The following is a 72,089-nucleotide window of genomic DNA, read 5'->3' as shown; positions in this document are numbered from 1 at the left end:
AATAATTTTTGCGCTGCACATTTTACTTAGTATATATAAGGCCCTTAATGTTTAAATATTTCCACTTAGATTGGGCTTAGGCAGGCCCGGCGCTCCCATTAGGCAAGGTTAGGCACTTGCCTAGGGCGCCGGGCTCTGGAGGGCGCCTGGAGGGCGCCACAGAATTCTAAAAGAATTTAAAACTGTGCAGCGACCGCTGACCATACCTGTCACGGCTGCCGCACAGCATTCAGATGCACGGGGAGGGGGGAAGAGGCTATTTTGTCACCACCGCCGCCTCTCTGCTCCGTCTCCTCCCCTCCACTTACTAGTGTCAGTGAGTGGAGGGGAGGAGACGGAGCAGAGAGGCGGTGGTGGTGAGACAAGGTAAGGAGAGGAGGGAGGAGGGCGGCGATTTTTGCGGGGGGGGTGGCGGCGATTCTTGCGGGGGGGGGGGGGCGGCGATTTTTGCATGGGGGGGCGGCGATTTTTGCGGGGGGGCGCCACTTTTTTAAAAATGCCTAGGGCGCAGTAGACCCTAGCACCGGCCCTGGGTTTAGGTCACCTATAACTTGAAACACCTCTTGGGCTTGTAGTATAATTGTAACTGGAGAGTCATATGTTGCCCAACTCTGTTTTAGATATATAGAACCAGATTCCTGTTGCACTGAAATGAAATAAAATTGGGAGTTCAGAAATAGAAAAACGATTATTGTCTATTAGGCTGTTACTGTTAATACTTTAAAGTATTATTTCAAACTATTAAATGTAACTATTGTATAACAAATACAAAGTATATAAATAGTAGTGTGATAAAATAGTTAATATGCAGAACATGAAAAGTAAGTGTAGCCATATAGACTAAAAGGGAGAGATTTAATTGTGTACAACATGCTCCGTAGTGTCTCTGGAACCGTCTGCGAGTGAAAATTTCAGTATCATATTATGAGGAATTGTCTGCAGCCGGACATCGCAGTGATATCCGGTGGTACGTGGTGCACAATTTGTTCTCCCTCAAAGAGTTAGGAGTACAGAAAAAATACATATTTCCCTCTGGAGATCTATTAGCGGGTATTTTAATAGACAGACCAGAAACATTGATTGTCAATATTTATCAATATTTTTAATAACACTTGCAGGATGACCCGAACAAGCCAATAAAGTAAGCTGAAGGTGGAAAATTCCTTTGAGCGATTTTCCTCAGATATTTAAGAGAAGCTCATTAGAGGTAACATGTTGAAGTAACATTTTGTACTAAAAAATACTATTTTCCCCTCTGGTTTGTGAACAGGTGAATAATTCTGGGATTTAGGTGAAGGAATCTGAAAATATACAAGTTCTTAATAGAAACTGTTAAAACTTAAATATTCCAGTGTTCCTATACTTACCATGGAGGCAAAGCTTAATTTCCAGATCTCTGTACTAATAAAGGCATGGTTTTTGCTAGCACTCCTAACATCATCTTGCCATGCAATAAAACACAGAGCACCGGCTGGAATGCACTCTCCTTTTGTGTCCGTATGGAATGCACCGACAGATCTCTGCATGAAAAGATTCAAAGTCCCTATAGATGTCCGTTTTTTTTGATATTGTGGGAAGCACAATGGCGACCACTACAGGTCAAAACATTACTATATTCTACAACAGACTGGGCTATTATCCATACATAGACCCCAGAACTGGTGTTAGTTACAATGGAGGCATTCCCCAAATGACCAATATGGAGCAACACCTTAAAAAGGCCAAAGAAGATATTCTGCATTACTTACCGTCAGCAACACAAAGAGGACTTGCCGTGATTGACTTGGAGGAATGGAGACCAATATGGATAAGAAACTGGGCTTCTAAAGAAATATACAAGAAACAGTCCATTGACTTTGCTCTGCAAAAAGACCTAACACTTGATCCGCATAAGGCATATTCTGTAGCTAGAATAGAGTTTGAGACGTCAGCAAGACGCCTCATGCTAAACACTCTCAGGCTAGGGAAACAACTGAGGCCAAACTACCTTTGGGGGTTCTATCTCTTTCCCAACTGTCATAACTATGATTATAAGAAGAGCCCTCATATTTACACTGGTCGCTGCGCTGAAAGTTCAATGTAGGATAGTTGAAGGATGATTGTACATTAACCAGCGTTTCCCAAACTGTGCGCTGCGGCTCACAGGGGTGCCGTGGCGCTGTCACAGGGATGCCTCAGCCAGGGAGAGAAAAAAAAAGAAACTTGCCAATCCGGTGCTGGGTCCCGGGCACCGCTGGATTGTTAAGTTGTTTTTTTTTCTCTTCCTGGCCCTCGGAATGCTGAGGGGACAGAGTGAGTGTGCAGAGGGGGCAGAGTGAGGATGCACAGAGGGGGCAGAGTGAGGATGCACAGAGGGGGCAGAGTGTGTGGATGCAGAGGGAGTAGAGTGTGTGGGTGCAAAGGGAGAAGAGTGAGGATGCACAGAGGGGGCAGAGTGAGGATACACAGAGGGGGCAGAGTGTGTGGATGCAAAGGGGGCAGAGCGTGTGGATGCAGAGGGGGCAGAGTGTGTGGATGCAGGGGCGGCAGAGTGTGTGGATGCAGAAGGGGCAGAGTGTGTGGAGGCAGGGATGGCAGAGTGTGCGGATGTAGGGGCACAGAGTGTGTGGATGCAGGGGCACAGAGTGTGTGGATGCAGGGGCACAGAGTGTGAGGAGATGATGCATGGGCACAGTGTGTGTGGAGATGAAGGAGGGCACAGAGTGTGTGGAGATGATGCAGGGGCACAGAGTTGTAAAGTATTCTTTGACAGAAATATAATTGGGAAAAAAATATAAAAATATTCTTTTCCCTTGGATTTATGTGTATTATTTTTGCATACAACTAAATAAGTATTTCTATGTGACCTGAATACTTATTATGTTTTTTTGACCCAATTACTTATAAAACGGGACTGCTTGGTAATTATTTTGGAGGGGTGCCTTAAAAATATTATGGAGACTCTAAGGGTGCCGTGAACTGCAAACGTTTGGGAACCACTGACTTTAACCATCTGATTACATTATGCACTTTTCAACTGGTCTCAGTCCTCTTGTGTTTGAATAGTAATTTTCCACTAACAAATTACCATATTGTCTATTGATATGTCCATCCACCTTTAATCTGGTTTTATCACCCGTTTTTAACATTTCTATGTAAAATGTGTGGGCAGATTAAGATTGAATTAAATTTTGCTCTACAGTTTGAGTTGTTTCTATGCCCTGTACCAAAATAATAACAACCTGTGGCAGTTTCAATATTGAAATGCTGCAGTTTCACTTTTCAATTGAAAGAGTAACCCAATGTTTCATATTTGATAGATTATTTGAGAAATTTCTTTTTTGGAAAAAACACTCACAATTTTACTGGGCAATATGTCTAGAGCATTAAATATTCCTGCAGTCTGGAGAATTTTCTCCTGGGCAAACCATGTTACATTGCAGGTTGTGTAAATATTTTTTTTGCAAGCAGCTCACGAACCTCTTCTTCCTGCCAATGCTTTCTCCTCTCCTCTGCAACATTTAAAAGACGTCAGGTTCTAGCATCGCTAATCCCCCCAATCAGCTTCTTTCTGTGAGACCCGGGTTGAGAAACCCCAGTCGTACCATTCATACTGGCGGCTCTCCGGGACTGACCCGGGATTAACCCTGCAAAAGCCCCATGTGTAATTTGATGCAGGGACCCCCGTTCACACTGAGCCACGACCCAGGTCATTTTTAGGTCAGTGTGAACGTGGTAATATTTTTGCACGACTTTTTAAAATATTAAAAAAAATATGACATAATAGGAGGAATCTTTATTATAGACTGGATAATATATGGCTTGAAGTATATAGGTACGTTTTTGTTTATGACATTTAGAAATGTATATATAAGTTGGGAAATCTTTAATCACAGTTTAAAAATGAAAGCAATTACTAATGAAAAGAAGTGATGGTATTTGATATGTTAGTTTATATAAACACGTATTTCACAAATTAATATTTTCATACATATTTAAATTGATTAAGATATAAAATATTTGTAATTATATGTATTTAAATATTTTGGTGATGGGTAATTGTACAAATTTTGAATTAATTTTTAAATTTATTAGGTTGATTTGTGATTTGTGAGTTTACTGAATTATGAATTGTTGTTTTTTTTAGTTTTTCTTCTGCCTTTTTTCGTTTTTATTTGTGTTTTATTATTTATATTTATTTATGTGATTGTCTTATTAAAAAAAAAGTAAAGATATTAAAATGAATATTGAAATTAAAAGCAAATGATCAGCAAACTATTGTAGCTGACTATTCTCTACTGAACTGCTTTACAATAATGATAGGATTCTACTGCTTTCCTATGTTCGTGGTTCACCCTTAACGCTATTTTCTGAGCAGAGCACCGCAGCTACCCTCCTCCTTACACGCTGTCTCTTCTTAAATGGCACTTGACAAAATGACACAAAAGATGGCGATTCAAAACTCACGAGGTTTTCCCCCCCAAAAATTCCTTGAAATTAAGTTTTGTGTCGTTTTGAGATTCGAGTCTGGCGAGAGACACTGAGCCACAACTCTGTTTCACTCGGATCCCCAGCGTCATATCTTGTCGAATTTCACATAATCCCATCTGCTCATCTATAATTTTAACTCTGAAATGTACAGGACATTTTTCAAGGTCCTGAAAGGACATCCGGACATTGCAGAGAGGACCTTAATCGGGTTTCCAGCATCAGGATCAGACAGAGGGAAGACTTTACCAGACAGAGGAGTCATCTGACAGGGTAAGTGCTACTACCTCTGTATAAGATGCACCCAGTTATTAGACCCAAAATTTGGGGGGAAAAAGGTGCGTCTTATACATGGGGAAATACGGTAGCAAATAATGAAAAATTTCCAACTGCAGCTTTGTAACTGCATGTCAGATTTATTACACATAGGGAAGTCTTCAAGTCCAATTCATACTAGGAAGATATTTGTTTTCAATTTTTATTCACGTGTGATCACAAAGTAGCTAAATTACATCTAATTTTACAGTATAAAACATATTCACATGTTCGTTATGTGACGTTTTAGTATATGCTCATTTCTGCACCACAGAAGACGAGATCTCCACCTATTTTTTCACATTAAAATGTAATTCTTTGATACATAAAATGCTGACATATATCTTTCAACTAGTTATTACCTCAATAATCCGTGGACATGGGTGTTGGGAAGAGATCTAGTGCTTTAGCACAGCACTGTTTTATCCAGTGGGGGCGGAAACCGTTTTATTGGTGGGCCCATTTCCACTAGGAATACAGCGCTGTGCTGAACAGGTTATGACTGTGAGACATTATGATGGGGGAACCCCCGTGCGGGGGTTTTCCATGTCATAGTGCCACCAGTCCAACCTGGTGCAGGGTAGCGACTTTTTGAGTAGTGACCCCATGCTGTTCATCCTCTGTAATTGTCGCTACCGGCCCAGGTTGTGAGCGCTGGTGCAGGGAGCACTTTTGAGGATGGGGCCACATTTATTTAAAACATTTTAGTTTTTTTACTGCAAAGGTCCATGCTGATGATGATGATGATCAGAGTGGACCTTAGCTCCTGGGGTAGAGCACTTGCAAATACACCTGCTTCCTGACAGTTGTGTCTGCGAATGTCTCTACAACTGAGTACAGTGCAAGTATGTGAACATACCTTTATTGAACTTGGCCTACATCAACTACATTAACATTAAAAAAGGAAGGAGGGGGAAGGGCGGTGTACTCTGTGCCAAGAAACATGGACCATAGAGAGCGAGTACCAAGGAAACAAAGAGATTGAACAACATTCAGGATGAATGAGTCATAGAGGTGCAATCCTGAGGGAACTGTAAGAACGGGAGTTATTGGTTGTGAATTAGTCGCACTGGGTGGAACTTGTCAGGGAGAATACAACCATATATTCATTTGATTCTTTGAAATCTAGCCAACTAAACTATGTGGACATGAAAAAAGACTATTTCTGAGGCTGGCAAAATAATGTTGCCCATTGACTTGTAAAAGTCCATCCAGTGGAACCTTTCGCTTATCAAAGGAGGAGAAGTCACGCGTCAGTGCACGGGTATGACAGCCCTTGCTGCATTGTTCAGGTGTTTGAGTAATGACTTTTTGTATTTGGAAATCGGGATATTGGTGTAGGCGAGTACCCAGAAACCTGACTCTACAAGGACCTTGTGGCAAACTATCTTTCCTGACAATCTAAATACTTCCGTCTAGAAAGGAGTACTATGTGTACATTCACACCATATGTGAAACAGCTAACCAGAAACACTGTTACATCTCCAGCAGGTCGCCGAAACCTGTGTAAAAGTTTAATCTTGATTTATTCACATGGCAAAGGCTGAATGCAATGTGTCATCCTTAAGCGGGTGGTGGAGGATAAGCGAGTAGGAGAGACAAGGATGGCAACAGGTGCAGGTGTGACATCCCCCCTCTCCCTTCACCCTCAGAAGCTCTCATTCATCCCTCCATTCTGCTTTACAGTTCTGATTTTACTGAAAACAAAGTTACTGACAAAGATTTTTGTGACCCTCTTAAAATGCCAAGTGGAGCTGAGTTTTGAAAAACATGAGAACACAAACCTTAATAAGGGCTGTGGTGGGGCCGGATTTAAAATTAATTTATTTTTTATATACCAAGCATTAGCCTGGCATTGAAGGCAAGGAGGCACTACAAGCATATTAGGCTAGGGAGGCTTAAAACCCTTAATTAGGCCCTGTTTGCAGATCAGACCCTATGATAGTCAGTGAAGCTTAGGCTGCAGTTTTAAATGGCGCATAAAAATTGCACAGGATCAGAGACCCTATTTAACCCAATGTTCAAACACTATTTTTGCATTGGGGTTGTCAACGTAATTGTGATGTCACTGGGACTTCCTCTTGTCAGGGAGCTGTTCTATCAGAGCAGGAGAGGGTCAATACAACTCTCCCCTGGAGCTCTGCCTTATTAGATGCTCGTGATCTATTGTTATATGGCATATCAGCTAGCATTAGATAACTATTACAAGTGATCAATTGCTACAAAGGCACAGGGTGGGCATGAATCATCCCTCTGCTTGTGATATGGCCCTCCAAATTATAAAGTTTTTTTTATTTTTAAAAAGTTCCCCCATCTTTTCTCGAGATACCTTCCCAAAAAGTTATTATATAGGAGAAGAGGGACCTTTTCGATGAGGTCACCGTTTAACTGGGATACTGAAACATGTTGCATGAGTGTTACATAAAAGACATGGGGACTAGGAATCCACCAGAACTTGCACAGTGTACATCTATTTGGTATCACTAGAGTCATGGAAACTAGCAGGTTAAATGTTGGGAGACATTTCAGTAGTTATTGATAAGTAATTTTAGGAGGATTCGTGGAAAGTGTATTGTTTCTTATTTTTGGCCATTTGTCTCTTAATAAATCCCATGTAATAAAAAGATATGTATTGTAATATGTTCCTAACTGAAAAAAATGTAAATGGAAAGCAGTAAGAATATTCCCAATGGCCAGCTATGTATTCAGTTTGGTAACATTCTACATAGCATGGGTTAAGTGGTAAGTTAATATCCTAAGTAGCTAGACAGAAAAACAGCATTCATTACTTTCTAATTTCATCATACATAGAATAGGGAAATTAAAACCAAAATTAAATTCATCATTATGTTGACATTACTGAAGGTTCAGCAAACAATACTGGGACAACTAGGAAAATTAATGTAGCATCCTGGCAAAAAACAATGTTGACTTAGCTTTTCTGATTAAGTGATGTGATATTCTTATTCAAATGAATAGAAATTGCATGGCATATAAAAGCTACTCATGGAGAAAATCTGGAAGTCTTCATGATGCTCATGTTAGTCTACTAGAATTAGAGATGCATTTCACAACATTTGTGTCTCTGGCACTACTTGTGCTTCTTCTTCAACTTTGTTCATGCTCAGGTGAGTTCTATAACTATCAACTATTTTCTTTTCTTCCATCAGTTAACCTTATTATGCACTGGAAAATATTTTGTGGAAAGTGGAACATGCTTTGAAACTAAAAATATTTGATATGAGAAAAATTGTTATCCACTTTCACTGTAGTTACTAACAAGTGGCGAGATTAGCATTTCTTTTATCGTAACACATCTTCATTGTTATATTTCCTTTTAATGTCATCTATTTTCTTCATGGTGGAAATATACAACACAATTTTAATTTTTTTTGTAATTTCCCAAAATAGTAACAGATAGTTGAAAATAAAAACAAAAAACAAATACCCACCTTACCTCTCCCATAACTACATGTTTCCCTTTGTTTATTTTGTTTGTTCTTACAAGATAGAATTGTTTTCTTAGAAACATAGAATTTAACGGCATATAACAACCACTTGGCCCATCTAGTCTGTCCATTTCTTAACCTATGGCAACCTACAACCTCATTTAATACTTATTTATTTTTATGGATATCCTTATGTCTATCCCAAGCATGCTTAAATTGCTGTACTGTATTAGTCTCTACCACCTCTGATAGGAGGCTATTCCACTTATCTTTCTGTGAAGTAATTCTCTTGTCTTTCTTGTTTTCTTGTTTCTTGTCTGCAAACAAGAGAAGAGATTATGCAAAAAAATTAATAATAGATAATTACGTGTTTTAGACAAAAAAAAATATACATACTTTTTTATGTATGGTTAATGAATCTGTGTTTTACATGAAAAGCATTTATATGTTTTTCTTTAGTATTTTTTTCAACAGTTCTTTCATTTTACAGTTCCAACTAAGCAAGAATAAATTAGAAAATAAAATTGTAATAAAAATATTACATTATTACACACGTGGTTTAAAATTATTCAGGGTTAGTCTAATCTAGTGGTGTAAATGAAGTTTAATTTCTTAAAATACTTTGATTGTATATTACTATACAATATAGTGCTAATACCCAAAGGATGATGGCAATAATAACAGCAAAAATAATAACAACTTAATAGTTTCTTACTTCCAAATTGACCAATTTCGAAACTAGTCTAACTTTCAAAAAATTAATAAAATCTTTGTGACTCCAAGATTTGCTTCCTACATTAAATATTATAACTTTACTTTTGGATGCTTTTGTAAATGTTGGTCATTTCTGGTAATTGTTTTATGTACTTCTTTGGCTATCTGAAATTTTGGGAGTTATGCAATAACATGACAAAACCTTTTATATTAATATATATCTTTTAATATTACTATATCACTGAGTAATCTGAGTATCATATATATATATATATATATATATATATATATATATATATATATATATTCATAATTATGCATTATATCAACAGAGATAACTATGTCCTGGAGCTTGTAATTAGCACCCTTAATCATCCATCTAGTAGATGTCAGTATGCCGTTATGTTATCATGGATTTGTAGTCTATAAATTGCAATGTGAGCTTGCTCTGCACTGCTTCTATAAATCTATTCTAAAAGCAAAGTCTGAGGGTTGTAATTATTAATTATAAGGTGCCACAGATTCCATAGTATTGCAGAGAGATATTTGATTTGGCACCTAGGCGCGCTGTCAGTAAAACACAGTGCCTACTTCGATTGTGATCACAATGAACATTACTACAACCAATAAAAATAGTGTTATTCCCACAAACGTTATGTACCTACTACCGACCCTATCTCTCCTTACTTCCACAATAAATAATTTGCACACAGGTGCTTTGCATATATCATATCTTCCATTAAAAACATACATTTAAAATGAAACTATACACCTTTTTTTCTGGCCCTATACCTTTGTCCACACTCATGTAAAGCACATAATAATGCGTAAACTTCTAGGGCTGCCTTAGAAGTGTGAAGGTATCAATAGGAAGATACTTGGAAAAGTATTGTTTTTTTACCCAATCCTGCCTTGTGTTTCATTTAGAATGCCCATAACACAAAAGTACACCACACTATGCTACCAAAAGAAAGCTCAATTTGTTAAAAAAAAACAATAACAATATACAAGTAGAAAAAATATTCCTGATGAACTGACATTAACTAACTGGAAAATGTAGACTGCATATTAAGGGATAAAGCTGCCCTGGTCATTATGGAGTCAGGAGTTCAGGAAATCAATATATAGGCTCTTTTTTTTTAAAGTCAGTAAGACAATGGAGATAATTTTATGGTGACAATTTGCAGCAATGCTAGTAGACTGTGTGACCTGATCATCTTTTAGTTTAATGTTTTAGAAAATATGACTGGTTAAATAATAGGCAGATGGGTTTGATGCAAATTCAAAACTGCTTGTCTTTCAATAGAGAGCACCATGAAGTAGGGCGCTGTTAAAATAAAATTATGAGTTAAATCAGTGGTGGTAGGTACATTTTAAGCAGCAATAATTCATATTTGCATTTACATCAGCGTTATTCAGAGCTTTTAAACTATATTAAAGTTATAAAATTAGCTTATATATTGATGTAAAATGCACGGGACAACCTAAGTAAAATTGTATTTTTAAGTTACAGAACAGAAGTATAATCTTATTTTAATATGACTTTGTTAACATATGTTCTCTAAAACTTGGCCCTATTGTCTCTTTTGTAGGAGATCACCATGATTCAGGTAATACAGTACTTGCTAATAGATGTATCAGCTAAGACTTTATTCTCATAGACATCCTATGTGACTGTAAGAACATTTTAATCTGCTGTATTAAAATGAAATGCATTTACCTTCCATAACATAGCTACTAGAAATCTTTACAAATATTTTTACAACATTTGTAGGAACATGAAGAAGCACTTATGTATAACGCCCTTAAAAACACTGACTTAAAGCCTTACAAATGCTTGTCTGTTTAATATACCTTCTCTGCCATATAACAAATAGGGGGGGTCTCGGGGGGTGACTATCATCCGAACCCAGGTAATCAGGCACCCTATAGCTAACACTGATGTAGGATGCGTTCCATCCAGTACTCTTCAGAAGAGCTTTGACCTAGAGTTTTCCAAAAGTGGTTTCTACCACCATACCAGCTTCACTGAATGCATTTATTTGTTGGTTGTACTTTCTTCTGTGTATTTATCAAGGCACAATTATAATCTAGGCAGAATTATTTAATACTATAGTCATACTGCACTTTGGATACAGTTGTGCTTAGTATGCAGAAGAGTCCCTTCCTAAATGATATAAAGAGCCTGGTGAAAATTGCACACGGCACACGGCAGTCAGAAGCATATAGAAATGTATTTAGTTAAAAGTTGCAGTGGGACAAAGCCAATAAAGTAAAGTTGTCTGAAGTTTGTAAAACACATTTCAATGGATGACGGCAGAATGTCTAAAGAAACATTTTGATATTGGCTCAGCTTCTAATTTTACATTCTAATGTCCATTTAAAATGAGAATATTTTTTATTCAACAAAAAGATTCTCACGGCGTGAAATTAAGTAAATCAGTTTTACACATTTAATATACATAGCCATGAAGGTAAATACTACATAATATTGAAAAAACATAGCACAAAACTGCACAGATGTGATAGAAAGCAGAGAATTGCTGACACAGGACATATACTCCATTTTCTATTTTAATCAATATTATTTCTATCACATTTCTATTTACATATGAATTAGTTATGGGGGGCTATGACTCATTTCAATAAAATAATATAACAGCATAATATTAATAATGGCCCTGTTTTAATACATAGTTCATTTATTATATGGTAAACCTTTGAGTTAACTAGAGAAAAAAAAAATATGCAAATTACACCAGTTTAAACCAGTTGTACACAGTACTTAACTATAAGGGTCAACTAGTCCTTAAAAATGCACAAATATTAACTAACTTTACCATAGCACTTTTAAGTAAGAGTGATATATATATTAATCTGGTACATTGTAGAATAATAACCTACAATTGTTATCATTGTCCCTAGTTCCCCATAAAAAAGTCGAGAATTGAAAAAATACTAAATGATATACAGCTACTGACTGATAAGGAAACAAATATACATAAAAGACATAATTTTCAAGTTATGCTAAAAAAATAAGAAACAGATGAATAATCTGCTTTTTTAAAATAAATCTCTTTTGCCTCTCAGGAATTGAACTGAGTTGGCAATTGTGGACAATCCATTCTATCTGTTTATATACCTGTGTTAGCAACATTACACTTTATATATGAAGTACTATAGTCAACACTTTCCACAGTTACCAAAGATGTATTACAGGGAATGCGTTATTTAGTTGTAAGGAAAAATGAAAGTGTTTAGAGAAGCAAACAAAAGAATCGGAAGGAAGATTTTTAGGGGCTAGCAATCACATTATAAAGGAAGATTAATAATTGCACTAGGTGACAAAGCAACATGTGAACTGAAGACAAAACTTGTGACAGACTTTTATCTGTGATTATTTTAATAATTCTCTGAGTAAGGAGATTGAAGGTACCTGAGAATAAAACAAAAAACATGCAGGGAAAATAATGAAAACAATGGACAAACCAGATAAAGAAAATAAAATAAAGGAATCTGTTATGTCACAAGGACATTGAAAGAACCATATTTTCCATACAGGTGCAATAATGCCTGTACTTAGGCTAGCAGTTGAATGAACAAAACAAAGTGTTTTTATTGTTATTTTGTTTTCATTTTTCTCATTTTATTCTTATCCATTTTTTATGTTCTCTGCTGCTAACAATAATTTAGGAATTTGGGATATGGGATGGAGTTATGTATTACATTCAATCAAAACATAGATAATGGGACACTGGACTTCAAGGACATAGGCTGCCATCTGCAGTCTATAGATGAGTGTTGTCCAGTCACATCGTCTCCTGCTATATTAGTCCAAGTACCAGAACAACACCTAACAGTTCCAACTCCAATAGTTAGTGCACTGGATAGAGTAATATATATATATATATATATATATATATATATATATATATATATATATATTTAAGTCAGCATACTAAAGAAAGCAAATAAAGAATGCAAAAGAGGGCATGTATCAGGGGATTGACCCCACTATTTGGTATGAGGTTGTTCTTTAATGCTACAGTGTTGATAATATATCCAATATTCATATTTAAAAATCAGAGACCAAATAAATGCAAAGTTGTGCTACATTTTAATTTACTTTGTAATAATTTTTCATTTACTTTGATTGCTATGTTTATTTATATATTTCATATTTACTACACTGAGTATCTTTACATTTGGAGCAGCATTATCTCATTTGTACTTTTCTCTTTATTCTTTGTATTTAACTTATTATCTGTTATTGTTTTGCACCCTCTGTTCTACAGAAAAACGTCAGGATTCAGGTAATCTATACATTTTCCAACTGAACATCAAACGTTACACAATGCCTGCCTTATGGCTACATTATTCCAAACCATGTGTATTGTAAAAGGAGCTGAATCATATTTTAACAATTTTAAAGAAAAAAACCCCACATCAAATACTTGCCAGCTTTCTCAAATAAATAAAATATCAATTCATTTGAGCCCACCCCTAATCTGTTGTGACAATTTTCCATTGCACCACACCCTCACTGTGACCTACATAGTCTTTTTTCCCTGTGTATAACAAGGAGACTGTTCATTAGATCCTTTAGTTACACCAGTTTATCATTTTATCCATGCTGTCTTTAATTCTGTATAATATTTAATTATTTTTTTCTGTGGTAAGAGTGAAATCATTTTTCTTTCTTCCTCTTTAAGAATAAAACATATGAAAGAAAAGAAATTCCAAGCTTAGATTGTGATATTATGCACTGTTCTCTCTTCACAATGAACATCATTAATTTCTATATTAATCACAGTTGCAAATTCAGTTTTTCTAAACAAAAATATGACAGACTATGAGGACAGGAAGTATCATGGTTCATGGCTTATAAACCTTTGCAAATAAATGAATACAATGGGACTGATTCAAATTGAAACGCAACTTGCACATAAATTGTGAGTTTAAAAAATGCACATAACTTGTGTGTATGTGCACCAGTATTCACATCCACACGTTTCCTAAAATACCTTTTGATATAAATACAGTAGTAAATCACCTCACGCACCCCACGCATATTTGCGTATATATCTTTTTTTGGAGCAATTGCACTATATTTCCTACATGTGTACTATTTACTACTAATTCACATCAGAACACACCTATGTGCAATTCCTTAATTCCTCTTATTAGTCATAAAACACTGCTGCTTCCTGATAATTAACTAGTATTAACCATTTCACTGCACTACCTCATTAACCTGCACTATTCCATGCTAAAAAATATCCCTTTATCATAGTGTTTACTATCAAATGTTTTTCATTATTACCCATTTGCATTTAATTACTAAAACAAGCAACCATTTTTGATAATGAAATATATTTTTTATGTAGCAACAACATTAGCAAAACACAAAATAAGAACAATACATAAAGTCAAACATTTATCTTTTAATGTGATCTATATATTTCAATCATCAATTTGTAGCATTTTTATCTATTTTTCATTACAATTAAAGGCAAGGGATTATTTCTACAGGTCTTCATCGTGTATTTCAACTGTGAAAAAAATTATAATACTAAATTACTATATTTAAACAACACTACATTATGACATGTTAGAAATATACTTTTTGTCCAAGAGATTTATTAGCAGGTATATAGTGTGGACACCACTTTTACATTACAGTGTTTTTGTGTTATTGCAGTTTGGTCCCATTGTTTTCAATACATTATCCTAAAGATTCATCTTATTGTTAACACAGTACTAGCCAGAGGACTGCATTTTGGAGGCACATGCAGCAGTAGTTTGTTAGTTGTTTTACTTAAGGGCAAACAGTTGTTATGCCATTAATTCATACAACTATATAATAGCCGCATTTGCATAGGCTCTTATGGAATCAGCAAAAATAAAATTTATGAGGTCTATACTTTTCTACACAAGCAACACACTAAAATATAGTAGTATATTATGAAATCAAGATACTGCCTCCTGCCTCCTTGTGGCCCTCTAGCTGCATCATCTTGCAGATACCAGTACGTTTAAACTGAGTGCTGCAGGTGAGTTTTACACCACTCAGTTCAAACCCAATGACGTTGCGTTTGTGACACACTGGTTTGGGTAACTTGTGGGGGTCAGGTTTACCTGAAGATGGATAAGCTACAGAAAGTAGATACAGTACACTCTGCTGGATAGTATATATTAGAATATGGATTATATTGTCTATACTGTAATTTAGACCTTTAAAAAGTTTTCTTTTAATGCTATGTTAATGCTGTGAACAAAGCTCAGTGCTACAAATGAACACACACTAAACGCAGAGACATGGTTTATACTAATGTAAAAAAACAGATGCATACATTTTATCTCCGTTCTATTAGAAATATAAAAAACGAGAATGAAAGTATACATTTTATACATATACTTATAATAATCTTATTTTGCATTTGCTTTTGTCAGATTCACATGAAAAAGGAGGTAAGCATTTAATCATCACATCTCATTTTAATTATACAAATAAATTCTTAAATTTGAAGGAAATATGGAAGCACATTTATTTTTATTTGTGTACTTTGCGACAGCTCTCTCCTCCCCCAGTACATTGCCTCCCAGATAGACACATCAGACGGGTGCTTCAATAATAACTTCATTGTCCAAAGTGCTCGAACCGAAGAAAAATATGTAACAAATAGAGTGTAATGGGCACTCACCAGTATTCTTATATTTATTATACTAAAACTCAGGAGCAAATGATGTGCTGCAATGTTTTGGAGAACATATAATGTTCCTTTCTTAAGCCACTATATATATATATATATATATATATATATATATATATATATATACAGCAGCTATCAGAATAGTTACATTTCACCTAAACTTTCCTGTTTAACTGATTATTCTATTTTGAACACCTGTTTTTAGACGCTAATACATTTAGAATAATAAAAATTAGTCTGCATTAAGATTAGCATAAGGGGAGAGATGGGATGGTGATTTTTTTAAGGAAAAGTCTTTAAGGAGAATTATTGTAATTTTTGTAACCACTTTTAATGCTAAAATTATGCAATATGGATATCATACATTTTTCACCATTTTTACACTTAAGCATTGACACATCAATATAGCTGCCGGGTGATAGACTCTTAAAATGTGGCAGGAGCATCTTTTTTTATTAAACTATCTTGGGTTTCTTGTTAAAGTAATTATGTCCTCTGAAATGTTTTCTACATAACTTATCTCCCTTCATAAGGTCATGAGTATGTTATTCCCAGAGATGGGTTGGACTGCCATAGATCTCATTCCAAATGACTCTGGATTTACAAGCTTTTACATTATCAGCATCCATGGCATAAGTATACTAGTTAGAGGTTTCATCTACATTGTTATAGAAGTGTATAAAACACTGTTGGATCTCTTAAGCTGACCACATAAATTGCAGTTCTGCTGCTTGGTCCCAAGGGTTGAATGCCAATTTTGCCAGACGTGAGTGGCTGTGTTAGTCTAGATCTTGTTATTTGATAGGCAGCTGCTCCTACTGTCACTGGTGCTATCAGTGTGCCTGGACGGTGCACACCTGACAGATAAGGATCCTATTGCATTCATTATCAGGCATTGCGGTTTTGAGGTCTTGAGGGCACACATGTGTCAATACTATTCCAGTATTGTCTGTGATTTTTTATAACTAATTCACCCAGAATGAGCATTTGAATAGTGCCAAATGTTATTACCAAACGACAAGGTTAATTACAATTCCTCATAAGAAAATTAATTCCAATATAGGTATATACATAATAATGTATCATCGATAAATGATTCTAAATAATTTTTATTGCAAAAAAATTAAATAAAAGACTTTCACATTCAAAATGATTGAAAGAATGAGATTAATTTGATTAAACTCTAGGGAGTGCGTTCTCCAGCGTATATAAAACTATATTGCACACTGCATACAACATATGAAAAACAAAGGGAATCCCTTGCTCAGGTCAGGAATCCAGGGGTTAACATAAACTGGAAAAGTAAATTGTAATGAAAATCTATTAATTAGACCATGACTTTAATGTTCAAATTTTAAAAGAAATACTGATAACATGTTTTGTTGGTTGTGGGTTATATTTTGATCCGTTATCAACAAGTTTTCTATTCACTTGCTGACAGACTTTAGTTTAAATGACCTGTCATGTGCACGTTCATCACTGCACAGGCTGTGTAACGACCCGTAATTATACTGATAGATAATTATAAAGTCAGTGATACACAATAAAACTAGATGTATATTATTTTAAAGATAACCGCTATGTAAAAGCTCCCATTGTGACAACCACCAGTAAATGCAGAGAGCAGCATGTACCATGTCTAGAACTTAGAATGCATACATGTATAGATCTCTGATTTCCACATTGCAACATACATGTTTTCTATTCTGTACAGAAAAGAAAAACATATACACTAATTTCATATATTCAGATTCAAATGAACAAGAAGGTAAATGCTTTATTTGATGCTTATTTCATCAATATTTGTATTTAATCATACAAATTGAGCTGTTACTGATTAAATAATTAGGTGTATCTGCATTACTTGTTATGCTGCCTCAACTGATTTCTCTCCCAATCATTTCTTGCACTCATGTAAATGATTAAGGAAACGATGCCAGCTCTGTGAGTTTCTACTGTTCCAGCTCAGTTAGCCAGGTGCCTCACATACTCATCAACATTGTAATGGATTCTGTATAGCCAAAACCAGACTTCACTCCATAACATTGTTTCCACAGATCGAACCAATAATATTTGTACACAATCTGGGATTGACTCAGCTCACTAATCTATAATTTTGATATTAGAAAAACAGACTGTAAATCAAGTCGAGTTAACTAGTACAGACAAATTATTTGAAATGAAAATAAGGATATTACTTCATATAACTTCATTTCTGATAAGCAACAAATAACTAGGTACTGTTGGCAGGTCATGGAGATCTCATATAATGACAGTTAGGAATATTTTATTTATAATAATATATAACTTCAATTTAAAATATGTGCCTTATATCATATGATCCTCACATCCAGTTAACTTCTGACTTTAACACTCAGTCTGTTCCTCTCTTTTGCATTATAGGACTCTTTCCAAATGCGTAATAGTAAATGTGAAATAGCCAGTAAAATATACCCTCGTGTTTTTTGAGCCATGTGACACAAATGACATCAAATGACATCACTGTTATGTCACTAATATATTTTACTGGATATTTCACATTTACTATTAATGCCATGCCCCCCTACCCCAAAACTTGATTGAAGCAAATTTATATAACAAATTTTATTCTCAATACTGGACTTTATATACTTACAGCGCTGCTCACTACTCTCCATTACCTGTAACTATAATTTCAAATAGACACACTGCAATGAACTGTAATCACTATTATTGAACACATATGTGCAGAACTGAGCATCTAATTTAATTTCCATTTAAAGTAAATGTTATGACATATTTCTAATATAAATTAAGGTCATTTGCTAAAGTGCTACATATTTTAGCAACATTGATTATATTGATTGATTATTGTATTATAATATTATTTCAGAAAATCAGAAAAAGCATTCTATTTTTTTGCACTGAGCAAGAGTAAACCATAGAGAGAAAGCAAGTATGGAGGAAAGAGTGGAAATGTACAAATCTTTCCTCCATATTTACATCAGTACATAGTCCCTTTTGTGTTTACTCAGTAGAAATATACTTGCGAACATTTACAGTAAGTGCAGTTTTAACAACATATTGAATACAATCTTTCTGTACTCTTATTTTATATTGGGGACAGTGCGAATAGTAGGGTACCCCATCTCACAATTGGTGGGACTGTCTGTAGTTTGCCCCATTCTGGAAAAATAGTTCTCCTTCTCATTCTCAAAGTTACTAACATCCACACGTCGGATTACTTATTGTATTCTCTCTTGCTCAGACACATCCCTGACTACAGAGAACAGCATGTCTGTGGATTTTTTTCTTTATACACATAAGATCTCTGATTTCCACATAGCAATATACATATTTTATATTCTGTACAGAAAAAATAAGTTAGACATTGAATTTCAGTGTTATTAAGAGTCTAAAGTCTTATATATGTTATGTTATTTTTCAGGTTCACATGAAAAAGGAGGTAAATGTCTTATATGATGCTTCTTCATATATTTCTATTTAATCATACACATTCATCATCATCATTTATTTATAAGGGACCACAAAACCCTGCAGTGCTGAACAGTCATTATTCATACAAAAGAAATCTCACATAAAAAGATAACAAATACAGATGAGGGTTATGAAGGGGGTGCAGATGGGAGACAAAGGGGAGAGAGGATCTGCTTATGAGAACTTATAGGCTAGAGCAGGGGTAGGTAACCTGCGGCTCTCCAGGTGTTGTGAAACTACAAATCCCAGCATGCCTTGCCAGCTATCTGCTGGTTATCTACTGGCAAAGCATGCTGGGACTTGTAGTTTCACAACACCTGGAGAGTCGCAGGTTGCCTACCCCTAGGTTATAGGAAGAGAGCAATGCTGAGACATTAGGAATTAGGACTGGGTGTGAGATTGAAGCTCATAGAACATGTTGAGGGAGTATTATCAGGAGATGGAAAGTTAGGGTATAGTGAAGAGTGGAATTTTGAGAGAGTGCTTTAATGATTGAAGGTTGGGGGAGAATGAAAAGGTGGTGAATACAGAGATTTGCAGAATGGTGCAGCAGAAGTAGAAGGGCGAGAAAGGAAAAGCAGTCTCAACTAAGTATTAGGATGTTAGTGGAGGGGAAAGTTGGGTAATGGGAATGCCAAATTGTAGGAGTTTGCAGTATTCTAGGTGGAGAGAATGGATAAGGGTTTTTGTAATGTTATGAATGAGAAAGGGCATATTCTGGCAATATTTTCAAGGAGGAGGTGACAAGACAGCGCAAGGAACTGGACACATGGCATCAAGGCAGGGGTCTTGGAAAACAAGAGAGATGGTGATACAGTCAACAGTGAGGGAGACTGGAGGAGGGGTTGTAAAACTAGGCGTGAGGAAGATGAAGAGCTCCATTTTGGACATATTGAGCTTTAGGTAATGTTGGGACATGCAAGGGGAACTGGCACAAAGGCAGTTTGACACATAGGATAAGAGAGAAGGAGAGAGGTTAAGGGAGGAGATGGTAGTGGAGTCCGAAGGAGAATATGAGTTCACCGGGAGAAAAGGTATAAAGAGAAGTAGAGTGCTAAGATCAGAGCCTTGAGGAACCCCAAACAGATAGAGGGAGTGGAGTAAAGGATGTGTTAGTAGTAAAGACACTAAAGGTAATAAGGTGAACCAGAAGATAAAAGTGCTGCAAAGGCCAAGGGAGTGAAGGATGGTCGACTGTATCAAAAGTGGCTGACTGTTTAATGAGCATGAGTAGGGAGAAGTGGCCATTTGAATTAGCCATCAGTAGGTCACTGGTCACTTTAATAGTCTTAGTGGAGTGTAAAGAGTGGAAGCCTGATTACAGAAGGTCAAGTCAGCAGGCAGTACAGTGCTTGGGATAATCTCTATCATTATATAAGGTTCAGTATCCTTGACCAATACATTATTTGGTAAAATTATGGAGGAATAATTCATGTGAAACAAATATAAAATTGGCTTTACAACCTAATTATAAAAATGTGCAAAATATATTTAATCTTGCAGTCAATTAAAACAATTACAGACAACCACACAAATCAGATATAATGCAATCTATAAATACATTTTTTATGTACCGTACTCGTTGCAGCCGACTGGTTATAGCAGCAAAGTAACACACAATCTGACAATGGTATAGCTATAGAACCGGGTATGGATTTTCAAATTCCATGTACAATAAGCAATAACAAAACTTAAATCACCCATTGAAAATCATCACCACTCATATTATTTAATGATTACACTTATTGGAGAAATGTAAACTAATTATATGACTATAAAAAATGTACATAAATCCATCAATAATACACATGTAAATGATAAAAAACACATTTTGGATACACACATGCTCAAAGACGGGCAGTGAGATAAATTAACCCTTTCTCAAGGTAATCATACTATTATTCATTTTAATCTCCTTAAAATATATGACACTGTCAACTAATTGAGAAGGCAAATAAATATATTTCTAATATAAAATTAAAACTTTGTGTAATCTATGAGAAAAATGGATTTTAGTTCACGAGGTAGAGAGCAGCTCACACAGAGATCTAAGCCTGTGTGAGCACAGAAGTTTCAACCTATCTCCTCCGCCAATTGTGCTCCCTGGCAGATGGCCATGCAAACCGCATGAAAAGAGGCACATATGGAGGAAATAGTGTAAGTGGAATACTCTCACCTCCATATTTGGCTCAGTACAATTTACTTTCCATTTTAAACAAAATGTTATGGCATATTTCTATTATTATAAAGGTCATTTGCTACAGAGTCACATTTTATTTAGTAAAATTGCTACCTGTATGACACTAATCTGGTCTTATATATTTTCTTTTCAGGAAAGCAGGACAAGCAGGATAAAGATGACAAATTAGGTACAATGTTCCACTGTTATCCTTTCTCAATCAATTGTTTTTATTTTTAATCATATATATATATATATATATATATATATATATATATATATATATATTTAATGAACATTTACACCATCACTCCCATTGCTTCAGTAATCCTAGCTCCCACAGAAATCATTATAAACAGCTCTAAACTATAATATATATATATATATATATGGTTAGCTTACATCCATATGCATGAAGTGCCAAACTGATCAATTGACTTTTAACATATTTTGGTTTCCATAAAGAACAACAATGATTTAATTCACTGATCCTTCATGTTAATAAATCAAACATTAAATTCAGAAAATATTATTTATATGGTGGTTCATCCAATGTGTAATATGCAAAAACAGAGTTCACCATCTATAAAATTATAACAGCTAAAAAAGAATAAAATAATTGTTACATCGTTAGAATGCTATTACATTTCTAAATTAATACACTGACTTAAGTTGCCGATCTAATGGTAAGAGATCAAAATTCATATTTGTTTCTAAGTTTTGCGTAAAGGCAAGTCTTCAATAAAACAATTATATTTATAAAAGCTGCAAAAGCGCTAGTTAAATAGTGAGACTTGAAAACCATACATATCTCCTCTAAAATATGCTACACAATCATTAACTTTGTTTATACCAGAATCTCACCAATCCAGAAGAAAGGGGTGTGTATATAATATGAATTGGACATTGCTGTTGTTTATATCTAGTTAAACAAAACTGTCCAATCTCCTCCTAAAAACATGACATTTCTAATAATTAGAGATAAGGGGATGTGTCTAAATGTCTATTTAGCGGCACATACATATATTAAGTTCATATAATAAATACATATATTAAGTCTCCATATTATAAGTTCATTTAATAAATACATATAGTAAGTCTGAAGTATATCCATATATAGTAATTCTCCAGTATATTCAATATATTTAAATAATTCTGCGCTGACCCATGAAATGATTTAGTCTAAGAAACATGGGATCCCATACATATAATAAGTCCCAACTATATTAGTGTTTTAAGCTGGGTACACACTACAGAAAAGTAAATGATTAATGATATACCAACGACAGAATAAATTAAAAAAATCCCGATCAGCATACCGATTGACGTGTACACACTATACACGATTATCATCAGATCTCTGCTCTTCATCTGTCAAAATTATCGGCTGCAAGGTAGTAACAGCTCAGGTCTTAATTCATTGAGAGACATTCAGCCCGGCAATTGTATTGGGCAGCCTGTCTTGACACAGCACTGTGCCAAGTGCAGAACTGTAAGCTGGCCTTAAATTCAGTGTGACAGCTTTATCTCCGGCAGCTGAAGCTTAACCCCAGGAATGGACACTGCTCTAATCTCCTCATACTGCACTAATCTTATCCGTTCCAGCCAGCACACAGAGGGTTAAGACTACATGTGCAGGGGGAGAGAGAGGGGAGCAGCCCGTACCATCAAAGCCGCAGACAGTTGACAGAGACTGTGGATCATGCCAAGTTCAGCAGCAGGCAGACTGAGACCTGTCATTCTGAGATACATTATTGGCCGATAGTCGGGTGCATTCATACACACTGCAGGATTGGAAGGTGATTGGTCGGCAAAAATTAAACAGTAAGACCAACCAAACGACACGATGATCGGCCCTTTGGGGCGACTTTAGATCATTGTGTAAGTATACACACCACACGATATCTGATCAAACAGTCGGATGTCGGCTGATTTGTCCAATTATTGGACGAAAAACCTGTAGCGTGTACCCAGATTAAGATACAAGCTGTGATCAGTGTTAATTAAAAAATACAGATGTTGAAACTGTAAATACCTTGACTAAAGTTGCTCTAGTGTGATTGCACTGTTTAATCACTAACTTTGTTTATGTCAATGTCTAACCAATCTACTTCTAGTTTAAACAAAGTAAACCTTTAATCTGTTAAGAAATAGAAGCTCTCCTGAACTACTCTTCTAATAATCAAATGCTAACTAGATATTTTTGTGGGAAATGAAAGCTAATTAGAATAGATTCCTTTATGAAAATGTAACAGAGCATATATGAGTTTTTGTATGAATTTCATAGGATGATTTCTAAATGGATTATGGAACATAAGTGTAAGAAACACAGAAGAATTAACGTTTATGATTAATCATCCATTTGGAAAATCGCCGGTTACTATTGAAGTCACATTTTTATACAGACAGAGCTTGAATGTCGCTATCAACCTACCCTTAGTCACATCAGACTTATATTTTCATTTAAAATAGTCATATTTTATGCCATGTTAAAAAGTCCAAAACATAACACGGAATATGGATCATAGCATTGCTGGAAATAAGATAAAATTCCCATTTAAGTTTAAAATGATAATCCTTTCTATTTTGTGACATTTTCTTTTCCCAGATTCCAATGAAACAGGTAATATTTTATTTAATTATATTTTATGGCCTCATATTTTCTGACCTGGGCAGCCAAATTACTTTGCATTAAAAAAATGTTATGGCATATTTCTAATATTATATGTTAAGGTTGTTTGCTAGAGTGATGCATGTTTTAGCAAAATTACAGCCACTATGACACAACATTGTAGTAAAATTTTATTTTAGAAAAGTGGGGAAAAGACAGCTAAACATAGTAAATTATATACACTTCAAGTGTTCGTGTGTTCATAAAATATGAGAAATAGCGAAGAATTATTTTTTTCCTATAGTTAACATGTTGGGCACTATGATGTGCCATGTATAATATCTAATTACTCCATACAATGCAGCTTTGAAAAATCAGATGTTGGTACATGGAGGAGAAGATAGGGGTGTTCACATGTCACATTGTAATGACTAATCTTATAACCATGCATGTGTCCAAGTTCCCTTCCCTTTCCTCCCCCTACCATCCTCATTGACAGGGCCATCTTAACAACATTATGGGCCCCCGGGCAAAGCTGTGCACCGGGGCCCCTAGATATAGATATAGATATATAGATGTATACAGATACAGATATAGATATATAGAAATAGAGATAGATAGATGTACTTGCTCAGTGACCCTTGTAGGTTTTTTTTGCAGGCTTTTTCTTTTGCAGGATTATTTATTCTCATTAAGAGCCGTGCCTATGGGGCCCCCTTGCCCGTGGGTCCCCCGGGCAGCTGCCCATCATGCCCAATGGAAAAGATGGCCCTGCTCATAGATGGCATCACAAAGCAAATGAGAGGAAGAAATTTAATTTGCAAGCACATTTATAGCAAGTGCAGTTTTAGTACAACAAGAACCTCCTCTACTAACCATTTAGCTCATTTGTACTAAAGACCCTTCCCAACATTGCAATGGACAATGCACATTCCTCTCCATAATATTGTTCATACAAATCAAACCAATGATTTTTGTACAAAATAAGGAAGGAACACGATCAAATCACTTATCTATAAGTTTGATAGTAGTAAAACTGGCTGTAACTAATAACAAGTTAAAAAACTGCTTCAGATAAATGAATCAAAATGAAAATGTAGCTATAATTTCAATTAACTGTGCTTCTGATAATCAAAGAATAATTGTAGAAGGTTTGCTCTCACCAGCATTGCCCACTCCCCGTAGTGTTTTAATTACATAATTAGAATTGCAATTACTTATTTATGTAAATTTGCTGTTTGTATTTATATAATCTTTTTACTTTTGTACTGTTATTTTTTCATTTTATTTTATGTTCTAACCCCACTTATGTGACATCGCAGAACCCTTGTGTTGCTTTATAAATAAAAGATAATAATAATAACAATAACAATTACTAGATTTTTATGGCTTAACAAGAGCCACTTATCAAGGTGTTTGATTAGAGATTCCTTTATTAAAATGAAACAAAACATACATTAGTTAATTCAATAAATTTCATAGAATGATTTGTAAATGAAAGACTGAATATGAGCGTACAAATAGTAAAATAAGCCAAGTTAATGGTTAATCATTACTCTGATAAAAAACAGCGACTATTTATGTCTGTATTTTTATTCACCATTCTGAGCTCTGGACCATATACAAGAGGCAGACATGTGAATGGCTGTGTCCAAATACCCTTACACAGCTTTCATGCTGCTGACCCGGCAATATCCCGGGTATATGCACCCGGGATATTGATGGGGTGGCAGAGGTTCTTACCTGTCAAATTCCTGGGTAGACATAGTGAACACAGGTATCCATGGCAACAAATCAGAGTCTCCTGGTCTCACCATTCATAGTGCGGACGACCTGGGTCAGCCCCGGGAATTATCCCACCAAAAGTCCCCGGTCTAATTCCCAGGTCACCTGACCCCTGGCAAAAACCCGGGTCGAGGCTGCAGTATGAAAGAGCTGCCAGTTATATCCTGGGACGGATCTAGAAAACTGTTGTACCCCGGGCGATTTAGGGGGTGATTTAGGCCCCGCCACCTTTCTGACACCTAAGGCTGCCGGCGACTTCACACTATGTGCAGGTCCGCTCGGCAGTGACAGGCAGGGACAGTGTGCTGTCCGGCATCTCTGACTGTGTTTAAAACACAATCAGAGCAGCCGGGCAGCACACTGTCCCTGCCTGTCACTGCCGAACTGACCTGCACAAACTGTGCAGCCGTCGGCAGCAAGTCTCTGCTAGGGGTGGCGATTGCTCCGATCGCCCCACCCTGGATCTGCCACTGGTTATATCAGACTTGCTGTTTCCCTATAAAAATATTAACATTTTATACAATGTATAAAAATAAAAGCATATAGACAAGTATTTTCATATACAGGTCATTGAAGTGTGCTATATTTACAGTAAAGAGTATTTTATTATTAATACAGAAGTTCAATCTATTATAAGTGCCTTAAATAGTGTGATCCTCATATCCAGGTTTCTTCTGTCTTCCATCATCTATCTCTTCCTCTATATTCCATCATTGGACACATTCATAATGAGTCATGTGACACAAGTGACATCACCTCTCACACAATATAAGGATGCATATTCCAGGCTATTTCAAACAGATTACTAATTTCATGTGCGTGTTTGTGTTCCCAAAGTTTGAAAGACAAATATATGTAGATGTAATCCTAACTAGACTTTGTTTTACTTATAGTCCAGCATATTACTCTTCTTTGTTAGAATTCATTTAAATTACAAATGACATCACAGATAGACTGCAGTTCCTTATAGTTATTTTTACTGGATACGTATGTACCGACCTGAGAAGGCCATTTACTCTCTGTTTGATGTAAATAATATAAAACATTTTTAATATTATAAATAAAGGTTGTTTGCTAGAATGTTACATATTTCAGTGAAAATTGCTGCCAGTATAACTTTAACTTGTATTATCATTTTATTTCAGAAAAAGGGAAGTACAGAGGTGACAATTCAGGTACATGTTAATATCTTCTGTATTCTCCATATTCCATTATTTCTTAGTAATATTCTTTAAATTGTGTATTTTTTGGTATATGCTGTATTTCTAAGTTGTATTTTGTCTGCTAGCATGGCTTGTTACTTTGTTTATACATGCAGATTGGCCCATTGTCTCAGTCTAAACAAAATGATTATTGTCCACTATTTCTATATGAATGTTTATCACACCAGGCAGTCTCACGTCCTTTGTTTAGTTGTGTGTGTTAAGATAGGGAAAATGTCCACAGATGCAGCTCTTTGTTTAATTTAAATTTTGCATTTATGTGTAATGTCTTTGGATTGTAACCTCCCCTGTTTAAACAAACTCTGCTGTGTAGCCACAGAACAATACCTGTCCCTAAGGCTGGGTGCACATTACAGAAATTTTCTCCTGATGTCATATGAGTAACGATTTTCCAAACAGCTGGAAAACAAAGAAGTCCTGGTCAGCATGACAATTCATGTGTACACACTGTACATGTTTTATAAGATTTACCCTCACATCTGTGCTCTTCATCTGTAATAACCGTTAGCTGAAAAGATCATGACTCTGTAAACTCTATGAAGATCCAGATTGTGAGTGCATCAACACCGTAGAATTGGAAGGACACTGTTCCATAGTTGAAAGACAAGTCCGGTTTAAAAATCAAATGAAATGCTGCGATGAGCTTTGGAATGCCCATCGTTCACCGTTTCGGTGTACACAGTAATGCAATATCAGGCCGAACAGTCGTTTATCGTGTCATTGGCACGATAACTGGCTGAAAAGCCTGTTGTGTGTACCCAGTTTAACTGTATCAAAAGCAGCTCATCTGCTGTCTGTGTAAAGGTAATCACAGAAAAGTACCAACCAGGCAGGTCCTGGAACGCCTGAGAAGGCCATTTATGCCGTTAAGAGACAGCTGTTTTGAAAAACAGATGTTAGTGCATGGAGAATAAGAGAGTGGTACACACATGCCACATGCTAATGACTACTCTTACAACCAGGAGGGTACTCCAAAGCGCCTTCCAGATTCCCCTCATTTATCAAAAACTGCTCCAAACAAATTAGTTAAAATGAAAATGTACCTATACCAGCAAAAGAACTAGTCTTCTGATAAAAAGAAAGGCTAACTAGATATTATTAGCGGAAATGAGAGCTACTTAGAATGTTATTTGATCAGCTATTCTTTTATTAAAATTTAACAAAACATTAGTTTATTGTATATATTTCATGTGACAATTTAATAACCTTAGTCACATCAGATGTGCATTTTCATATATAATAGACATATTTTATGCTATGTTAAAAAAAAATCATAATGCAGAATTTGGATCGTAGCATTACTGAAAATAAGACACAATTCCCATATAAGTTTACAAATGATAATTTTTTTGTTGTGGCATCTTCTGTTCACAGATTCCGAGGAATCAGGAGGTACTTCTTTCTTTAATTATTTTTACTGGCCTCATATGTTCTGTATGGGCAGCCAATTTGCTTTTAATTTAAAGTAAATGTCATGGCATATTTTCAATTCTATGAATGAAGGTTGTTATGTTAGAGTGATGCATGTTTTAGAAGAATTGTAGACATTACGACACAAAGTTGTAGTAGTACTTTATTTTAGAGAAGCGCAACATTGTAAATCAGATAGGTGTTCATGTGTTTAGAAGGCTTGAATGAAAATGAAAAAAGATTATTATTGTTTCATAAAGTAAAACATGTTGGGCTCTATGATCTGCCAAGTATAATATTTAATTACTACATACAATGCAGCTGTGTTAAAAAACAGATGTTGGTTTGCGGAGGATAAGAGAGTGGTGCACACACGTCACATAGTAATGAGTAGTCTTATAACCATATGTGTGCCCAAGTTCCCTTCTGTTTCCTCCCCCTACCATCCTCACAAAGTGCACAAGAGACGGTAATTGTGGAGAAACGAGATGAAAAGCACCATTTTTTCTTCCATTTTTACCTTACTACATTGACTGCTTTTGTATTTAGTCAACAGATATATATTTGCAGGACCAGCACATTTATAGCAAGTGCAGTTTTAGTACAACAGATGCCTTCTGTACTAACCAACGCAATAGCTCTTTTGTGCTAATGACCTTTCCTCAACATTGCAATGTGTTCTAGATATGAAAAACACATTATTCTCTGTAATATCATTATAACACATTTCTAGGGGTATATTTACTAAACTGCGTGTTTGAAAAAGTGGAGATGTTGCCTATAGCAACCAATCAGATTCTAGCTAGCACTTATTTAGTACATTCTACAGAATGACAGCTAGAATTTGATTGGTTGCTATAGGCAACATCTCCACTTTTTCAAACCCGCAGATTAGTAAATATAACCCCCAGTATTCTAAATAAAGGTAGTTTGCTAGAGTTGTACATATTTCAGCGAAATTGCTGCCAGTATAACATTAAGTTGCATTATCATTTTGTTTCAGAAAAGGGGAACAAGAAGGATAAAGGCGACAAATCAGGTACACGTTAATATCTTCCTTAATTCTATTTCTTTACACTGAGTGAGAATAAATCACAATTATCCATGTGTACAGAAAGACACTCACAAGACAGACAATGTCTATTATTAATGACTATCATTCTTTTTTTAAGTTAAACATTTTGGATTTTATAAAGTGAAATAGATAATAAGTAATGGCTACATACAATGCAGCTATGCTGAAAATATGGACATTAGTAGATGCAGGAGAGGACAGCCCGGCACACATGCACACCTTCTAACTGTCCTGATTCACAGCCCCCAAAGGGATTGGCTTAAGTAAAAGTGGGTGGAGTTTGCACTTTTCTAATTCCCCTCCTCCATCAAAAACTGCTTCAGACAAATTAGTCTAAATGAAAATGTACCTTTAACTTCAAAGACCTACTCTAATATCAATGGCTATCTGAATTTTTTTGCGGGAAAGGAGCGGTATATAGTTTTGTTTGATCAGAGGATCCTTTATTAAAATCTAGCACAGAATACATGAGTTTATTGTGTATATTTCATTGGACAATTTCTAAATGGATCAACGATCATGAGTGTAATAAACATAGAGCAAGTGACGTTTATGCTTAACATTCCTTTTTGAAAAATACTAGTGACTAATAAAAATACCTATTTTTATTCACCACACTGTTGTTTAATTCACCACACTAAGCTCAGTGTTAAATACATTTGACAGAGCTTTTAATGCCTGTATCTACATAACATAGAATATAGATCTAAGCGTTACTGGAGATTATGATATTCCATGTACAATTAAAAATTATAATCCTTTATAATTTATGACATTTTCTTTTCACAGATTCAGATGAAAAAGGAGGTAATTTGTTCTTTAATAAGTAAAGGTTGTTTGCCAGATTGTTACATATGTTATCAAAATTACTGTCAGTTTGACATTAACTTGTATTATAATTGTATCTCAGAAAAAGGGCAAAAGAAAGATAAAGATGACAAATCAGGTACACTTTAATATCTGCCACATTTATATATATACATATATATATATATATATATATATATATATATTTACTAGCAAGAGTAAACTACAAGTGTCCATGTATACAGAAAGCCCCTCACAAGAGATATGAGGGTAAACGGATCAAGCTGAGAGTTTTTCAACGGGTTTAAAGAACCAATCAGATGCTAGCTATATTTATTTAGTGCATTCTACAAAATGATAGCTAGAATCTCATTGGTTGCTATAGGCAACATCTCCACTTTTCAAACCCGCCGGAAAACTCTCAGTTTGATACAATTACCCCAAGATGTAGAATGGCTATTATATTTTTTTAAGGTCTCTATGAGGTGCCATCCAATATATAAAAGCCTATCGGCGTGTGTTAGTGTGTGTGTGTGTGTGTGTGTGGAAAAAACTACCGGGTGACAGAGTGCTCAAGCTGCAGCGCCACCTGCTGGGCGGAGTTATATACTACACTGAAATACTAAATTCTTAGCATTATCTAATATATAAAAGCCTAGCGGCATGTGTGTGTGGCGATGAAGATGACAAGAACCTTTTTAACACCTTAAGTAGCTTGAGTTGACTAGAATGCATGAGTATCATGCACAGTTTAACTTGTATATAATATTTACTTACTATATAGAATGCAGCTCTGCTGTAAAACAGACTTTGGTGCATGGAGGTGAAGAGAGAGTGACACACAATTCACATGGTTATGACTAGTCTAAAAGCCCTCTGTGTGTGTCCAAGCTGCATTCATTTCCTGATGTGGCATTCTGACAGATGGCAGCACAAAGCAAAACAAGGAAAATATGAAGAGAGGAGAGGAAATGCTCAGTTTTCTCTTCCATATGTGCCTCTGCTCATATATTGCTTTTGTGTTTATGCAAAAGAAATGTACTTGTGGGACTATCACATTTATTGTAAGTGCAGATTTAGCACAACAAGTGCCTCTCCTACTCCCAAACATAATTTTTGTTTTGAAATAAGGACCTTTGCTAATATTAAAATTTTCCAAAAAAATTTCAATCAAAACCAGTTGAAAAATTGCTTCAGAATAAAATTATTGCTATAACATTGTATAACTTCAAATAAATGCATTTCTGGTAGTAAAAAAAACAACTATGTATTGTTTGGGGGAAATGAGAGTCACTTAGAATATGGAATGACCAGAGATTCTTGTATTAAAAGATATGACGCTGCCAAACTGCACTAGAGACTGCCAAGAACAGAAACAGGAGGGGCGGCAGTTTTCTTAAAAGTCTCCAGTGACATTCTACTGAGTTATAGCTCACACAGAAACAGGAGAGGTCCCAGTATTGTTGCAGGTTTACAGTCTACGTGCCATTGCTCCATTGCTAATTGCCATTGCTGAAATAGAAATAATAGGGCTGTCAGTGTACTTCAAAATCTGCAGTCACATTGTACTGTGTTATTATAGCTCACACAGAAACAGGAGAGGTCCCAGTGTTGCTGTCAGTCTACTGTCTATGTGCCATTGCTCCATTGCTAATTGCCATTGCTGAAATAGAAATAATAGGGCTGTCAGTGTTCTTCAAAATCTGCAGTCGCATTGTACTGTGTTATTATAGGTCACACAGAAATAGGAGAGGTGCCAGTGTTCTTGCCAGTCTACAGCCTATGTGCCACTGCTAATTGTCATTGCTGAATTAGAAATAATAGGATTGGCAGTGTCTTTAAAATCCCCCAGTCACATTCTACTGTGCCACAGCTAACCAAGAAATAGGAGAGGTGTCAGTGTTTAGTGCTGAAACAGGAGTTGCAATAATAGGACTAGCAGTGTTCTTAAATGTCTCCAGTGACATTCTACTTTGCCATAGCTCATACAGAAACAGGAGGAATGGCAGTGTCATTGTCACTCTCCAGTCTCAGTCATGGTGATCCATCCCTCTACGTCATGTGCTAAAACCTATGTTCAAGTGCATAGTGGTTTTAAGTCAGGGAAACAAAAATGTAAAACAAAAGCTTGCACCTTTTTAAAGAAAAAAACACCTCTCTAATAAAGGTGAAAGTTTACTGTACAAAAACATAAAATTGCTAAAATGCCATTCTACTCAAAACATTAACAAGCATACCAGCATCAGCTATCTCCCTTCTCTCAGTTAAATCCCAGCACTTGAAATCTACACTGTCATCATCCTCACCCTCATCAGTCTGACCATCAACCTTACACAATAGTAATTCATCCCGCTATAATCCACCATTACAGAGGTCTCTGTACTTTGATGTAATTGCCAGTAATGGCCTTCCCCATGGAATTTGTAGTTCATTTTACGACAGAGCTGTCACAATTTTTGGGCAATTCTTTTACACCAGACCAAATTTTAAAATGTTGTGCTGACTCATCTGCATCACCACTGGGTGTTGTGGGAAAGCTAAGTTTTTCCAAGCAGCAGTTGCCAAAGAAACTGAGAGAGGATGAGTCGTCATGTCATGTACCACTTGAGCTGTCAGCTTGCTAACCAAGAGCTCATTGCAGCTCTTGAAATCTGGTTCAGCCGGAAAGAAAGAGAAGACATAGCTCTTAAACCTAGGATCATGTACAGTTCCCAAAATGTAGTGATCTGATTTCAAGATGTTGATAACTCTCGGATCCTGGCAAAGCGAATAAAGTACTTGATCTACAAGTCCTGCATAGTTAGCATAATTGCTTAGTTTCATCTCCTCCTTTAATTTCTCTAGCTGCTATTCCAAATGTCTAATTAGAGGAATCACTTGACTCAAGCTAACAGTGTCTGAACTCACTTCACAGGTGACTACTTACAGTGGTTTCTGCACCTTGCACAACACGGAAAGTATTCTCCACTGTGCTGGACTAAAGTACATTCCCGCTCAAAATCGATTCTTCTTGCAGCAGCTGCAATCTCATGCTACTGTCACGGTACTCACAGCCGCCGCGGCTCGCTTCCTGTGCCCTCTGGCGTCCCGGCCGTCACCTTGACGACCGGGACGTCATTTCCAGTTCCTGCCCGGACGCTTCTCCTCTGGCGCTGCATCCCGGCAGTACTAGTAGCCGGGCGTATGCGCGCAAATTAACACAGCCTGTGGGCTGATTAATTTAATTAGTAATAGGGGCTGTGTGAGACTCAGAGTAGTCCCCGAGTTTCACTGTACTGGCTTGGGAGTTCCTAACAGCTACATGCTGTTGCAGAATACCGAAAATGACCCAAATTATTTCTGGACACAGACAGCATCTCCTGCATGTCACTGTAATTTTTTAAAAAAAGCTCAGTACCAGCAAGTTGATTGTGTGAACAAAACAGAGAATGGGATGGAATTCTCCTTGCTGTAATGCTCTCACAATATTGGTGGCATTATCACAAATGACATATCCTCAGGAGAGTCCAAGCGGGATAAAGTCATATTGCAATGACATCCCTTAGTTTTTCCAAACAGGTTGTCAGCGGTATGCCTTTTAGTGTAGTCGGTGATACACAAATGTAGGATACCACTTTGTATTTGCAACAGGATGAGGGGGATATTTGTGTAGCTGACTACAAAGGAGTTTGGTTTAATTGAAAGGGTGAGACTTTTCTTTCCCGCTTTTGGGATTCTAAATGTTGGGAGCTATGCACATGATGCATGTTAATGACTAGTCTTACAACCATGAGTGTGCACCACAGCACATTCCTGATTCCCCTCCTCCATCAAAAACTGCTTCAGACAAATTAGAAAAATGTAAATGTACCTGTAACTTTAAAGAACTACTCTTCTGATAATCAAAGGCTAACTGGATATTACTGTGGGAAATGAGAGCTAGTTAGAATGTTGTTTGATCAAAGATTGTTTAATCAAATCTAACAAAGCAAATACAAGTTTATTGTATATATTTCTTAGGAGAATGTATTACCCCTAGTCACATCAGTAGTTTTTATCATATAAAATAGGCATATTTTATGCTATATTGAAAAAAAAGAATTACAAAAAAATTTAACGCAGAATATGGATCGTAGCATTACTGGAAATGAAATAAAATTCCCATTTAAGTTTGAAAATGATAATCTCTTTTTGTGGCATCTTCTTTTCACAGATTCTAAGGAATCAAAAGGTACTTCTTTCTTTAATTATTTTTACTGTCCTCATATGTGCTATCTAGGCAGCCAATTTACTTTCCATGGCATATTTTTAATTCTATGAATGAAGGTTGTTATGTTAGAGTGATGCATGTTTTAGAAGAATTGTAGACATTACGACACAAAGTTGTAGTAGTACTTTATTTTAGAGAAGCGCAACATTGTAAATCAGATAGGTGTTCATGTGTTTAGAAGGCTTGAATGAAAATGAAAAAAGATTATTATTGTTTCAAAAAGTAAAACATGTTGGGCTCTATGATCTTCCAAGTATAATATTTAATTACTACATACAATGCAGCTGTGTTGAAAAACAGATGTTGGTTTGCGGAGGATAAGAGAGTGGTGCACACACGTCACATAGTAATGAGTAGTCTTATAACCATACGTGTGCCCAAGTTCCCTTCTGTTTCCTCCCCCTACCATCCTCACAAAGTGAACGAGAGACGGTAATTGTGGAGAAACAAGATGAAAAGCACCACTTTCTCTTCCATTTTTACCTTACTACATTGACTGCTTTTGTATTTAGTCAACAGATATATATTTGCAGGACCAGCACATTTATAGCAAGTGCAGTTTTAGTACAACAGGTGCCTTCTGTACTAACCAACGCAATAGCTCTTTTGTGCTAATGACCTTTCCTCAACATTGCAATGTGTTCTAGATATGAAAAACACATTATTCTCTGTAATATCATTATAACACATTTCTAGGGGTATATTTACTAAACTGCGTCTTTGAAAAAGTGGAGATGTTGCCTATAGCAACCAATCAGATTCTAGCTAGCACTTATTTAGTACATTCTACAGAATGACAGCTAGAATTTGATTGGTTGCTATAGGCAACATCTCCACTTTTTCAAACCCGCAGATTAGTAAATATAACCCCCAGTATTCTAAATAAAGGTAGTTTGCTAGAGTTGTACATATTTCAGTGAAATTGCTGCCAGTATAACAGTAAGTTGTATTATCATTTTGTTTCAGAAAAGGGGAACAAGAAGGATAAAGGCGACAAATCAGGTACACGTTAATATCTTCCTTAATTCTATTTCTTTACACTGAGTGAGAATAAATCACAATTATCCATGTGTACAGAAAGACACTCACAAGACAGACAATGTCTATTATTAATGACTATCATTTTTTTTTAAGTTAAACATTTTGGATTTTATAAAGTGAAATAGATAATAAGTAATGGCTACATACAATGCAGCTATGCTGAAAATATGGACATTAGTAGATGCAGGAGAGGACAGCACGGCACACATGCACACCTTCTAACTGTCCTGATTCACAGCCCCCAAAGGGATTGGCTTAAGTAAAAGTGGGTGGAGTTTGCACTTTTCTAATTCCCCTCCTCCATCAAAAACTGCTTCAGACAAATTAGTCTAAATGAAAATGTACCTTTAACTTCAAAGACCTACTCTAATATCAATAGCTATCTGAATTTTTTTGCGGGAAAGGAGCGGTATATAGTTTTGTTTGATCAGAGGATCCTTTATTAAAATCTAGCACAGAATACATGAGTTTATTGTGTATATTTCATTGGACAATTTCTAAATGGATCAACGATCATGAGTGTAATAAACATAGAACAAGTGACGTTTATGCTTAACATTCCTTTTTGAAAAATACTAGTGACTAATAAAAATACCTATTTTTATTCACCACACTGTTGTTTAATTCACCACACTAAGCTCAGTGTTAAATACATTTGACAGAGCTTTTAATGCCTGTATCTACATAACATAGAATATAGATGTAAGCGTTACTGGAGATTATATGATATTCCAAGTACAATTAAAAATTATAATCCTTTATAATTTATTACATTTTCTTTTCACAGATTCAGATAAAAAAGGAGGTAATTTTTTCTTTAATAAGTAAAGGTTGTTTGCCAGATTGATACATATGTTATCAAAATTACTGTCAGATTGACATTAACTTGTATTATAATTTTATTTCAGAAAAAGGGCAAAAGAAAGAAAAAGATGACAAATCAGGTACACTTTAATATCTGCCACATATATATATATATATATTTATTTACTAGCAAGAGTAAACTACAAGTGTCCATGTATACAGAAAGCCCCTCACAAGAGATATGGGGGTAAATATATCAAACTGAGAGTTTTTCAACGGGTTTGAAGAACCAATCAGATGCTAGCTATATTTATTTAATGCATTCTACAAAATGATAGCTAGAATCTCATTAGTTGCTATAGGCAACATCTCCACTTTTCAAACCCGCCAGAAAACTCTCAGTTTGATACAATTGCCCCAAGATGTAGAATGGCTATTATATTTTTTTAAGGTTAAGCATTTTGGTCTCTATGAGGTGCCATCTAATATATAAAAGCCTAGCGGTATTTGTTAGTGTGTGTGTGTGTGTGTGTGTGTGGAAAAAACTACCGGGTGACAGAGTGCTCAAGCTGCAGCGCCACCTGCTGGGCGGAGTTATATACTACACTGAAATACTAAATTCTTAGCATTATCTAATATATAAAAGCCTAGCGGCGTGTGTGTGTGGCGATGAAGATGACAAGAACCTTTTTAATACCTTAAGTAGCTTGAGTTGACTAGAATGCATGAGTATCATGCACGGGTTAACTTGTATATAATATTTACCTACTACATACAATGCAGCTCTGCTGTAAAACAGACTTTGGTGCATGGAGGTGAAGAGAGAGTGACACACAATTCACATGGTTATGACTAGTCGAAAAACCCTCTGTGTGGGTCCAAGCTGCATTCATTTCCTGATGTGGCATTCTGACAGATGGCAGCACAAAGCAAAACAAGGAAAATAGGAAGAGAGGAGAGGAAATGCTCAGTTTCTCTTCCATATGTGCCTCTGCTCATATATTGCTTTTGTGTTTATTCAAAAGAAATGTACTTGTGGGACTATCACATTTATTGTAAGTGCAGATTTAGTACAACAAGTGCCTCTCCTACTCCCCAACATAATTTTTGTTTTGAAATAAGGACCTTTGCTAATATTAAAATTTAAAAAAAGTTTCAATCAAAACCAGTTGAAAAATTGCTTCAGAATAAAATTATTGCTATAACATTGTATAACTTCAAATAAATGCATTTCTGGTAGTAAAAAAAACAAATATGTATTGTTTGGGGGAAATGAGAGTCACTTAGGATATGGAATGACCAGAGATTCTTGTATTAAAAGATATGACGCTGCCCAACTGCACTAGAGACTGCCAAGAACAGAAACAGGAGGGGCGTCAGTTTTCTTAAAAGTCTCCAGTGACATTCTACTGAGTTATAGCTCACACAGAAACAGGAGAGGTCCCAGTATTGTTGCAGGTTTACAGTCTACGTGCCATTGCTCCATTGCTAATTGCCATTGCTGAAATAGAAATAATAGGGCTGTCAGTGTACTTCAAAATCTGCAGTCACATTGTACTGTGTTATTATAGCTCACACAGAAACAGGAGAGGTCCCAGTGTTGCTGTCAGTCTACTGTCTACGTGCCATTGCTCCATTGCTAATTGCCATTGCTGAAATAGAAATAATAGGGCTGTCAGTGTTCTTCAAAATCTGCAGTCGCATTGTACTGTGTTATTATAGGTCACACAGAAATAGGAGAGGTGCCAGTGTTCTTGTCAGTCTACAGTCTATGTGCCACTGCTAATTGTCATTGCTGAATTAGAAATAATAGGATTGGCAGTGTTTTTAAAATCCCCCAGTCACATTCTACTGTGCCACAGCTCACCAAGAAATAGGAGAGGTGTCAGTGTTTAGTGCTGAAACTTGAAATTGCAATAATAGGACTGGCAGTGTTCTTAAATGTCTCCAGTGACATTCTACTGTGTTATAGCTCATACAGAAACAGGAGGAATGGCAGTGTCATTGTCACTCTCCAGTCTCAGTCATGGTGATCCATCCCTCTACGTCATGTGCTAAAACCTATGTTTAAGTGCATAGTGGTTTTAAGTCAGGGAAACAAAAATGTAAAACAAAAGCTTGCACCTTTTTAAAGAAAAAAACACCTCTCTAATAAAGGTGAAAGTTTACTGTACAAAAACATAAAATTGCCAAAATGCCATTCTACTCAAAACATTAACAAGCATACCAGCATCAGCTAGCTCCCTTCTCTCAGTTAAATCCCAGCACTTGAAATCTACACTGTCATCATCCTCACCCTCATCAGTCTGACCATCATCAGTCTGACCATCAACCTTACACAATAGTAATTCATCCCGCTATAATCCACCATTACAGAGGTCTCTGTACTTTGATGTAATTGCCAGTAATGGCCTTCCCCATGGAATTTCTAGTTCATTTTACGACAGAGCTGTCACAATTTTTGGGCAATTCTTTTACACCAGACCAAATGTTAAAATGTTGTGCTGACTCATCTGCATCACCACTGGGTGGCGTGGGAAAGCTAAGTTTTTCCAAGCAGCAGTTGCCAAAGAAACTGAGAGAGGATGAGTCGTCATGTCATGTACCACTTGAGCTGTCAGCTTGCTAACCAAGAGCACATTGCAGCTCTTGAAATCTGGGTCAGCCGGAAAGAAAGAGAAGACATAGCTCTTAAACCTAGGATCATGTACAGTTCCCAAAATGTAGTGATCTGATTTCAAGATGTTGATAACTCTCGTATCCTGGCAAAGCGAATAAAGTACTTGATCTACAAGTCCTGCATAGTTAGCGTAATTGCTTAGTTTCATCTCCTCCTTTAATTTCTCTAGCTGCTATTCCAAATGTCTAATTAGAGGAATCACTTGACTCAAGCTAACAGTGCAGAACTCACTTCACAGGTGACTACTTACAGTGGTTTCAGCACCTTGCACAACATGGAAAATATTCTCCACTGTGCCTGACTAAAGTACATTCCCGCTCAAAATTGATTCTTCTTGCAGCAGCTGCAATCTCATGCTACTATCACGGTACTCACAGCCGCCGCGGCTCGGTTCTTCCTGTGCCCTGTGGCGCCCCGGCCGTCACCTTGACGACCGGGATGTCATTTCCAGTTCCTGCCCGGCCGTTGCCTTGGCAACGCCCGGACGCTTCTCCTCTGGCGCTGCGTCCCGGCGGTACTAGTAGTCGGGCGCATGCGCGCAAATTAACACAGCCTGTGGGCTGATTAATTTAATTAGTAATAGAGGCTGTGTGAGACTCAGAGCTAGGCTCTGATTGGTGGCCTTTGGTATTTAGGGCAGTGAGGTCTGCAGCCTCACTGCCGGTTATAGCGTTCTGCCCTTAGTTCTGCTGCCTGCTTGTTCTCTCTGTTGGTTATTATTACTTTGGATTGACCTTTGCTTGTTCCTGGACCATTGAACCTTCGCATCTAAACCCTGACCTTTTTGCCTGGATTCCGGATTTTGCTTCTTTTGCCTGTGTGTCTGACCTTCCGCTTGTCCCCGGATTTTGTACCTGTGCTAGTGACCTTTGACCTTGGATCCCCTCTTCACTACAGCCCCAAACACTCCCCTCCTGGGTGCTCCTTTTAGTCAGTATACGTTACTCGACCCTCGGTCGGCCCGCAGCCAAGTCTCTCCCCACCACTAGGGGCTCCAGCGAACACCGGGCCTTCAGAGTAGTCCCCGAGTTTCACTGTACTGGCTTGGGAGTTCCTAACAGCTACATGCTGTTGCAGAATACCGAAAATGACCCAAATTATTTCTGAACACAGACAGCATCTCCTGCATGTCACTGTAATTTTTTAAAAAAGCTCAGTACCAGCAAGTTGATTGTGTGAACAAAACAGGGAATGTGAGGGATTTCTCCTTGCTGTAATGATCTCACAATATTGGTGGCATTATCATAAATGACAAATCCTCAGGAGAGTCCAAGCGGGATAAAGTCATATTGCAATGACATCCCTTAGTTTTTCCAAACAAGTTGTCAGCGGTATGCCTTTTAGTGTAGTCGGTGAAACACAAATGTAGGATACCACTTTGTATTTGCAACAGGATGAGGGGGATATTTGTGTAGGTGATGCCAAAGGAGTTTGCTTTAATTGAAAGTGGGTCTAGTTTTGTCCAAATATGGACATTTGGTGGCGGAGTTTGGGCGGAACGGGTGAGACTTTTCTTTCCCGCTTTTGGGATTCTAAATGTTGGGAGCTATGCACATGATGCATGTTAATGACTAGTCTTACATCCATGAGTGTGACCACAGCACATTCCTGATTCCCCTCCTACATCAAAAACTGCTTCAGACAAATTAGAAAAATGTAAATGTACCTGTAACTTTAAAGAACTACTCTTCTGATAATCAAAGGCTAACTGGATATTACTGTGGGAAATGAGAGCTAGTTAGAATGTTGTTTGATCAAAGATTGTTTCATTCAAATCTAACAAAGAAAATACAAGTTTATTGTATATATTTCTTAGGAGAATGTATTACCCCTAGTCACATCAGTCTGTTTTATCATATAAAATAGGCATATTTTATGCTATATTGAAAAAAAAGAATTACAAAAAAATTTAACGCAGAATATGGATCGTAGCATTACTGGAAATGAAATAAAATTCCCATTTAAGTTTGAAAATGATAATCTTTTTTTGTGGCATCTTCTTTTCACAGATTCTAAGGAATCAAAAGGTACTTCTTTCTTTAATTATTTTTACTGTCCTCATATGTGCTATCTAGGCAGCCAATTTACTTTCCATGGCATATTTTTAATCTTATGAATGAAGGTTGTTATGTTAGAGTGATGCATGTTTTAGAAGAATTGTAGACATTACGACACAAAGTTGTAGTAGTACTTTATTTTAGAGAAGCGCAACATTGTAAATCAGATAGGTGTTCATGTGTTTAGAAGGCTTGAATGAAAATGAAAAAAGATTATTATTGTTTCATAAAGTAAAACATGTTGGGCTCTATGATCTTCCAAGTATAATATTTAATTACTACATACAATGCAGCTGTGTTGAAAAACAGATGTTGGTTTGCGGAGGATAAGAGAGTGGTGCACACACGTCACATAGTAATGAGTAGTCTTATAACCATATGTGTGCCCAAGTTCCCTTCTGTTTCCTCCCCCTACCATCCTCACAAAGTGCACGAGAGACGGTAATTGTGGAGAAACGAGATGAAAAGCACCATTTTTTCTTCCATTTTTACCTTACTACATTGACTGCTTTTGTATTTAGTCAACAGATATATATTTGCAGGACCAGCACATTTATAGCAAGTGCAGTTTTAGTACAACAGGTGCCTTCTGTACTAACCAACGCAATAGCTCTTTTGTGCTAATGACCTTTCCTCAACATTGCAATGTGTTCTAGATATGAAAAACACATTATTCTCTGTAATATCATTATAACACATTTCTAGGGGTATATTTACTAAACTGCGTGTTTAAATAAGTGGAGATGTTGCCTATAGCAACCAATCAGATTCTAGCTAGCACTTATTTAGTACATTCTACAGAATGACAGCTAGAATTTGATTGGTTGCTATAGGCAACATCTCTACTTTTTCAAACCCGCAGATTAGTAAATATAACCCCCAGTATTCTAAATAAAGGTAGTTTGCTAGAGTTGTACATATTTCAGTGAAATTGCTGCCAGTATTACATTAAATTGTATTATCATTTTGTTTCAGAAAAGGGGAACAAGAAGGATAAAGGCGACAAATCAGGTACACGTTAATATCTTCCTTAATTATATTTCTTTACACTGAGTGAGAATAAATCACAATTATCCATGTGTATAGAAAGACACTCACAAGACAGACAATGTCTATTATTAATGACTATCATTTTTTTTTTAAGTTAATCATTTTGGATTTTATAAAGTGAAATAGATAATAAGTAATGGCTACATACAATGCAGCTATGCTGAAAATATGGACATTAGTAGATGCAGGAGAGGACAGCACGACACACATGCACACCTTCTAACTGTCCTGATTCACAGCCCCCAAAGGGATTGGCTTAAGTAAAAGGGGGTGGAGTTTGCACGTTTCTAATTCCCCTCCTCCATCAAAAACTGCTTCAGACAAATTAGTCTAAATGAAAATGTACCTTTGTTTGATACATTTACCCCAAGATGTAGAATGGCTATTATATTTTTTTAAGGTTAAGTATTTTGGTCTCTATGAGGTGCCATATATAATATTTACCTACTACATACAATGCAGCTCTGCTGTAAAACAGACTTTGATGCATGGAGGTGAAGAGAGAGTGACACACAATTCACATGGTTATGACTAGTCTAAAAACCCTCTATGTGTGTCCAAGCTGCATTCATTTCCTGATGTGGCATTCTGACAGATGGCAGCACAAAGCAAAACAAGGAAAATATGAAGAGAGGAGAGGAAATGCTCAATTTTCTCTTCCATATGTGCCTCTGCTCATATATTGCTTTTGTGTTTATGCAAAAGAAATGTACTGGTGGGACTATCACATTTATTGTAAGTGCAGATTTAGTACAGCAGGCGCCTCTACTACTCCCCAACATAATTCTTGTTTTGAAATAAGGACCTTTGCTAATATTAAAATTTTAAAAAAAGTTTCAATCAAAACCAGTTGAAAAATTGCTTCAGAATAAAATTATTGCTATAACATTGTATAACTTCAAATAAATGCATTTCTGGTAGTAAAAAAAACAACTATGTATTGTTTGGGGGAAATGAGAGTCACTTAGAATATGGAATGACCAGAGATTCTTGTATTAAAAGATATGACGCTGCCCAACTGCACTAGAGACTGCCAAGAACAGAAACAGGAGGGGCGGCAGTTTTCTTAAAAGTCTCCAGTGACATTCTACTGAGTTATAGCTCACACAGAAACAGGAGAGGTCCCAGTATTGTTGCAGGTTTACAGTCTACGTGCCATTGCTCCATTGCTAATTGCCATTGATGAAATAGAAATAATAGGGCTGTCAGTTTACTTCAAAATCTGCAGTCGCATTGTACTGTGTTATTATAGGTCACACAGAAATAGGAGAGGTCCCAGTGTTCTTGCCAGTCTACAGTCTATGTGCCACTGCTAATTGTCATTGCTGAATTAGAAATAATAGGATTGGCAGTGTTTTTAAAATCCCCCAGTCACATTCTACTGTGCCACAGCTCACCAAGAAATAGGAGAGGTGTCAGTGTTTAGTGCTGAAACAGAAATTGCAATAATAGGACTGGCAGTGTTCTTAAATGTCTTCAGTGACATTCTACTGTGCTATAGCTCATACAGAAACAGGAGGAATGGCAGTGTCATTGTCACTCTCCAGTCTCAGTCATGGTGATCCATCCCTCTACGTCATGTGCTAAAACCTATGTTCAAGTGCATAGTGGTTTTAAGTCAGGGAAACAAAAATGTAAAATAAAAGCTTGCACCTTTTTAAAGAAAAAAACTCCTCTCTAATAAAGGTGAAAGTTTACCGTACAAAAACATAAAATTGCCAAAATGCCATTCTACTCAAAACATTAACAAGCATACCAGCATCAGCTATCCCCCTTCTCTCAGTTAAATCCTAGCACTTGAAATCTACACTGTCATCATCCTCACCCTCATCAGTCTGACCATCAAACTTACACAATAGTAATTAATCCCGCTATAATCCACCATTACAGAGGTCTCTGTTCTTTGATGTAATTGCCAGTAATGGCCTTCCCCATGGAATTTCTAGTTCATTTTACAACAGAGCTGTCACAATTTTTGGGCAATTCTTTTACACCAGGCCAAATGTTAAAATGTTGTGCTGACTCATCTGCATCACCATTGGGTGTCTTGGGAAAGCTAAGTTTTTCCAAGCAGCAGTTGCCAAAGAAACTGAGAGAGGATGAGTTGTCGTGTCATGTACCACTTGAGCTGTCAGCTTGCTAACCAAGAGCTCATTGCAGCTCTTGAAATCTGGGTCAGCCGGAAAGAAAGAGAAGACATAGCTCTTAAACCTAGGATCATGTACAGTTCCCAAAATGTAGTGATCTGATTTCAAGATGTTGATAACTCTCAGATCTTGGCAAAGCGAATAAAGTACTTGATCTACAAGTCCTGCATAGTTAGCGTAATTGCTAAGTTTCATCTCCTCCTTTAATTTCTCTAGCTGCTATTCCAAATGTCTAATTAGAGGAATCACTTGACTCAAGCTAACAGTGTCTGAACTCACTTCACAGGTGACTACTTACAGTAGTTTCAGCACCTTGCACAACACGGAAAGTATTCTCCACTGTGCTGGACTAAAGTACATTCCCGCTCAAAATCGATTCTTCTTGCAGCAGCTGCAATCTCATGCTACATGCTGTTGCAGAATACCGAAAATGACCCAAATTATTTCTGGACACAGACAGCATCTCCTGCATGTCACTGTAATTTTTTAAAAAAAGCTCAGTACCAGCAAGTTGATTGTGTGAACAAAACAGGGAATGTGATGGAATTCTCCTTGCTGTAATGCTCTCACAATATTGGTGGCATTATCACAAATGACATATCCTCAGGAGAGTCGTAGCAGGATAAAGTCATATTGCAATGACATCCCTTAGTTTTTCCAAACAGGTTGTCAGCGGTATGCCTTTTAGTGTAGTCGGTGATACACAAATGTAGGATACCACTTTGTATTTGCAACAGGATGAGGGGGATATTTGTGTAGCTGACGACAAAGGAGTTTGGTTTAATTGAAAATGGGTCTAGTTTTGTCCAAATATGGACATTTGGTGGCGGAGTTTGGGCGGAACGGGTGAGACTTTTCTTTCCTGCTTTTGGGATTCTAAATGTTGGGAGCTATGCACATGATGCATGTTAATGACTAGTCTTACATCCATGAGTGTGACCACAGCACATTCCTGATTCCCCTCCTCCATCAAAAACTGCTTCAGACAAATTAGAAAAATGTAAATGTACCTGTAACTTTAAAGAACTACTCTTCTGATAATCAAAGGCTAACTGGATATTACTGTGGGAAATGAGAGCTAGTTAGAATGTTGTTTGATCAAAGATTGTTTCATTCAAATCTAACAAAGAAAATACAAGTTTATTGTATATATTTCTTAGGAGAATGTATTACCCCTAGTCACATCAGTCTGTTTTATCATATAAAATAGGCATATTTTATGCTATATTGAAAAAAAAAAATTACAAAAAAATTTAACGCAGAATATGGATCGTAGCATTACTGGAAATTAAATAAAATTCCCATTTAAGTTTGAAAATGATAATCTTTTTTTGTGGCATCTTCTTTTCACAGATTCTAAGGAATCAAAAGGTACTTCTTTCTTTAATTATTTTTACTGTCCTCATATGTGCTATCTAGGCAGCCAATTTACTTTCCATGGCATATTTTTAATTTTATGAATGAAGGTTGTTATGTTAGAGTGATGCATGTTTTAGAAGAATTGTAGACATTATGACACAAAGTTGTAGTAGTACTTTATTTTAGAGAAGCGCAACATTGTAAATCAGATAGGTGTTCATGTGTTTAGAAGGCTGGAATGAAAATGAAAAAAGATTATTATTGTTTCATAAAGTAAAACATGTTGGGCTCTATGATCTGCCAAGTATAATATTTAATTACTACATACAATGCAGCTGTGTTGAAAAACAGATGTTGGTTTGCGAAGGATAAGATAGTGGTGCACACATGTGACATAGTAATGAGTAGTCTTATAACCATACGTGTGCCCAAGTTCCCTTCTGTTTCCTCCCCCTACCATCCTCACAAAGTGAACGAGAGACGGTAATTGTGGAGAAACAAGATGAAAAGCACCACTTTCTCTTCCATTTTTACCTTACTACATTGACTGCTTTTGTATTTAGTCAACAGATATATATTTGCAGGACCAGCACATTTATAGCAAGTGCAGTTTTAGTACAACAGGTGCCTTCTGTACTAACCAATGCAATAGCTCTTTTGTGCTAATGACCTTTCCTCAACATTGCAATGTGTTCTAGATATGAAAAACACATTATTCTCTGTAATATCATTATAACACATTTCTAGGGGTATATTTACTAAACTGCGTCTTTGAAAAAGTGGAGATGTTGCCTATAGCAACCAATCAGATTCTAGCTAGCACTTATTTAGTACATTCTACAGAATGACAGCTAGAATTTGATTGGTTGCTATAGGCAACATCTCCACTTTTTCAAACCCGCAGATTAGTAAATATAACCCCCAGTATTCTAAATAAAGGTAGTTTGCTAGAGTTGTACATATTTCAGTGAAATTGCTGCCAGTATAACAGTAAGTTGTATTATCATTTTGTTTCAGAAAAGGGGAACAAGAAGGATAAAGGCGACAAATCAGGTACACGTTAATATCTTCCTTAATTCTATTTCTTTACACTGAGTGAGAATAAATCACAATTATCCATGTGTACAGAAAGACACTCACAAGACAGACAATGTCTATTATTAATGACTATCATTTTTTTTTAAGTTAAACATTTTGGATTTTATAAAGTGAAATAGATAATAAGTAATGGCTACATACAATGCAGCTATGCTGAAAATATGGACATTAGTAGATGCAGGAGAGGACAGCACGGCACACATGCACACCTTCTAACTGTCCTGATTCACAGCCCCCAAAGGGATTGGCTTAAGTAAAAGTGGGTGGAGTTTGCACTTTTCTAATTCCCCTCCTCCATCAAAAACTGCTTCAGACAAATTAGTCTAAATGAAAATGTACCTTTAACTTCAAAGACCTACTCTAATATCAATAGCTATCTGAATTTTTTTGCGGGAAAGGAGCGGTATATAGTTTTGTTTGATCAGAGGATCCTTTATTAAAATCTAGCACAGAATACATGAGTTTATTGTGTATATTTCATTGGACAATTTCTAAATGGATCAACGATCATGAGTGTAATAAACATAGAACAAGTGACGTTTATGCTTAACATTCCTTTTTGAAAAATACTAGTGACTAATAAAAATACCTATTTTTATTCACCACACTGTTGTTTAATTCACCACACTAAGCTCAGTGTTAAATACATTTGACAGAGCTTTTAATGCCTGTATCTTCATAACATAGAATATAGATGTAAGCGTTACTGGAGATTATATGATATTCCAAGTACAATTAAAAATTATAATCCTTTATAATTTATTACATTTTCTTTTCACAGATTCAGATAAAAAAGGAGGTAATTTTTTCTTTAATAAGTAAAGGTTGTTTGCCAGATTGATACATATGTTATCAAAATTACTGTCAGATTGACATTAACTTGTATTATAATTTTATTTCAGAAAAAGGGCAAAAGAAAGAAAAAGATGACAAATCAGGTACACTTTAATATCTGCCACATATATATATATATATATATATATATATATATATATATATATATATATATATATATTTATTTACTAGCAAGAGTAAACTACAAGTGTCCATGTATACAGAAAGCCCCTCACAAGAGATATCGGGGTAAATATATCAAGCTGAGAGTTTTTCAACAGGTTTGAAGAACCAATTAGATGCTAGCTATATTTATTTAATGCATTCTACAAAATGATAGCTAGAATCTCATTAGTTGCTATAGGCAACATCTCCACTTTTCAAACCCGCCAGAAAACTCTCAGTTTGATACAATTGCCCCAAGATGTAGAATGGCTATTATATTTTTTTAAGGTTAAGCATTTTGGTCTCTATGAGGTGCCATCTAATATATAAAAGCCTAGCGGCGTTTGTTAGTGTGTGTGTGTGTGTGTGGAAAAAACTACCGGGTGACAGAGTGCTCAAGCTGCAGCGCCACCTGCTGGGCGGAGTTATATACTACACTGAAATACTAAATTCTTAGCATTATCTAATATATAAAAGCCTAGCGGCGTGTGTGTGTGGCGATGAAGATGACAAGAACCTTTTTAACACCTTAAGTAGCTTGAGTTGACTAGAATGCATGAGTATCATGCACGGGTTAACTTGTATATAATATTTACCTACTACATACAATGCAGCTCTGCTGTAAAACAGACTTTGGTGCATGGAGGTGAAAAGAGAGTGACACACAATTCACATGGTTATGACTAGTCGAAAAACCCTCTGTGTGTGTCCAAGCTGCATTAATTTCCTGATGTGGCATTCTGACAGATGGCAGCACAAAGCAAAACAAGGAAACTATGAAGAGAGGAGAGGAAATGCTCAGTTTTCTCTTCCATATGTGCCTCTGCTCATATATTGCTTTTGTGTTTATTCAAAAGAAATGTACTTGTGGGACTATCACATTTATTGTAAGTGCAGATTTAGTACAACAAGTGCCTCTCCTACTCCCCAACATAATTTTTGTTTTGAAATAAGGACCTTTGCTAATATTAAAATTTAAAAAAAGTTTCAATCAAAACCAGTTGAAAAATTGCTTCAGAATAAAATTATTGCTATAACATTGTATAACTTCAAATAAATGCATTTCTGGTAGTAAAAAAAACAACAACTATGTATTGTTTGGGGGAAATGAGAGTCACTTAGAATATGGAATGACCAGAGATTCTTGTATTAAAAGATATGACGCTGCCCAACTGCACTAGAGACTGCCAAGAACAGAAACAGGAGGGGCGTCAGTTTTCTTAAAAGTCTCCAGTGACATTCTACTGAGTTATAGCTCACACAGAAACAGGAGAGGTCCCAGTATTGTTGCAGGTTTACAGTCTACGTGCCATTGCTCCATTGCTAATTGCCATTGCTGAAATAGAAATAATAGGGCTGTCAGTGTACTTCAAAATCTGCAGTCACATTGTACTGTGTTATTATAGCTCACACAGAAACAGGAGAGGTCCCAGTGTTGCTGTCAGTCTACTGTCTACGTGCCATTGCTCCATTGCTAATTGCCATTGCTGAAATAGAAATAATAGGGCTGTCAGTGTTCTTCAAAATCTGCAGTCGTATTGTACTGTGTTATTATAGGTCACACAGAAATAGGAGAGGTGCCAGTGTTCTTGCCAGTCTACAGTCTATGTGCCACTGCTAATTGTCATTCCTGAATTAGAAATAATAGGATTGGCAGTGTTTTTAAAATCCCCCAGTCACATTCTACTGTGCCACAGCTCACCAAGAAATAGGAGAGGTGTCAGTGTTTAGTGCTGAAACAGAAATTGCAATAATAGGACTGGCAGTGTTCTTAAATGTCTCCAGTGACATTCTACTGTGCCATAACTCATACAGAAAGAGGAGGAATGGCAGTGTCATTGTCACTCTCCAGTCTCAGTCATGGTGATCCATTCCTCTACGTCATGTGCTAAAACCTATGTTTAAGTGCATAGTGGTTTTAAGTCAGGGAAACAAAAATGTAAAACAAAAGCTTGCACCTTTTTAAAGAAAAAAACACCTCTCTAATAAAGGTGAAAGTTTACTGTACAAAAACATAAAATTGCCAAAATGCCATTCTACTCAAAACATTAACAAGCATACCAGCATCAGCTAGCTCCCTTCTCTCAGTTAAATCCCAGCACTTGAAATCTACACTGTCATCATCCTCACCCTCATCAGTCTGACCATCAACCTTAGACAATAGTAATTAATCCCGCTATAATCCACCATTACAGAGGTCTCTGTACTTTGATGTAATTGCCAGTAATGGCCTTCCCCATGGAATTTGTAGTTCATTTTACGACAGAGCTGTCACAATTTTTGGGCAATTCTTTTACACCAGACCAAATGTTAAAATGTTGTGCTGACTCATCTGCATCACCACTGGGTGTCGTGGGAAAGCTAAGTTTTTCCAAGCAGCAGTTGCCAAAGAAACTGAAAGAGGATGAGTCATCATGTCATGTACCACTTGAGCTGTCAGCTTGCTAACCATGAGCACATTGCAGCTCTTGAAATCTGGGTCAGCAGGAAAGAAAGAGAAGATATAGCTCTTAAACCTAGGATCATGTACAGTTCCCAAAATGTAGTGATCTGATTTCAAGATGTTGATAACTCTCGGATCCTGGCAAAGCGAATAAAGTACTTGATCTACAAGTCCTGCATAGTTAGCGGAATTGCTAAGTTTCATCTCCTCCTTTAATTTCTCTAGCTGCTATTCCAAATGTCTAATTAGAGGAATCACTTGACTCAAGCTAACAGTGTCTAAACTCACTTCACAGGTGACTACTTACAGTGGTTTCAGCACCTTGCACAACATGGAAAGTATTCTCCACTGTGCTGGACTAAAGTACATTCCCGGTCAAAATCGATTCTTCTTGCAGCAGCTGCAATCTCATGCTACTATCACGGTACTCACAGCCGCCGCGGCTCGGTTCTTCCTGTGCCCTGTGGCGCACCGGCCGTCACCTTGATGACCGGAACGTCATTTCCAGTTCCTGCCCGGCCGTTGCCAAGGCAACGGCCGGACGCTTCTCCTATGGCGCTGCGTCCCGGCGGTACTAGTAGTCGGGCGCATGCGCGCAAATTAACACAGCCTGTGGGCTGATTAATTTAATTAGTAATAGGGGCTGTGTGAGACTCAGAGCTAGGCTCTGATTGGTGGCCTTTGGTATTTAGGGCAGTGAGGTCTGCAGCCTCACTGCCGGTTATAGCGTTCTGCCCTTAGTTCTGCTGCCTGCTTGTTCTCTCTGTTGGTTATTATTACTTTGGATTGACCTTTGCTTGTTCCTGGACCATTGAACCTTCGCTTCTGACCCTGACCTTTTTGCCTAGATTCCGGATTTTGCTGCTTTTGCCTGTGTGTCTGACCTTCTGCTTGTCCCCGGATTTTGTACCTGTGCTAGTGACCTTTGACCTTGGATCCCCTCTTCACTACAGCCCCAATCACTCCACTCCTGGGTGCTCCTTTTAGTCAGTATACGTTACTCGACCCTCGGTCGGCGCGCAGCCAAGTCTCTCCCCACCACTAGGGGCTCCAGCGAACACCGGGCCTTCAGAGTAGTCCCCGAGTTTCACTGTACTGGCTTGGGAGTTCCTAACAGCTACATGCTGTTGCAGAATACCGAAAATGACCCAAATTATTTCTGGACACAGACAGCATTTCCTGCATGTCAATGTAATTTTTTAAAAAAGCTCAGTACCAGCAAGTTGATTGTGTGAACAAAACAGGGAATGTGATGGAATTCTCCTTGCTGTAATGCTCTCACAATATTGGTGGCATTATCACAAATGACATATCCTCAGGAGAGTCCAAGCAGGATAAAGTCATATTGCAATGACATCCCTTAGTTTTTCCAAACAGGTTGTCAGCGGTATGCCTTTTAGTGTAGTCGGTGATACACAAATGTAGGATACCACTTTGTATTTGCAACAGGATGAGGGGGATATTTGTGTAGCTGACGACAAAGGAGTTTGGTTTAATTGAAAGTGGGTCTAGTTTTGTCCAAATATGGACATTTGGTGGCGGAGTTTGGGCGGAACGGGTGAGACTTTTCTTTCCCGCTTTTGGGATTCTAAATGTTGGGAGCTATGCACATGATGCATGTTAATGACTAGTCTTACATCCATGAGTGTGACCACAGCACATTCCTGATTCCCCTCCTCCATCAAAAACTGCTTCAGACAAATTAGAAAAATGTAAATGTACCTGTAACTTTAAAGAACTACTCTTCTGATAATCAAAGGCTAACTGGATATTACTGTGGGAAATGAGAGCTAGTTAGAATGTTGTTTGATCAAAGATTGTTTCATTCAAATCTAACAAAGAAAATACAAGTTTATTGTATATATTTCTTAGGAGAATGTATTACCCCTAGTCACATCAGTCTGTTTTATCATATAAAATAGGCATATTTTATGCTATATTGAAAAAAAAGAATTACAAAAAAATTTAACGCAGAATATGGATCGTAGCATTACTGGAAATTAAATAAAATTCCCATTTAAGTTTGAAAATGATAATCTTTTTTTGTGGCATCTTCTTTTCACAGATTCTAAGGAATCAAAAGGTACTTCTTTCTTTAATTATTTTTACTGTCCTCATATGTGCTATCTAGGCAGCCAATTTACTTTCCATGGCATATTTTTAATTTTATGAATGAAGGTTGTTATGTTAGAGTGATGCATGTTTTAGAAGAATTGTAGACATTACGACACAAAGTTGTAGTAGTACTTTATTTTAGAGAAGCGCAACATTGTAAATCAGATAGGTGTTCATGTGTTTAGAAGGCTGGAATGAAAATGAAAAAAGATTATTATTGTTTCATAAAGTAAAACATGTTGGGCTCTATGATCTGCCAAGTATAATATTTAATTACTACATACAATGCAGCTGTGTTGAAAAACAGATGTTGGTTTGCGGAGGATAAGAGAGTGGTGCACACACGTCACATAGTTTTAGTACAACAGGTGCCTTCTGTACTAACCAACGCAATAGCTCTTTTGTGCTAATGACCTTTCCTCAACATTGCAATGTGTTCTAGATATGAAAAACATATTATTCTCTGTAATATCATTATAACACATTTCTAGGGGTATATTTACTAAACTGCGTGTTTGAAAAAGTGGAGATGTTGCCTATAGCAACCAATCAGATTCTAGCTAGCACTTATTTAGTACATTCTACAGAATGACAGCTAGAATTTGATTGGTTGCTATAGGCAACATCTCTACTTTTTCAAACCCGCAGATTAGTAAATATAACCCCCAGTATTCTAAATAAAGGTAGTTTGCTAGAGTTGTACATATTTCAGTGAAATTGCTGCCAGTATTACATTAAATTGTATTATCATTTTGTTTCAGAAAAGGGGAACAAGAAGGATAAAGGCGACAAATCAGGTACACGTTAATATCTTCCTTAATTCTATTTCTTTACACTGAGTGAGAATAAATCACAATTATCCATGTGTATAGAAAGACACTCACAAGACAGACAATGTCTATTATTAATGACTATCATTTTTTTTTTAAGTTAATCATTTTGGATTTTATAAAGTGAAATAGATAATAAGTAATGGCTACATACAATGCAGCTATGCTGAAAATATGGACATTAGTAGATGCAGGAGAGGACAGCACGACACACATGCACACCTTCTAACTGTCCTGATTCACAGCCCCCAAAGGGATTGGCTTAAGTAAAAGGGGGTGGAGTTTGCAAGTTTCTAATTCCCCTCCTCCATCAAAAACTGCTTCAGACAAATTAGTCTAAATGAAAATGTACCTTTGTTTGATACATTTACCCCAAGATGTAGAATGGCTATTATATTTTTTTTAAGGTTAAGTATTTTGGTCTCTATGAGGTGCCATATATAATATTTACCTACTACATACAATGCAGCTCTGCTGTAAAACAGACTTTGATGCATGGAGGTGAAGAGAGAGTGACACACAATTCACATGGTTATGACTAGTCTAAAAACCCTCTATGTGTGTCCAAGCTGCATTCATTTCCTGATGTGGCATTCTGACAGATGGCAGCACAAAGCAAAACAAGGAAAATATGAAGAGAGGAGAGGAAATGCTCAATTTTCTCTTCCATATGTGCCTCTGCTCATATATTGCTTTTGTGTTTATGCAAAAGAAATGTACTGGTGGGACTATCACATTTATTGTAAGTGCAGATTTAGTACAGCAGGCGCCTCTACTACTCCCCAACATAATTCTTGTTTTGAAATAAGGACCTTTGCTAATATTAAAATTTTAAAAAAAGTTTCAATCAAAACCAGTTGAAAAATTGCTTCAGAATAAAATTATAGCTATAACATTGTATAACTTCAAATAAATGCATTTCTGGTAGTAAAAAAAACAACTATGTATTGTTTGGGGGAAATGAGAGTCACTTAGAATATGGAATGACCAGAGATTCTTGTATTAAAAGATATGACGCTGCCCAACTGCACTAGAGACTGCCAAGAACAGAAACAGGAGGGGCGTCAGTTTTCTTAAAAGTCTCCAGTGACATTCTACTGAGTTATAGCTCACACAGAAACAGGAGAGGTCCCAGTATTGTTGCAGGTTTACAGTCTACGTGCCATTGCTCCATTGCTAATTGCCATTGCTGAAATAGAAATAATAGGGCTGTCAGTGTACTTCAAAATCTGCAGTCACATTGTACTGTGTTATTATAGCTCACACAGAAACAGGAGAGGTCCCAGTGTTGCTGTCAGTCTACAGTCTACGTGCCATTGCTCCATTGCTAATTGCCATTGCTGAAATAGAAATAATAGGGCTCTCAGTGTTCTTCAAAATCGGCAGTCGCATTGTACTGTGTTATTATAGGTCACACAGAAATAGGAGAGGTGCCAGTGTTCTTGCCAGTCTACAGTCTATGTGCCACTGCTAATTGTCATTGCTGAATTAGAAATAATAGGATTGGCAGTGTTTTTAAAATCCCCCAGTCACATTCTACTGTGCCACAGCTCACCAAGAAATAGGAGAGGTGTCAGTGTTTAGTGCTGAAACAGAAATTGCAATAATAGGACTGGCAGTGTTCTTAAATGTCTCCAGTGACATTCTACTGTGTTATAGCTCATACAGAAACAGGAGGAATGGCAGTGTCATTGTCACTCTCCAGTCTCAGTCATGGTGATCCATCCCTCTACGTCATGTGCTAAAACCTATGTTTAAGTGCATAGTGGTTTTAAGTCAGGGAAACAAAAATGTAAAACAAAAGCTTGCACCTTTTTAAAGAAAAAAAACACCTCTCTAATAAAGGTGAAAGTTTACTGTACAAAAACATAAAATTGCCAAAATGCCATTCTACTCAAAACATTAACAAGCATACCAGCATCAGCTAGCTCCCTTCTCTCAGTTAAATCCCAGCACTTGAAATCTACACTGTCATCATCCTCACCCTCATCAGTCTGACCATCAAACTTACACAATAGTAATTAATCCCGCTATAATCCACCATTACAGAGGTCTCTGTTCTTTGATGTAATTGCCAGTAATGGCCTTCCCCATGGAATTTCTAGTTCATTTTACAACAGAGCTGTCACAATTTTTGGGCAATTCTTTTACACCAGGCCAAATGTTAAAATGTTGTGCTGACTCATCTGCATCACCATTGGGTGTCTTGGGAAAGCTAAGTTTTTCCAAGCAGCAGTTGCCAAAGAAACTGAGAGAGAATGAGTTGTCGTGTCATGTACCACTTGAGCTGTCAGCTTGCTAACCAAGAGCTCATTGCAGCTCTTGAAATCTGGGTCAGCCGGAAAGAAAGAGAAGACATAGCTCTTAAACCTAGGATCATGTACAGTTCCCAAAATGTAGTGATCTGATTTCAAGATGTTGATAACTCTCGGATCTTGGCAAAGCGAATAAAGTACTTGATCTACAAGTCCTGCATAGTTAGCGTAATTGCTAAGTTTCATCTCCTCCTTTAATTTCTCTAGCTGCTATTCCAAATGTCTAATTAGAGGAATCACTTGACTCAAGCTAACAGTGTCTGAACTCACTTCACAGGTGACTACTTACAGTAGTTTCAGCAACTTGCACAACACGGAAAGTATTCTCCACTGTGCTGGACTAAAATACATTCCCGCTCAAAATCGATTCTTCTTGCAGCAGCTGCAATCTCATGCTACATGCTGTTGCAGAATACCGAAAATGACCCAAATTATTTCTGGACACAGACAGCATTTCCTGCATGTCAATGTAATTTTTTAAAAAAGCTCAGTACCAGCAAGTTGATTGTGTGAACAAAACAGGGAATGTGATGGAATTCTCCTTGCTGTAATGCTCTCACAATATTGGTGGCATTATCACAAATGACATATCCTCAGGAGAGTCCAAGCAGGATAAAGTCATATTGCAATGACATCCCTTAGTTTTTCCAAACAGGTTGTCAGCGGTATGCCTTTTAGTGTAGTCGGTGATACACAAATGTAGGATACCACTTTGTATTTGCAACAGGATGAGGGGGATATTTGTGTAGCTGACGACAAAGGAGTTTGGTTTAATTGAAAGTGGGTCTAGTTTTGTCCAAATATGGACATTTGGTGGCGGAGTTTGGGCGGAACGGGTGAGACTTTTCTTTCCCGCTTTTGGGATTCTAAATGTTGGGAGCTATGCACATGATGCATGTTAATGACTAGTCTTACATCCATGAGTGTGACCACAGCACATTCCTGATTCCCCTCCTCCATCAAAAACTGCTTCAGACAAATTAGAAAAATGTAAATGTACCTGTAACTTTAAAGAACTACTCTTCTGATAATCAAAGGCTAACTGGATATTACTGTGGGAAATGAGAGCTAGTTAGAATGTTGTTTGATCAAAGATTGTTTCATTCAAATCTAACAAAGAAAATACAAGTTTATTGTATATATTTCTTAGGAGAATGTATTACCCCTAGTCACATCAGTCTGTTTTATCATATAAAATAGGCATATTTTATGCTATATTGAAAAAAAAGAATTACAAAAAAATTTAACGCAGAATATGGATCGTAGCATTACTGGAAATTAAATAAAATTCCCATTTAAGTTTGAAAATGATAATCTTTTTTTGTGGCATCTTCTTTTCACAGATTCTAAGGAATCAAAAGGTACTTCTTTCTTTAATTATTTTTACTGTCCTCATATGTGCTATCTAGGCAGCCAATTTACTTTCCATGGCATATTTTTAATTTTATGAATGAAGGTTGTTATGTTAGAGTGATGCATGTTTTAGAAGAATTGTAGACATTACGACACAAAGTTGTAGTAGTACTTTATTTTAGAGAAGCGCAACATTGTAAATCAGATAGGTGTTCATGTGTTTAGAAGGCTGGAATGAAAATGAAAAAAGATTAGTATTGTTTCATAAAGTAAAACATGTTGGGCTCTATGATCTGCCAAGTATAATATTTAATTACTACATACAATGCAGCTGTGTTGAAAAACAGATGTTGGTTTGCGGAGGATAAGAGAGTGGTGCACACACGTCACATAGTTTTAGTACAACAGGTGCCTTCTGTACTAACCAACGCAATAGCTCTTTTGTGCTAATGACCTTTCCTCAACATTGCAATGTGTTCTAGATATGAAAAACATATTATTCTCTGTAATATCATTATAACACATTTCTAGGGGTATATTTACTAAACTGCGTGTTTGAAAAAGTGGAGATGTTGCCTATAGCAACCAATCAGATTCTAGCTAGCACTTATTTAGTACATTCTACAGAATGACAGCTAGAATTTGATTGGTTGCTATAGGCAACATCTCTACTTTTTCAAACCCGCAGATTAGTAAATATAACCCCCAGTATTCTAAATAAAGGTAGTTTGCTAGGGTTGTACATATTTCAGTGAAATTGCTGCCAGTATTACATTAAATTGTATTATCATTTTGTTTCAGAAAAGGGGAACAAGAAGGATAAAGGCGACAAATCAGGTACACGTTAATATCTTCCTTAATTCTATTTCTTTACACTGAGTGAGAATAAATCACAATTATCCATGTGTATAGAAAGACACTCACAAGACAGACAATGTCTATTATTAATGACTATCATTTTTTTTTTAAGTTAATCATTTTGGATTTTATAAAGTGAAATAGATAATAAGTAATGGCTACATACAATGCAGCTATGCTGAAAATATGGACATTAGTAGATGCAGGAGAGGACAGCACGACACACATGCACACCTTCTAACTGTCCTGATTCACAGCCCCCAAAGGGATTGGCTTAAGTAAAAGGGGGTGGAGTTTGCAAGTTTCTAATTCCCCTCCTCCATCAAAAACTGCTTCAGACAAATTAGTCTAAATGAAAATGTACCTTTGTTTGATACATTTACCCCAAGATGTAGAATGGCTATTATATTTTTTTAAGGTTAAGTATTTTGGTCTCTATGAGGTGCCATATATAATATTTACCTACTACATACAATGCAGCTCTGCTGTAAAACAGACTTTGATGCATGGAGGTGAAGAGAGAGTGACACACAATTCACATGGTTATGACTAGTCTAAAAACCCTCTATGTGTGTCCAAGCTGCATTCATTTCCTGATGTGGCATTCTGACAGATGGCAGCACAAAGCAAAACAAGGAAAATATGAAGAGAGGAGAGGAAATGCTCAATTTTCTCTTCCATATGTGCCTCTGCTCATATATTGCTTTTGTGTTTATGCAAAAGAAATGTACTGGTGGGACTATCACATTTATTGTAAGTGCAGATTTAGTACAGCAGGCGCCTCTACTACTCCCCAACATAATTCTTGTTTTGAAATAAGGACCTTTGCTAATATTAAAATTTTAAAAAAAGTTTCAATCAAAACCAGTTGAAAAATTGCTTCAGAATAAAATTATAGCTATAACATTGTATAACTTCAAATAAATGCATTTCTGGTAGTAAAAAAAACAACTATGTATTGTTTGGGGGAAATGAGAGTCACTTAGAATATGGAATGACCAGAGATTCTTGTATTAAAAGATATGACGCTGCCCAACTGCACTAGAGACTGCCAAGAACAGAAACAGGAGGGGCGTCAGTTTTCTTAAAAGTCTCCAGTGACATTCTACTGAGTTATAGCTCACACAGAAACAGGAGAGGTCCCAGTATTGTTGCAGGTTTACAGTCTACGTGCCATTGCTCCATTGCTAATTGCCATTGCTGAAATAGAAATAATAGGGCTGTCAGTGTACTTCAAAATCTGCAGTCACATTGTACTGTGTTATTATAGCTCACACAGAAACAGGAGAGGTCCCAGTGTTGCTGTCAGTCTACAGTCTACGTGCCATTGCTCCATTGCTAATTGCCATTGCTGAAATAGAAATAATAGGGCTGTCAATGTTCTTCAAAATCGGCAGTCGCATTGTACTGTGTTATTATAGGTCACACAGAAATAGGAGAGGTGCCAGTGTTCTTGCCAGTCTACAGTCTATGTGCCACTGCTAATTGTCATTGCTGAATTAGAAATAATAGGATTGGCAGTGTTTTTAAAATCCCCCAGTCACATTCTACTGTGCCACAGCTCACCAAGAAATAGGAGAGGTGTCAGTGTTTAGTGCTGAAACAGAAATTGCAATAATAGGACTGGCAGTGTTCTTAAATGTCTCCAGTGACATTCTACTGTGTTATAGCTCATACAGAAACAGGAGGAATGGCAGTGTCATTGTCACTCTCCAGTCTCAGTCATGGTGATCCATCCCTCTACGTCATGTGCTAAAACCTATGTTTAAGTGCATAGTGGTTTTAAGTCAGGGAAACAAAAATGTAAAACAAAAGCTTGCACCTTTTTAAAGAAAAAAACACCTCTCTAATAAAGGTGAAAGTTTACTGTACAAAAACATAAAATTGCCAAAATGCCATTCTACTCAAAACATTAACAAGCATACCAGCATCAGCTAGCTCCCTTCTCTCAGTTAAATCCCAGCACTTGAAATCTACACTGTCATCATCCTCACCCTCATCAGTCTGACCATCAAACTTACACAATAGTAATTAATCCCGCTATAATCCACCATTACAGAGGTCTCTGTTCTTTGATGTAATTGCCAGTAATGGCCTTCCCCATGGAATTTCTAGTTCATTTTACAACAGAGCTGTCACAATTTTTGGGCAATTCTTTTACACCAGGCCAAATGTTAAAATGTTGTGCTGACTCATCTGCATCACCATTGGGTGTCTTGGGAAAGCTAAGTTTTTCCAAGCAGCAGTTGCCAAAGAAACTGAGAGAGAATGAGTTGTCGTGTCATGTACCACTTGAGCTGTCAGCTTGCTAACCAAGAGCTCATTGCAGCTCTTGAAATCTGGGTCAGCCGGAAAGAAAGAGAAGACATAGCTCTTAAACCTAGGATCATGTACAGTTCCCAAAATGTAGTGATCTGATTTCAAGATGTTGATAACTCTCGGATCTTGGCAAAGCGAATAAAGTACTTGATCTACAAGTCCTGCATAGTTAGCGTAATTGCTAAGTTTCATCTCCTCCTTTAATTTCTCTAGCTGCTATTCCAAATGTCTAATTAGAGGAATCACTTGACTCAAGCTAACAGTGTCTGAACTCACTTCACAGGTGACTACTTACAGTAGTTTCAGCAACTTGCACAACACGGAAAGTATTCTCCACTGTGCTGGACTAAAATACATTCCCGCTCAAAATCGATTCTTCTTGCAGCAGCTGCAATCTCATGCTACATGCTGTTGCAGAATACCGAAAATGACCCAAATTATTTCTGGACACAGACAGCATTTCCTGCATGTCAATGTAATTTTTTAAAAAAGCTCAGTACCAGCAAGTTGATTGTGTGAACAAAACAGGGAATGTGATGGAATTCTCCTTGCTGTAATGCTCTCACAATATTGGTGGCATTATCACAAATGACATATCCTCAGGAGAGTCCAAGCAGGATAAAGTCATATTGCAATGACATCCCTTAGTTTTTCCAAACAGGTTGTCAGCGGTATGCCTTTTAGTGTAGTCGGTGATAAACAAATGTAGGATACCACTTTGTATTTGCAACAGGATGAGGGGGATATTTGTGTAGCTGACGACAAAGGAGTTTGGTTTAATTGAAAGTGGGTCTAGTTTTGTCCAAATATGGACATTTGGTGGCGGAGTTTGGGGAGGAACGGGTGAGACTTTTCTTTCCCGCTTTTGGGATTCTAAATGTTGGGAGCTATGCACATGATGCATGTTAATGACTAGTCTTACATCCATGAGTGTGACCACAGCACATTCCTGATTCCCCTCCTCCATCAAAAACTGCTTCAGACAAATTAGAAAAATGTAAATGTACCTGTAACTTTAAAGAACTACTCTTCTGATAATCAAAGGCTAACTGGATATTACTGTGGGAAATGAGAGCTAGTTAGAATGTTGTTTGATCAAAGATTGTTTCATTCAAATCTAACAAAGAAAATACAAGTTTATTGTATATATTTCTTAGGAGAATGTATTACCCCTAGTCACATCAGTCTGTTTTATCATATAAAATAGGCATATTTTATGCTATATTGAAAAAAAAGAATTACAAAAAAATTTAACGCAGAATATGGATCGTAGCATTACTGGAAATTAAATAAAATTCCCATTTAAGTTTGAAAATGATAATCTTTTTTTGTGGCATCTTCTTTTCACAGATTCTAAGGAATCAAAAGGTACTTCTTTCTTTAATTATTTTTACTGTCCTCATATGTGCTATCTAGGCAGCCAATTTACTTTCCATGGCATATTTTTAATTTTATGAATGAAGGTTGTTATGTTAGAGTGATGCATGTTTTAGAAGAATTGTAGACATTACGACACAAAGTTGTAGTAGTACTTTATTTTAGAGAAGCGCAACATTGTAAATCAGATAGGTGTTCATGTGTTTAGAAGGCTGGAATGAAAATGAAAAAAGATTATTATTGTTTCATAAAGTAAAACATGTTGGGCTCTATGATCTGCCAAGTATAATATTTAATTACTACATACAATGCAGCTGTGTTGAAAAACAGATGTTGGTTTGCGGAGGATAAGAGAGTGGTGCACACACGTCACATAGTTTTAGTACAACAGGTGCCTTCTGTACTAACCAACGCAATAGCTCTTTTGTGCTAATGACCTTTCCTCAACATTGCAATGTGTTCTAGATATGAAAAACATATTATTCTCTGTAATATCATTATAACACATTTCTAGGGGTATATTTACTAAACTGCGTGTTTGAAAAAGTGGAGATGTTGCCTATAGCAACCAATCAGATTCTAGCTAGCACTTATTTAGTACATTCTACAGAATGACAGCTAGAATTTGATTGGTTGCTATAGGCAACATCTCTACTTTTTCAAACCCGCAGATTAGTAAATATAACCCCCAGTATTCTAAATAAAGGTAGTTTGCTAGAGTTGTACATATTTCAGTGAAATTGCTGCCAGTATTACATTAAATTGTATTATCATTTTGTTTCAGAAAAGGGGAACAAGAAGGATAAAGGCGACAAATCAGGTACACGTTAATATCTTCCTTAATTCTATTTCTTTACACTGAGTGAGAATAAATCACAATTATCCATGTGTATAGAAAGACACTCACAAGACAGACAATGTCTATTATTAATGACTATCATTCTTTTTTTAAGTTAATCATTTTGGATTTTATAAAGTGAAATAGATAATAAGTAATGGCTACATACAATGCAGCTATGCTGAAAATATGGACATTAGTAGATGCAGGAGAGGACAGCACGACACACATGCACACCTTCTAACTGTCCTGATTCACAGCCCCCAAAGGGATTGGCTTAAGTAAAAGGGGGTGGAGTTTGCAAGTTTCTAATTCCCCTCCTCCATCAAAAACTGCTTCAGACAAATTAGTCTAAATGAAAATGTACCTTTGTTTGATACATTTACCCCAAGATGTAGAATGGCTATTATTTTTTTTAAGGTTAAGTATTTTGGTCTCTATGAGGTGCCATATATAATATTTACCTACTACATACAATGCAGCTCTGCTGTAAAACAGACTTTGATGCATGGAGGTGAAGAGAGAGTGACACACAATTCACATGGTTATGACTAGTCTAAAAACCCTCTATGTGTGTCCAAGCTGCATTCATTTCCTGATGTGGCATTCTGACAGATGGCAGCACAAAGCAAAACAAGGAAAATATGAAGAGAGGAGAGGAAATGCTCAATTTTCTCTTCCATATGTGCCTCTGCTCATATATTGCTTTTGTGTTTATGCAAAAGAAATGTACTGGTGGGACTATCACATTTATTGTAAGTGCAGATTTAGTACAGCAGGCGCCTCTACTACTCCCCAACATAATTCTTGTTTTGAAATAAGGACCTTTGCTAATATTAAAATTTTAAAAAAAGTTTCAATCAAAACCAGTTGAAAAATTGCTTCAGAATAAAATTATAGCTATAACATTGTATAACTTCAAATAAATGCATTTCTGGTAGTAAAAAAAACAACTATGTATTGTTTGGGGGAAATGAGAGTCACTTAGAATATGGAATGACCAGAGATTCTTGTATTAAAAGATATGACGCTGCCCAACTGCACTAGAGACTGCCAAGAACAGAAACAGGAGGGGCGTCAGTTTTCTTAAAAGTCTCCAGTGACATTCTACTGAGTTATAGCTCACACAGAAACAGGAGAGGTCCCAGTATTGTTGCAGGTTTACAGTCTACGTGCCATTGCTCCATTGCTAATTGCCATTGATGAAATAGAAATAATAGGGCTGTCAGTTTACTTCAAAATCTGCAGTCGCATTGTACTGTGTTATTATAGGTCACACAGAAATAGGAGAGGTCCCAGTGTTCTTGCCAGTCTACAGTCTATGAGCCACTGCTAATTGTCATTGCTGAATTAGAAATAATAGGATTGGCAGTGTTTTTAAAATCCCCCAGTCACATTCTACTGTGCCACAGCTCACCAAGAAATAGGAGAGGTGTCAGTGTTTAGTGCTAAAACAGAAATTGCAATAATAGGACTGGCAGTGTTCTTAAAAAGTCTTCAGTGACATTCTACTGTGCCATAGCTCATACAGAAACAGGAGGAATGGCAGTGTCATTGTCACTCTCCAGTCTCAGTCATGGTGATCCATCCCTCTACGTCATGTGCTAAAACCTATGTTCAAGTGCATAGTGGTTTTAAGTCAGGGAAACAAAAATGTAAAACAAAAGCTTGCACCTTTTTAAAGAAAAAAACACCTCTCTAATAAAGGTGAAAGTTTACCGTACAAAAACATAAAATTGCCAAAATGCCATTCTACTCAAAACATTAACAAGCATACCAGCATCAGCTATCTCCCTTCTCTCAGTTAAATCCTAGCACTTGAAATCTACACTGTCATCATCCTCACCCTCATCAGTCTGACCATCAAACTTACACAATAGTAATTAATCCCGCTATAATCCACCATTACAGAGGTCTCTGTTCTTTGATGTAATTGCCAGTAATGGCCTTCCCCATGGAATTTCTAGTTCATTTTACAACAGAGCTGTCACAATTTTTGGGCAATTCTTTTACACCAGGCCAAATGTTAAAATGTTGTGCTGACTCATCTGCATCACCATTGGGTGTCTTGGGAAAGCTAAGTTTTTCCAAGCAACAGTTGCCAAAGAAACTGAGAGAGGATGAGTTGTCGTGTCATGTACCACTTGAGCTGTCAGCTTGCTAACCAAGAGCTCATTGCAGCTCTTGAAATCTGGGTCAGCCGGAAAGAAAGAGAAGACATAGCTCTTAAATCTAGGATCATGTACAGTTCCCAAAATGTAGTGATCTGATTTCAAGATGTTGATAACTCTCGGATCCTGGCAAAGCGAATAAAGTACTTGATCTACAAGTCCTGCATAGTTAGCGGAATTGCTAAGTTTCATCTCCTCCTTTAATTTCTCTAGCTGCTATTCCAAATGTCTAATTAGAGGAATCACTTGACTCAAGCTAACAGTGTCTGAACTCACTTCACAGGTGACTACTTACAGTAGTTTCAGCACCTTGCACAACACGGAAAGTATTCTCCACTGTGCTGGACTAAAGTACATTCCCGCTCAAAATCGATTCTTCTTGCAGCAGCTGCAATCTCATGCTACATGCTGTTGCAGAATACCGAAAATGACCCAAATTATTTCTGGACACAGACAGCATTTCCTGCATGTCAATGTAATTTTTTAAAAAAGCTCAGTACCAGCAAGTTGATTGTGTGAACAAAACAGGGAATGTGATGGAATTCTCCTTGCTGTAATGCTCTCACAATATTGGTGGCATTATCACAAATGACATATCCTCAGGAGAGTCCAAGCAGGATAAAGTCATATTGCAATGACATCCCTTAGTTTTTCTAAACAGGTTGTCAGCGGTATGCCATTTAGTGTAGTCGGTGATACACAAATGTAGGATACCACTTTGTATTTGCAACAGGATGAGGGGGATATTTGTGTAGCTGACGACAAAGGAGTTTGGTTTAATTGAAAGTGGGTCGAGTTTTGTCCAAATATGGACATTTGGTGGCGGAGTTTGGGCGGAACGGGTGAGACTTTTCTTTCCCGCTTTTGGGATTCTAAATGTTGGGAGCTATGCACATGATGCATGTTAATGACTAGTCTTACATCCATGAGTGTGACCACAGCACATTCCTGATTCCCCTCCTCCATCAAAAACTGCTTCAGACAAATTAGAAAAATGTAAATGTACCTGTAACTTTAAAGAACTACTCTTCTGATAATCAAAGGCTAACTGGATATTACTGTGGGAAATAAGAGCTAGTTAGAATGTTGTTTGATCAAAGATTGTTTCATTCAAATCTAACAAAGCAAATACAAGTTTATTGTATATATTTCTTAGGAGAATGTATTACCCCTAGTCACATCAGTCTGTTTTATCATATAAAATAGGCATATTTTATGCTATATTGAAAAAAAAGAATTACAAAAAAATTTAACGCAGAATATGGATCGTAGCATTACTGGAAATTAAATAAAATTCCCATTTAAGTTTGAAAATGATAATCTTTTTTGTGGCATCTTCTTTTCACAGATTCTAAGGAATCAAAAGGTACTTTTTTCTTTAATTATTTTTACTGTCCTCATATGTGCTATCTAGGCAGCCAATTTACTTTCCATGGCATATTTTTAATTTTATGAATGAAGGTTGTTATGTTAGAGTGATGCATGTTTTAGAAGAATTGTAGACATTACGACACAAAGTTGTAGTAGTACTTTATTTTAGAGAAGCGCAACATTGTAAATCAGATAGGTGTTCATGTGTTTAGAAGGCTGGAATGAAAATGAAAAAAGATTATTATTGTTTCATAAAGTAAAACATGTTGGGCTCTATGATCTGCCAAGTATAATATTTAATTACTACATACAATGCAGCTGTGTTGAAAAACAGATGTTGGTTTGCGGAGGATAAGAGAGTGGTGCACACACGTCACATAGTAATGAGTAGTCTTATAACCATATGTGTGCCCAAGTTCCCTTCTGTTTCCTCCCCCTACCATCCTCACAAAGTGCACGAGAGACGGTAATTGTGGAGAAACGAGATGAAAAGCACCACTTTCTCTTCCATTTTTACCTTACTACATTGACTGCTTTTGTATTTAGTCAACAGATATATATTTGCAGGACCAGCACATTTATAGCAAGTGCAGTTTTAGTACAACAGGTGCCTTCTGTACTAACCAATGCAATAGCTCTTTTGTGCTAATGACCTTTCCTCAACATTGCAATGTGTTCTAGATATGAAAAACATATTATTCTCTGTAATATCATTATAACATATTTCTAGGGGTATATTTACTAAACTGCGTGTTTGAAAAAGTGGAGATGTTGCCTATAGCAACCAATCAGATTCTAGCTAGCACTTATTTAGTACATTCTACAGAATGACAGCTAGAATTTGATTGGTTGCTATAGGCAACATCTCTACTTTTTCAAACCCGCAGATTAGTAAATATAACCCCCAGTATTCTAAATAAAGGTAGTTTGCTAGAGTTGTACATATTTCAGTGAAATTGCTGCCAGTATTACATTAAATTGTATTATCATTTTGTTTCAGAAAAGGGGAACAAGAAGGATAAAGGCGACAAATCAGGTACACGTTAATATCTTCCTTAATTCTATTTCTTTACACTGAGTGAGAATAAATCACAATTATCCATGTGTAAAGAAAGACACTCACAAGACAGACAATGTCTATTATTAATGACTATCATTTTTTTTTTAAGTTAATCATTTTGGATTTTATAAAGTGAAATAGATAATAAGTAATGGCTACATACAATGCAGCTATGCTGAAAATATGGACATTAGTAGATGCAGGAGAGGACAGCACGACACACATGCACACCTTCTAACTGTCCTGATTCACAGCCCCCAAAGGGATTGGCTTAAGTAAAAGGGGGTGGAGTTTGCACGTTTCTAATTCCCCTCCTCCATCAAAAACTGCTTCAGACAAATTAGTCTAAATGAAAATGTACCTTTGTTTGATACATTTACCCCAAGATGTAGAATGGCTATTATATTTTTTTAAGGTTAAGTATTTTGGTCTCTATGAGGTGCCATATATAATATTTACCTACTACATACAATGCAGCTCTGCTGTAAAACAGACTTTGGTGCATAGAGGTGAAGAGAGAGTGACACACAATTCACATGGTTATGACTAGTCTAAAAACCCTCTATGTGTGTCCAAGCTGCATTCATTTCCTGATGTGGCATTCTGACAGATGGCAGCACAAAGCAAAACAAGGAAAATATGAAGAGAGGAGAGGAAATGCTCAATTTTCTCTTCCATATGTGCCTCTGCTCATATATTGCTTTTGTGTTTATGCAAAAGAAATGTACTGGTGGGACTATCACATTTATTGTAAGTGCAGATTTAGTACAGCAGGCGCCTCTACTACTCCCCAACATAATTCTTGTTTTGAAATAAGGACCTTTGCTAATATTAAAATTTTAAAAAAAGTTTCAATCAAAACCAGTTGAAAAATTGCTTCAGAATAAAATTATTGCCATAACATTGTATAACTTCAAATAAATGCATTTCTGGTAGTAAAAAAAACAACTATGTATTGTTTGGGGGAAATGAGAGTCACTTAGAATATGGAATGACCAGAGATTCTTGTATTAAAAGATATGACGCTGCCCAACTGCACTAGAGACTGCCAAGAACAGAAACAGGAGGGGCGGCAGTTTTCTTAAAAGTCTCCAGTGACATTCTACTGAGTTATAGCTCACACAGAAACAGGAGAGGTCCCAGTATTGTTGCAGGTTTACAGTCTACGTGCCATTGCTAATTGCCATTGCTGAAATAGAAATAATAGGGCTGTCAGTGCACTTCAAAATCTGCAGTCACATTGTACTCTGTTATTATAGCTCACACAGAAACAGGAGAGGTCCCAGTATTGTTGCAGGTTTACAGTCTACGTGCCATTGCTCCATTGCTAATTGCCATTGATGAAATAGAAATAATAGGGCTGTCAGTTTACTTCAAAATCTGCAGTCGTATTGTACTGTGTTATTATAGGTCACACAGAAATAGGAGAGGTCCCAGTGTTCTTGCCAGTCTACAGTCTATGTGCCACTGCTAATTGTCATTGCTGAATTAGAAATAATAGGATTGGCAGTGTTTTTAAAATCCCCCAGTCACATTCTACTGTGCCACAGCTCACCAAGAAATAGGAGAGGTGTCAGTGTTTAGTGCTAAAACAGAAATTGCAATAATAGGACTGGCAGTGTTCTTAAATGTCTTCAGTGACATTCTACTGTGCCATAGCTCATACAGAAACAGGAGGAATGGCAGTGTCATTGTCACTCTCCAGTCTCAGTCATGGTGATCCATCCCTCTACGTCATGTGCTAAAACCTATGTTCAAGTGCATAGTGGTTTTAAGTCAGGGAAACAAAAATGTAAAACAAAAGCTTGCACCTTTTTTAAAGAAAAAAACATCTCTCTAATAAAGGTGAAAGTTTACCGTACAAAAACATAAAATTGCCAAAATGCCATTCTACTCAAAACATTAACAAGCATACCAGCATCAGCTATCTCCCTTCTCTCAGTTAAATCCTAGCACTTGAAATCTACACTGTCATCATCCTCACCCTCATCAGTCTGACCATCAAACTTACACAATAGTAATTAATCCCGCTATAATCCACCATTACAGAGGTCTCTGTTCTTTGATGTAATTGCCAGTAATGGCCTTCCCCATGGAATGTCTAGTTCATTTTACAACAGAGCTGTCACAATTTTTGGGCAATTCTTTTACACCAGGCCAAATGTTAAAATGTTGTGCTGACTCATCTGCATCACCATTGGGTGTCTTGGGAAAGCTAAGTTTTTCCAAGCAACAGTTGCCAAAGAAACTGAGAGAGGATGAGTTGTCGTGTCATGTACCACTTGAGCTGTCAGCTTGCTAACCAAGAGCTCATTGCAGCTCTTGAAATCTGGGTCAGCCGGAAAGAAAGAGAAGACATAGCTCTTAAACCTAGGATCATGTACAGTTCCCAAAATGTAGTGATCTGATTTCAAGATGTTGATAACTCTCGGATCCTGGCAAAGCGAATAAAGTACTTGATCTACAAGTCCTGCATAGTTAGCGGAATTGCTAAGTTTCATCTCCTCCTTTAATTTCTCTAGCTGCTATTCCAAATGTCTAATTAGAGGAATCACTTGACTCAAGCTAACAGTGTCTGAACTCACTTCACAGGTGACTACTTACAGTAGTTTCAGCACCTTGCACAACACGGAAAGTATTCTCCACTGTGCTGGACTAAAGTACATTCCCGCTCAAAATCGATTCTTCTTGCAGCAGCTGCAATCTCATGCTACATGCTGTTGCAGAATACCGAAAATGACCCAAATTATTTCTGGACACAGACAGCATTTCCTGCATGTCAATGTAATTTTTTAAAAAAGCTCAGTACCAGCAAGTTGATTGTGTGAACAAAACAGGGAATGTGATGGAATTCTCCTTGCTGTAATGCTCTCACAATATTGGTGGCATTATCACAAATGACATATCCTCAGGAGAGTCCAAGCAGGATAAAGTCATATTGCAATGACATCCCTTAGTTTTTCTAAACAGGTTGTCAGCGGTATGCCTTTTAGTGTAGTCGGTGATACACAAATGTAGGATACCACTTTGTATTTGCAACAGGATGAGGGGGATATTTGTGTAGCTGACGACAAAGGAGTTTGGTTTAATTGAAAGTGGGTCGAGTTTTGTCCAAATATGGACATTTGGTGGCGGAGTTTGGGCGGAACCGGTGAGACTTTTCTTTCCCGCTTTTGGGATTCTAAATGTTGGGAGCTATGCACATGATGCATGTTAATGACTAGTCTTACATCCATGAGTGTGACCACAGCACATTCCTGATTCCCCTTCTCCATCAAAAACTGCTTCAGACAAATTAGAAAAATGTAAATGTACCTGTAACTTTAAATAACTACTCTTCTGATCATCAAAGGCTAACTGGATATTACTGTGGGAAATGAGAGCTAGTTAGAATGTTGTGTGATCAAAGATTGTTTAATTGAAATCTAACAAAGCAAATACAAGTTTATTGTATATATTTCTTAGGAGAATGTATTACCTCTAGTCACATCAGTCTTTTTTATCATATAAAATAGGCATATTTTATGCTATATTGAAAAAAGAGAAATTACAAACTAATTTAACGCATAATAAGGATCGTAGCATTACTGTAAATGAAATAAAATTCCCATTTAAGTTTGAAAAGGATAATCTTTTTTTGTGACATCTTCTTTTCACAGATTCTAAGGAATCAAAAGGTACTTTTTCTTTAATTATTTTTACTGTCTTCATATGTGCTATCTAGGCAGCCAATTTACTTTCCATGGCATATTTTTAATTTTATGAATGAAGGTTGTTATGTTAGAGTGATGCATGTTTTAGAAGAATTGCAGACATTACGACACAAAGTTATAGTAGTACTTTATTTTAGAGAAGCGCAACATTGTAAATCAGATAGGTTTTCATGTGTTTAGAAGACTTGAATGAAAATGAAAAAAGATTATTATTGTTTCATAAAGTAAAACATGTTGGGCTCTATGATCTGCCAAGTATAATATTTAATTACTACATACAATGCAGCTGTGTTGAAAAACAGATGTTGGTTTGCAGAGGATAAGAGAGTGGTGTACACACGTCACATAGTAATGAGTAGTCTTATAACCATATGTGTGCCCAAGTTCCCTTCTGTTTCCTCCCCCTACCATCCTCACAAAGTGAACGAGAGACGGTAATTGTGGAGAAACAATATGAAAAGCACCATTTTTTCTTCCATTTTTACCTTACTACATTGACTGCTTTTCTATTTAGTCAACAGATATATATTTGCAGGACCAGCACATTTATAGCAAGTGCAGTTTTAGTACAACAGGTGCCTTCTGTACTAACCAACGCAATAGCTCTTTTGTGCTAATGACCTTTCCTCAACATTGCAATGTGTTCTAGATATGAAAAACACATTATTCTCTGTAATATCATTATAACACATTTCTAGGGGTATATTTACTAAACTGCGTGTTTGAAAAAGTGGAGATGTTGCCTATAGCAACCAATCAGATGCTAGCTAGCACTTATTTAGTACATTCTACAGAATGACAGCTAGAATTTGATTGGTTGCTATAGGCAACATCTCCACTTTTTCAAACCCGCAGATTAGTAAATATAACCCCCAGTATTCTAAATAAAGGTAGTTTGCTAGAGTTGTACATATTTCAGCGAAATTGCTGCCAGTATAACATTAGGTTGTATTATCATTTTGTTTCAGAAAAGGGGAACAAGAAGGATAAAGGCGACAAATCAGGTACACGTTAATATCTTCCTTAATTCTATTTCTTTACATTTTTTTTTAAGTTAAACATTTTAGATTTTATAAAGTGAAATAGATAATAAGTAATTGCTACATACAATGCAGCTATGCTGAAAATATGAACATTAGTAGATGCAGGAGAGGACAGCACGGCACACATGCACACCTTCTAACTGTCCTTATTCACAGCCCCCAAAGGGATTGGCTTAAGTAAAAGTGGGTGGAGTTTGCACTTTTCTAATTCCTCTCCTCCATCAAAAACTGCTTCAGACAAATTAGTCTAAATGAAAATGTACCTTTAACTTCAAAGACCTACTCTAATATCAATGGCTATCTGAATTTTTTTGCGGGAAAGGAGCGGTATATAGTTTTGTTTGATCAGAGGATCCTTTATTAAAATCTAGCACAGAATACATGAGTTTATTGTGTATATTTCATTGGACAATTTCTAAATGGATCAACGATCATGAGTGTAATAAACATAGAGCAAGTGACGTTTATGCTTAACATTCCTTTTTGAAAAATACTAGTGACTAATAAAAATACCTATTTTATTCACCACACTGTTGTTTAATTCACCACACTAAGCTCAGTGTTAAATACATTT

At 36.7% G+C, this 72,089-nt stretch overlaps 2 long non-coding RNA genes across 2 annotated transcripts; both read left to right on the top strand.

Annotated features, from left to right (window-relative positions):
• Positions 1-36,421: 36,421 nt before the first annotated feature.
• LOC142150018 (uncharacterized) lies at positions 36,422-42,072 on the top strand. The gene is made up of 3 exons (XR_012690973.1): positions 36,422-36,459; positions 41,009-41,026; positions 42,032-42,072. It is a non-coding gene; the product is annotated as an uncharacterized LOC142150018 (long non-coding RNA).
• A 5,545-nt stretch (positions 42,073-47,617) lies between these two features.
• Positions 47,618-57,602, top strand: LOC142150017 (uncharacterized). Its single transcript, XR_012690972.1, has 5 exons — positions 47,618-47,648; positions 52,218-52,235; positions 53,029-53,064; positions 56,756-56,773; positions 57,567-57,602. It is a non-coding gene; the product is annotated as an uncharacterized LOC142150017 (long non-coding RNA).
• The last annotated feature ends 14,487 nt before the right edge of the window (positions 57,603-72,089 follow it).

This window comes from Mixophyes fleayi, chromosome 4 (assembly GCF_038048845.1).
Source record: "Mixophyes fleayi isolate aMixFle1 chromosome 4, aMixFle1.hap1, whole genome shotgun sequence".
NCBI lineage: Eukaryota > Metazoa > Chordata > Amphibia > Anura > Limnodynastidae > Mixophyes > Mixophyes fleayi.
Note: the sequence above shows the minus strand (reverse complement) of the source record. Positions and strands in the feature narration are given on the sequence as shown.